Genomic DNA, 53,966 nt, shown 5'->3' with positions numbered 1-53,966 from the left:
GCACATTCTCTTTGTGGGTGCTAAGACTCTGGAATTTGCTTCCCTTGGTCTAAAATAGCCCAAATGTGATGACTTGCTGGGCAAACTGCAAAAGCCAACCACTTGTTTAGCTTCTTGGACATGTCTGAATATGCTCCCTAGATGATGGAGGACAATCGGTTGCTGGCTGTCTGAGTTCCTGTGAAACTGATGATTAATGCTGCAGAGATGTAATGTAATTGTATGTATTGGGTAATTAATGATTTTGGGGTGCCTAGAGCCTTAGATATGCATCCTTATTATTTTAAATCTAAATAAATAGACATAAAAATATGGCACAGATGTTAAACCAGTGCAACTTTGTATGAGGACACTCATGTTTGTTTAACTTGCCGCAGCTCAATGTTTGACTAAATCAGTACAACAACATACCTTCAGTTGAACCTACGTATCTTTTGTGTGTAGGCAAGCCATGACTAAACATCCCTTTCCCTCTCAGTTGCTCAACTTTCAGTTTCTCATTTCTTGTGATGCCATAATTTCACTAATTTGCCGTTTGCCACAGGCTTTCATAGTAGAAAAAAAATCTGATTTTGGTTGTAAAAAATAGACAGGAATTTTTTTTAAAGAAATGTTCCCGCAGTTTTGTACACATCACAAAGAAGCAAAAATAGGTGCAACATTTCCCCCCCACTTTGCAGGTCACTTTTCATCATAGACTATCATAGAATATTTAACACCAGTATTCACCCTGGCACCAAGGGATGCAACCTTAGTGTCCACATTGACTCCTTTCCTTGTGCTCTCCTGTCTTGCAACTGTTTGACCCAGTGTTATACTACTGAAGCCAATCGTCAAAATTCTCATTGAATTAAATAGGAGGAAGATCAGCCCCTTGACATTGTTGTTATTGCTGTTGCTTCCTATACAATATTGCTAAAATCCATCCTTTTGTCTCTATTCCTACTGCCAAAATTTTAGCCCAAGAACTGGTCATCTCTCCCATTCATCCCTGCATTATTCTACACAAAATGCAGCTGCCAAATTTATCTTCTTCTCCTGTTGTTTAGACTCTGTGTTCCCTGCCTTCACAAATCTCTGCATGGGTTTTCCATCTGGTGCATGGACTGTGAGCTTCCTCGTGGTTTGCTGCTCTGTTCTGCCCGTATCTAACAATTTCCTCTCACACCTAATCCCCTTTCCTAAACTCTTCCCAAGTTTTTCACTATACTGATCCCTTTGGCCCCAATTCTGGTTTATGAGTCAGCAGCACAAAGGGACTGGAAGCAGTCTCCAACTGGGAATTCCATAGCATAGGTGTTGAGGGCAGGAAGGATATTCTCAGAGCACTCTGCACTCCAGAGGCTGGCAGAGAGCCGTGTAGATGCCTGTGGGAAGCCACCAAAATTTAGAGCAAGCTCAGAGGCTGCTCTGATGCTGCTAGCCAAGCACAGAACCCGAGTGATGCAAAGATGGCATTAATCTCCCATCACTCCCTCTCCTGGGTTATAACTCCTAAGAGAACAGCTCAGAATTTAGACTACTGTTTCCTTCACATGCTTACATTTTCATGTCACCTTCTATGTGCATGTTTGTGAAATCTTACTTCTCCCTCAAATTGCTCATCTCTTGTTCCATAATGCCTAGCTTCTCTAATGACAACATATCTCTCTGTGTGTGCTTTTCTACAGCAAATATTAATGTCTTCAGACTGTAAACTGACCAAGGAACTTCTTTTTCTTTTTATTATATATTTTATTTGCTGTAAAAGCTGTATCCATTGACTGCTACATAAATAATAATACTGATTTCTAAGAGACTTTCTGAGTATTAGAATGTACAGTACTATCCTCCTTTTGTGCGATCACAGTGTCAATCTTTTTACAGTTTGTGTTTCCAAGTGGTAGAAATACCACTCAAAATCCCTGGAAAAAGAAATGTTAGTATTTGGACTTGACCATTGACTTAAACTGACAAACATAAAAACAGAAGTTTCCGTGCTACACATCATAAACTCATTTCCTATCTCCACAGTATAGTAGTAAATAGTTAAGCAGTCACTATACTGATATATTCCTCCTTGCCTTCCACAGCTTCTAAGTACATACAAATACCCTTTAGGACTGTCTTACCATCACAAATCTAAATTCATTCTTGGGGGCTTCTATTTCACTTATCTGAAACTATTATTCATTTTCCTTTGTTAAGTCTACACAATGTAAAGCATCCCAGCTCTTTATGAGTTTCAGCCCAAAACAATTAGCTGCAATAGCATGGAAGGTACTCTTTTCTTCCATAAGTCGTGCTTCCCTCCTTGACGCTCACCTATGAGTGTTCTTCCCTATCTGGATCATCTTAGTTTGTCCTGTTTTTAATTTCAGCAAAACGGTTGTGACTAGCAATACTCTATTAAATGTGTTGCAAATGGCAAGCCACTGCTCAGATCATTATTGACTGTAAAAAGAAAAACCAAAATTCTGACCAGATAGAGCCAAGTTTGGGAAATAATAGCATCTGTTATACTTCAATGTTAATAAGCAATAGCTAAAAAGAGATTGAGTGGGGAAAAATCAAATCTAGCAAATTGAAAGATCATAAGGCTTGTTTGCGGGTGTTTTTGGTTTCATATACAGCTATCAAATTGATTTACTTGGATGTAGAGTACATATTAGTATATTTCACTCTGTGGTACAGTGAATTTAGCAGGTTTCAGAGTGGTAGCCGTGTTAGTCTGTATCAGCAAAAACAACGAGGAGTCCTTGTGGCACCTTTGAGACTAACAAATTTATTTGGGCATAAGCTTTCGTGGGCTAGAACCCACTTCATCAGATTTCATAGAGTGGAAAATACAGGAGCAGGTATAAATACATGAAAGGACGGGAGTTGCCTTACCAAGTGTAAGGTCAGTCTAAGGAGACAATTCACTTAACAGCAGGATACCAAGGGAGGAAAGATAACTTTTGAAGTGGTAATAGGAGTGGTCAATTTCAGACAGTTGACAAGAAGGTGTGAGTAACAATAAGGGGAAATTAGAATTGGGGAAAATAGGTTTAGGTTTTGTAATGGCCAGGGGTGGCTCCAGGCACCAGCACGGCAAGCGCGTGCCTGAGGCGGCAAGCCACGGGAGGCGCTCTGCCAGTCACCATGAGGGTGGCAGGCAGGTTGCCTTCGGCAGCATGCCTGCAGAGGGTCCGCTGGTCCCATGGCTTCGGCAGACTTCCCACAGGCGTACCGCCGAATCTGCGGGACCGGGGACCTCCCGCAGGCAAGCCGCCAAAGGCAGCCTACCTGCCGTGCTTGGGCTGGCAAAATACCTAGAGCCGCCCCTGGTAATGGCCCAACCACTCCCAGTCTTTATTCAGGCCTAATTTGATGGTGTCCAGTTTGCAAATTAATTCCAGTTCTGCAGTTTCATGTTGGAGTCTGTTTTGAATTTTTTTTTGTTGAAAAATTGCCATGTTTAGGTCTTTTATTGAGTGACCAGAGAAACTGAAGTGCTCTCCTACTGGTTTTTGAATGTTATGATTCTTGATGTCAGATTTGTGTCCATTTATTCTTTTGCATAGAGACTGTCCGGTTTGGCCAATGTACATGGCAGAGGGGCATTGCTGGCACATGATGGCATATATCACATTGGTAGATGTGCAGGTGAATGAGCCCCTGATAGTGTGGCTGATGTGATTACGTCCTATGATGATGTCCCTTGAATAGATATGTGAACAGAGTTGGCATCGGGGTTTGTTGCAGGGTTTGGTTCCTGAGTTGGTGTTTTTGTTGTGTAGTGTGTAGTTGCTGGTGAGTATTTGCTTCAGGTTGGGGGGCTGTCTGTAAGCAAGGACTGGCCTGTCTCCCAAGGTCTGTGAGAGTGAGGGATCGTCCTTCAGGATAGGTTGTAGATCCTTGATGATGCACAGGAAAGGCTTTAGTTGGGGGCTGTAGGTGACGGCTAGTGGCATTCTGTTACTTTCTTTGTTGGGCCTGTCTTGTAGTAGGTGATTTCTGTGTACTTTTCTAGCTCTATCAATCTGTTTCTTCACTTCAGCAGGTGGCTATTGTAGTTTTAAGAATGCTTGATAGAGATCTTGTAAGTGTTTGTCTCTGTCTGAAGGATTGGAGCAAATGCGGTCGTATCATAGAGCTTGGCTATAGACAATGGATAATGTGATGTGGTCTGGATGAAAGCTGGAGGCATGTAGGTAAGTATAGTGGTCAGTTGGTTTCCAGTATAGGGTGGTGTTTATGTGACCATTGCCACTAGCACTGTAGTGTCTAGGAAGTGGACTTCTTGTTTGTACTGGTCCAGGCTGAGGCTGATGGTGGGGTGGAAACTGTTGAAATCTTGGTGGAATTCCTCAAGGGCCTCCTTCCCATGGGTCCAGATAATGAAGATGTCATCGATGTAGTGCAAGCAGAGTAGGGGCGTGAAGGGATGAGAGCTGAGGAAGTGTTGTTCTAAGTTAGCCATAAAAATGTTGGGATGCTATGGGGCCATGTGGGTACCCATAGCAGCCCTGCTGGCTTGAAGGTATAAATTGTTCCCAAATCTGAAATAGTTGTGGATGAGGACAAAGTCACAAAGATCCCTCACTCTCACAGACCTTAGGAGACAGGCCAGTCCTCGCTTACAGAGAGGGGCTGCAATCTGAAGCAAATACTCACCAGCAACTACACACCACACAACAAAAACACCAACCCAGGAACCAAACCCTGCAACAAACCCCGATGCCAACTCTGTTCACATATCTATTCAAGGGACATCATTATAGGACGTAATCACATCAGCCACACCATCAGGAGCTCGTTCACCTGCACATCTACCAATGTGATATATGCCATCATGTGCCAGCAATGCCCCTCTGCCATGTACATTGGCCAAACCGGACAGTCTCTATGCAAAAGAATAAATGGAAACAAATCTGACATCAGAAATAATAACAGTCAAAAACCAGAAGGAGAACATTTCAGTTTCTCTAGTCACTCAATAACAGACCTAAAAGTGGCAATTCTTCAACAACACAAATTCAGAAACAGACTCCAACGTGAAACTGCAGAACTGGAATTAATTTGCAAACTGGACACCATCAGATTAGGCCTGAATAAAGACTGGGAGTGTTTGGGTCATTACAAAACCTAAACCTATTTTCCCCAATACTGATTTCCGCCTACTGTTACTCATACCTTCTTGTCAATTGTCTGAAATGGACCACTCTCATTACCACTTCAAAAGTTATCTTTCCTCCCTTGGTATCCTGCTGTTAAGTGAATTGTCTCCTTAGACTGATCTCACACTTGGTAAGGCAACTTCCATCCTTTCATGTATTTATACCTGCTCCTTTACTTTCCACTTCATGCATCTGATGAAGTGGGTTCTAGCCCATGAAAGCTTATGCCCAAATAAATTTGTTAGTCTCTAAGGTGCCACAAGGACTCCTTGTTGTTTTAGTTAATTTAGCAGTATCTCAGGAAAGAGTGTCTTTCTCCATGGGCTCTGTAGGGATGAAAACATTGTAGAATGTTTCTTTTAACTGGTTAGCTTCAGAATATGGTACCCATTCATCAATGCTTCACAAATACTTTCCAGCATTTTTCCTATATTGCACTATAAAATGAAACTATCTACCCTTGTAAAGCAAATGAAAGTTATATAAGAACTTAAAAATAGCTGTTTGCTTTGCTTAAAGTTGCACAATTATTGTCAGGTTTTCTACAAGGCACATAATTAAAGAACAATTAGATATCACCTTTCTAGAAGTTCCTCTTATGGTAAATAGCACTGGCTAATTTGTTTTTTGTTTGTAGGGTTCAGTAAGTTTTCTGTATTTCAGTGACATTGTAAATGAAGGATTGTTTTCATGGCTTACTGTTTCTTATGACCACTAAAGTGAATTTACTGTGAAAATGCATATAGTTGTCTGGAATGGTTTGCATAAAAAATGACAATCAAAGAATAAATTCTAAAATCTGAGGAACAAGTAAAAGTCTTAAACAAGAGAAAAAATAGAAAATTCTACAAAATATCGCAAAATTCTACCCCCAAAAAAGGGTGTGTTTCAGATTAGAGGTATTTGAAAATCTGGGATTTAACTTTTGTGAAGTGTAAGTAATTTACTACAAGTTTTCCTTGCTCTTAAACTTATGGCCATGGTTTGAAAAACTTGTTAGTCTTTTGTTTGTACAGTACTAGTGACCTAACAGTTATACACATCATCCTGAATCAACAGGTTTTGGAACACTGAGAACTGATTGAATTGAGCTACATTGTATCTATAACATCCCAGTATTTTGAAGTAATAAAATTTCCCAGCCTATCTCATTTAAAGATACTTTGTGCACTGTTATTGAATTAGACCTCAGTCCTGCAAAGGACCTTGCATATGCTTTATTTAAGTTTATGCACCATGAGTAGCGCAATTGGGGACTTAGTTTGTGAGATGACACTTGTTTTAATACAAGAAACTATGGTTTTGAAATATAACCTAAACATTGTTAAAATAAAACTTATTTACTTTTTTGTGTAAAAGCTGCTAAGTAATAAACAAAATATAATATTAATCTAGTTTCAGAGAAGCCTTTGGTTTCTGTATGTTAGATCAAAACCTGTCAAATCTAAATTAATTTTAGAAAGTGGCAAAAAAAGAGAGCAATGTTTAAAGTGTCTCTCTCTCTTTAGAATGAAAGATATTGCAATATATGTAGTTAATACAACATATACAATTTTCTTAATTTAATTTTAAAACTTCCTTCTTCCTTCTTCCAGTTGTCCCAGTTTAAACCAGCTTTATGATTTAACCGTAAGTCTTAAACTGCATCAGCCCTGGGCTTTTTCCAAGAGGGACAATTTTAAGTAGGGAGGTTCATTATCCAAATCTAAAGTGTGATCTACTCCTAGAAGTCCAAACTGTGTAAAAGGAAGTTCTGTTAAGGCAAATGAATAGTTTGCAAGAAGGTGTTGTTGCTATTTTCCAAAGTCAGATAAAATACAGGTAACTATTGCAATACAATAAAATAAGTATCAAAACCACCCAACTCTCTCAAAATATTTTAGCTACTTATCTTTCTCTATTCTGTACTCTTTAAAGCCAAAGGGTGTGGTTAATATTGCTCTGTGCATGGTGTGATCACTAGTGCGCTGTCCATGGTGTGAGGTGTAAATGCTACTGCTGTGTTTGGTGACTCTTGCATGGTCCATGGTGTGATTGTACTTCTGTACGTGGTCACCACAGCTCACTTGTGATAACTACTGCTCGGTGTATGCTGTACATTACTGTCCTAGGCATGCTGTACAACCTGGTCTCTATTGTGGCTGCTCAGCGCAATGCTTGCTTTAGATGTGCTTCATAACACTATGATGTGCTAGAAATGCAAACAGGAGACCCATCTCCCTATATCCAAAAGCCACCTCTGGCCTCCCTTGCTTCTGTCTTTGTGGGGCCAATCCCTGTGCCTGATGCTTCCCCTCCTGGACACGGGGGGAGCTCCCTGGTGCAAGGTGTGCACACCATCACTAGGGCACGAGGTGGTGTGCTCACTATTATGAGGTCACGTGATGTAGTCACTTCTGTGTCACGTGGGCGTATGCTCACTATACTCGTGCTCCCGCTCCAGACACAGCAGCGAGGCCCCACTCCTCCCCGCCGGGCAGGATGTAGTCCCGGCTGGGGGATGGCGGAAGGATAAGCAGGCGGCGCCAAACCACGCTGAGGCCCCAGTCGCAGGGCGCGGCGCCTCCTAGCGGGCCCGGGGCAGATCCCGCCGCCGGTTCCCCCTCTCGCGAGAGCCCCCGCCATCGGCAGGGTTATGTAACCTGATTCCCCTCCCCCTTCCCTTAAAGGACCCGCACCCCGAAGTGGAATGGGGTCTAGGCGAACAGGGCCCCATTGGGGCTCAGGCCCCCTCCCCCCCCGGGGCGCGGCCCCCTCCCCTCCCGCTGGACAATGAGTCCCGTATGCTAATGAGAGTCTCGCGTCACTTCCGCTCTTTCTCGGCCGCCATCTTGGCCAGGGCAGGTTCTGGGCAGGAGGGACCCGGCTGTATTGTCTGCAGGGCGCCCAGGGAGCCCCCCCCTGGCCCGGAGCCTGACACCCCCCCTCCGGGGACCAAGCGCCGTGGAGCCGCCACCGCCCCCTCCTCCCGGGACCTGCTCACCATAGGCCACCCCCACACACACTCACCCCCCCGCCATCCAGCCCCCTTTGTCTCCCCCGCGCCGCCGCCGGCTCCGCTCCGCCCGCCCAGGGACCCGGGCGGCGCCAGGGAGGCAGCTCCGCGCATCCCCACCCCCAGCCAGAGGTGCCGGGGGAGCGCCTGCCCTCCTCTGCTGAGGAGAGCCCCAGGCAGGTAGGTGAGTCCGCGGGTCCGAGCCGGGAGGCGGCAATCCCCACCCCCCGATCGGTGCAGCTGCCTTTCCCCGTAAGCACCGGGGCAGAGCCCCGTGCAGCCCTCTCCTCGGCCGCTGGGCAGGAGCCCCGTGACGGCCCCGCACAGTGCAGTGTCCAACGCGATGCCCGCTGCAGGCAGGGGCTGCGGAGTTTGCGCGCAGCTCCCACCCCTCTCCGCAGCTGCACACATGTGGCAAAGACTTGCATGCACCGAAGAGACCAGTTCTTTCTCTGTGCTCTGGCCCGTTCTCCCGCCTGAACCGGCTGCAGGGACCGCTACCGGCTTCCCCTCTCCCTTGCCGGGGCCCGCACGGCAGATACAGCCCCAGCCTCCTCCCTCAGTCCCTCCTCACCCCCGGCGGCAGGGGTTGCACATGGATGTGCCTCGAGGGTGGCTTTCATTGCACGCTCTGCACTGGCGGCGGTGGATGGTGGGGTGAAGCGGATGAGATGGATCAGTGAATGTGTGGATCCATCACCTCTAGCATCTCAGAGCTGTCTTTTAACATGCCGCCTGCCTGGTGAAGGTCCCTAATGGCAGAGTTGGCGCTGGAGAGTGGCCGGAAAGCAGTGCTGGCTGCGGTGCAATGAATGGAGACTAGAGCAGCCTACCCCCACTAGCTAGGGTGTCTGTCTGCTGGAAAAGGCGCGATTCATAACTGGTCCCCTGAGCAGATCAGTGGCTGCAGGCTGGAGTAACATTCACCCAGCTACTAACCCTCCTCTTCCTCTCCCCATCCCGGGTCATAGCTACTGTAACCCATACTCAGACAAAGGCAGGAGAAATTAAGCCACAAAATGTTGCTTACTGCCTCTGCCGTTCGTAGGTTGCACCCTCGTCACCCACCCCATCATGTTGCTTTTCGTTCGTATTTGCAGTCTAAGTGGATTTTAAGAAAAAAAAAAGAGCACCAACATGAATGTGACTCCCATTTTTGTATGTTTTGGGGTTGGATTAAAGCTATATTGTGCATCTGGTTTATGGCCATGGAAGAAAAATACCAGCTCCCACCCAAAATGCACCGCAGTCAATTCGGTGGAAAGGAGAGATGAGTGTTCAAGTCAGTAGGGGGCGCATTCTCTGTACTGGGTAAGGTTGCTGCAGAGAGGGGGAAGGGCCCCAGATGCATAGAGAGGAGCTGCCACACAGCGCCTTCTACAGACCTGGGAAAATGGGCCTATCACTAAGTGCTCAGTTGCTCTTATGAGCTGACAGCAGCATAGTAAAGGATTTAGTGAATAGAGCAGTGATTTAGAGAAAAATCTGATCACTTCAATATGTTCTTTGGAACTACAGTGACCAAATTGTGTTCTTGGCATCAAATTCTCAGTGCCATTCCCGATACTACTACTATGTACTTTCACTCAGTTCATAGGGCTTGATCAGCTCTCTGCCACTATAATGATCTGAGATCACTTTTGAAGTTGACAGAATACTTGTGTTCGGAAATCACACTGATTAAATGGAAAAATGAGAAAAGTAGCGCATGTGGATGACTTTTGTCTCTTTTGCAAGGCTGTACATGGACCTCCATGGAGAATGTAATAATTGTATGAAAACTTGATTGTGGCTTGTGGTGCCATCTGCTTTATAAACTTGCATGGCTTTTTCACACATTCTGAATGCATGGCAGTAGTGATGTAGAAACTTTAAAAATGGTGCATTACTAAAGCATTGAGTGCTTTATCTGTAGCCTGAGTAAGCTATGCTTTGCTTGGACCACTGGGATTCTTCTATTATTTTGACTTATGATCTTGGTTTTAACTAAAATATTTGACAGACTTAAGAACTTTGGCATCTTTTAGAAAAATATGACAGAACTTTCCTTAGTTTATGCCATGATGTTTCCATTAACTTTGTTTGTTAATATTTGAACGTTGATGGGGCGGAAGGGAGGTGTTTAGATGAAGAAGTATTGTCACTACTTGTGCAGCACAGTATGGTCTTCTTAAATACATTCAGATTGAATTGCCTGGCTCCCTGGTAGCAGCAGTGCCATTCAAGTAATCTGGGTCTTAGCTGGACTATTTGGAAAAACTGAACTTTCACTTGAGGAAAACGATAACTGTCGCAGCTATGAAGATTTACCAAGGTTTCATATCACAGTTACCATCCGTCCGGATGAGGAAAATGAACCATCCCCTTAAAACCAGTTGCTTTTAAAACAAAACAAAATTGATCAGTTAATGCCTTGTACAGTTTGTAATATATATTTACAGATGTTGGATAGCGATTACCAAATCCAACCAATATCTTCCTTACAATATGTAGTGAAGTTGAAGTATTATACAGAAATGGAAAGAAACATTCTGTTGCTACTAAAAATTGCCACTTGAGGCTGATTCATTGTAACATGGTTGTTAAATCTTTGCTGAAGATGCTTCCAGTATACATGAAGATAAGCCTTAGAATGGAGCTGTCTTTTTGATACACAGTTGATAACATGTTCCTACATAGAAATATTTAAGCAGAATATTAAGATTGTTTATACTTGTGAATTTATTACGCTTTATACAGGTTTTAACTTCTTTGCTAAAAGTGATTTTGACCTGTCCACAGTAATTTTTATTTATTTTTACATTTGGCTTTTCAGCATTTAACAGTAATTGACATGTTTAACCACTTCAAAGTTTACAGTCAGCTTTAAGAAGCTATTGCAATCTTGCTTTCATGTCTGAAACAGTTAACTGTTTAGTATCCAGTGTTTCAAATACTGACTCACATTTATAACTCCAAGTCCTGGGGACATGAGAGTGAACTATTGAAAACAACTTGAATTTTTTTCCCCCATAATGCCTAAATTTACCTTTAATGCCTAAATGTGTATTGGATGAAGCTACTAGAATTTAAAAAAAAAATTAATGTAAGAGCATTTGTTTTAAATGTTGGGAGATAGTGTTTTGAATATGTGTGAGGAAAATATGAAAAGTGGCTTGTATTTCCTCTAAGAAAAAGGGCATGTAGATTAAGAACAGAATGTGGTCGTACTCAATATGTTTGGGGCCAAGAGCCCTATTTTAGAAGAACGTCTAGGTTTCTTTTGAAAAGCGTGCTCTGCAGCATTAAACTTCAGCAGGTCATGAGCATGCTAACAAAATGGGTAAAGTTACTATATGTGATATCCAGGGAGACACAAATAACAGAAGTGTTTCACTGTATGCAGGACTAAAGGTACCAATTGTCAGAAGATGCCAACTCTCATATTTTGCATTAACTTACAATGGTGCCTTAAAAGAGCATTTTAATTGAGCATAGAAGTAATTCAGTGATATTATACTGTGCTAGACTCTCCACTTTATTAACTGACTCCTAAATTAGAAGGGGAACGCCAGCTAGATTTCTAAATAAGTGCATATATAAGCCCTCTCTGTGCAAGGTAAGCTGTGCTTCCAACATACACCAACCAACATGAATAAGGGATGGCTATTCCCCCAGCTTTATTACATGAGAATAACTGCAACCTTTGATAATTACTATTAAAAATGTTATAAAGCAATACTTCTGACATGCATAGCCGTATCTCAGCGACATGCGCATTGTCAGAATTAAGATAATGTGTACACAGCCTAAACCATAAATTTTATATGACTATTGTTTTTAATGGGGAAGGTGACATCTGGCTTGATTAGTGTAAAGGAAGAAATTGGAATAAATATTTGGGTAGGAGAAAAGACATGAGAAGTAAAGACTCTAACGTACTTATATTGGAGCAGCTCTAAATGAACAAACTGTAGCAGTCAGATTAGCAATTTATATGTATTAATAAAATAGGAAATTATCTTCACATTAATATTTGTGCACAAAGGTTGCAAGAGAGAACAAATCAAGATTAGACTATGATCATCCTCATCAGGATCTGAAGTCTTTAGGACATATACTTTAAATCAAATCCCAAAAAAGAGAGATGTAGTGAATAGCTATTTGATTTAAATTGTTCATCTATTATGTGCTCTACCCAGAGATGTCCTTTGGTAGTCACTGGCCCCTTAGGATACTTGTGCCCTGTTTGTTAGCTCAGTTGAGTTGGCATTTCAGTTGTGCTGAGCCCTCTTAATGCTCATTAAGATGCAGGCGAATATGTTTGAAGACAAGTTAGTTGGCCTTTCAGCTTTCAAACATGTTAGCCTACATCTTAACAAGCATTAGGGCTTTTAAATCATATTAAACTAGGGCCTGTCTACATATAGATTTTGTACTTGTATAATTGTCAGGTGTGATTTTTTTTTTTTCCTCCTGACTGCTAGTTATACTAGTACAACCCCTAACATGGACACAGTTATACTGGTATATGTATATTTATATTGGTATAACTTTTTCCTGTTCAGGAAAGATAAGCTATATAAATATAAGCGCATTTATACAGGTATATGGCCATGTTTGCGCTACAGTGGCATAGCCACAGTGCCATAGGTATGCTGCTGTGACCCAGTTGATACAGGCTACAGTAACAGAAGGGATTTTTCTGCTCCTGTAGGAACTTCACCTTCCTGAGTGATGGTAGGTATATGTTGATGGAAGCATTCTTCCGCTGACCTATGTGTGTCTACATTCGGGGTTAGGCTGGCATAACTATGTCAGTCAGGGGAGTGGATGGCCATAGCTGTGTTGACCAAAGTTTTATGTATGGACAAGGCCTAAGGCATGATCCACACTTATATTATATCAGCACAGCTACATTGGTCAGGGGTATGAGAGAACCATGACCCCGATCAACATAGTTATGCTTATAAAATCCCCAGCATGGACACAGGTATATCAATGGAAGAGTGCTTCTGTTGATGTACCTGACATTGTCTGGAGAGATGGTGTTCCCACAGAAACAGAAAAACTCCTGTCTGTATATACTATGCACTAGGGGAATATGCCAACATAGGCTCTGCAGTGTAGACATAAACTAACTGTCCACACTAGTATGGATGGTTGTACCACTTTAACGATACCAATATAGGTAAAGGGGTACAACTTTTGTGTTTAGATAAAGTCTAACTTGACTGGACTAACATGATGTAAAAAACCCACCCTTTTGGGGAAATGTTCATTCTGGACTTAGAAGAGAATCTTCATCTTGACATAAAATATCTAAAGATGTTCTGGAGATCAGATTAAGGAAACCAGTTTGTTTTTTACCTGCCCAAAGGCCATATGTTTTCAGAAAAAAATGTATATTGTTGACACCTGCATTACAATTGAGATTGGAAGCCCAAATGTGAGGCCCACTTTTGGAGGGCGTCATTTTAACCTCACATACATTGGAATTTTTTGGGTGTGTGACATTTTTTGGTTTTAAATAAGAGTGGAACAAATGCCATATTCTTCTGCAGTGATTCACTGTCAGTTACACCATTTATATCCTTAGTTTAAAAAAAAAAACTTGGCATTAAAAGTGGTTTGGAAGAAAACTGATTTTGGCTGTTGGGTTCTAAACTTGTGTAATTGTGTTCCAGTGCACACAATGGGCTTTATACGTTCTTGATTGAATGGATCAGCTGGCAAAATATGTATTTTTAAGATAAAATACTAGTAAGGTAATGTTTAAAACTTTAATTATTTAAAAAAATAAAAATAAAACCCCTCCAACTATCTCAACCATTGAAAGTTAACACACTCAGTGGGTGGTTTTACCTCATTGGGCCAATCATTTTAAATATGGGGGGCATGCTTTTAGCCAAGGCCTTTCAGTTCTGTTTCAGCTGTTCTCCTGTCCTTCAGTCCCCTGACTTCCAGCTGTTCTCTTGCCTTTACCCAGTTTTACCTGTTCTGTTGAAGCTGCTTGATTCCTGACATGACTCCAGAGCTAGCAGTTCTTTGCTGCTGCAGTGGAGCCAATTAACATTTTTTGGTATTGATGTGGATCAGTAACAGCAAGAAAGACGAAAAAGCGCCTTAAAACAAGTCTCTTGGTTACTTAGAGAAAAGTTTTAAAATGCTTTTCTCTAAATACCTAAAAACTGTGTTGTATGGTTTTTGATTCCCACTGCTCCAACCATGAAGTCTTGTGAATATCAAAGGTCCATGAGCCAGCCCAAAGACAGCAGCTGAGGTGGATTAGTGCTGGAATCTAGTCAGGGAGTTGGAGTGCTTGGGAATTGTCTCGGTACAAAAGGGAAGAAAGATAAGAATATGTGGAGAGAGGAGTCAGTTTATAAGGTCTTGTCCAACCCCACAGACTAGTTACATTTTTGTTTGGCATACATATGGGGATTGGGGGTGGGGGGAGAAAAAGCTGAATTAATTGTTACTTATTTAACCAGTTAAAATGTAAAAATAGCCTGTTAGCTAAGCTCTAGCCAACTGGCTAGTGTCTTATCAATTTAATATACAATACCTCCACTATCTGAGGAGTATATCACACACTGGCTGGGGTATTGACTAGATCAGGGATTCTCAAACTTCATTGCACTGCGACCCTCTTCTGACAACAAAAATTACTACATGACCCCAGGAACGGGGGACTGAAGCCGGCTGGAGCCCCGCCGACCCAGGTGGGAGGGCCAGAGCCAAAACCGGCCCTGGGCAGAGGGACCAAATTCAAAACCCAAGGTCTTAAGTCTCAGGCCAGGGACCTGTAACCTGAGCCCCACCATGCCCCTTGGAGCTTCAACTTGGGGGCCGGGCCTCAACAAATTTAAAGTCAACCCTTGCGACCCCATTAAAATTGAGTCATGTCCAGTTTGAGAACCACTGGAGTAGATTGTAACATGTTCCGGAGTGCATATCAATATATGCACACTTGTGCAGTGCTTTGCTACTCATCATTCACCCGCACACCCCAGCAATGTGTGTTACTGATTTGGCACATCAGATCACCTGTATACAGCTTACATGTTTTGTTTCTGTATTTTAAATTTAGAAAGACTTCTGTTTCACTTTGTGCAGTAATAAATGTCTCTTTGTAAGCTCTTTAGATTCTTACCAAGTGTCAGAATACTTCTTGGAATGCTCCAAACAGCAAGTCAGAGCACTTCAGGATTCCACATGGTTAGGACCCTACCAAATTCACAGCCATGAAAAATGCATCATGGACCGTGAAATCTGGTCTTTTGTGTGCTTTTACCCTATGCTATACAGATTTCACGGGGGAGACCAGCATTTCTCAAATTCAGGGTTCTGACCAAAAGGGAGTTGCAGGGGTTCACAAGATTATTTTAGGAGAATCGTGGTATTGCCACCTTACTTCTGCGCCGACTTCAGAGCTGGGCAGATAGAGTGTGATGGCTGTTGGTTCTGCACCCAGCTCTGAAGGCAGCACCCCGCCAGCAACAGCGCAGAAGTAAGCGTGGCAATACCATACTATGCCATCCTTTCTGTACTGCTGCTGGTGATGGCTCTGTCTTCAGAGCTGGGCCTCTGGCCAGCAGCTGCTGCTCTCCAACAGCTCAGCTATGAAGGCAGCGCAGCCATGAGCAGCAGTGCAGAAGTAAGGGTAGCGCAGCTCCTCCTACAATAAACTGGCAAACACCCCCCCACCCACATACACACACACACCTTTTTAGGCCAGGATCCCTGCAATTACAACTCTGTGAAATTTCAGATTTAAATATCTGAAATAATGAAATTTGTTTGTTTATAAATCATATGACCATGAAATTGACCAAAATGGACCATGAATTTGGTAGTGGCCCTACATGTGATTAAGCTTCCAACAATATATTTTGCTCTGGAATTTTTCATATTTAGTTTCATCCCGGAGGAAAATTACTTTTGAAATCTTGAGGAATATTCATTTAGCCTTTCTTTCCACTCATTGAACTGTATATCATGGTATAAGAAAATCATGACCCCTTTTGAGGCTTTATTACATTGAACAAAAAAGTCTTTAAGAAATAGCCATGGACAAGTGAGAATGGCATAATGAGCATGTGCAGTACATATTGATTTCACTGCAGCTATTGGTATGTGTGTGTGTTTGTGTGTGAGTATGTATATATAAATACCCGTGGCAATTTCAAATGCTCATTTTAAAGGGGGTACTAGGTGTGGTGGCCTACCTTTTTGGCCATTGGTGCCTCTAATTTAGACATCCTGTACACTTAATTATATTGTGCTGTACAGACCAGACAACTTTTGGTATTAGTTTCTAAGGCACATCAAAAACACAAAGCAGGAATCGACCTATTTAAATGTTTGCATGGTCAAATAAATAGATTAGCAACAAGAAACCTAAATTAATGTGACATTTTAGTTCAGATTTTAAACACCAGTCAGCAAATTCAAAGTTACGGTTCCCAAATAAATGAAAATTTGGCCATGTTGCACAGTTAACTAAAACATGAACATTATCAACATTACATATGCTTAGTAGCTGTTGGTAAGGAAATAATTAATTCCTGTTCAAACTATGCAGTTAGTGTACACACCCACTAGGTGGAGCTTCTGGCACCAGTGGAAAATTCCAGAAATCAAGAAAGAATGAAAAGTGAGAGTTAGAACAGAAGCTCTTAACCTTTTTCTTTCTGAGACCCCCCCCAACATGCTATAAAAATTCCACGATCCATCTGTGCCATAACAACTGTTTTTCTGCATATAAAGGCGAGGGCCAGCGTTAGGGGATAGCAAGCAGGGCATGCATCTGACGAAGTGGGTATTCACCCATGAAAGCTCATGCTCCAAAATGTCTGTTAGTCTATAAGGTGCCACAGGACTCTTTGCTGCTCAAGCAGGGCAGTTGCCTTGGGGCCCCATGCCACAGGGGGCCCTGTGAAGCTAAGTTGCTCAGGCTTCGGCTTTAGCCCCAGGCAGTGGGGCTTTGGCTTTCTGCCCTGGGTCCCAGCAAGTCTAATGCCAGCCCAGCCTGGTGGATCCCCTGAAACTTGCTCGCGGCCCCGTAGTGGGCCCTGGAGCCCTGATTGAGAACCACTGAGTTAGACTCCCTGTCTGATGGGCAGCAGAAGAAATGAGATTTTTAATCTAAAAAGGGGAATGGAGAGGAAGAAATTTCAGTTACACTGTTGATACTTTGGTCATTAGAACCTTGGCTGTCTTTCATGAGAGTTCTTTTTGTATGATGGGAAGCTGGAGACCCTTATGCAAGAGCAGCCAACCTGAGGCTGGACTGTAAGCCCAAAGAGATCAGAGACAAACAGGGAACTTCTCAAGCATTTGCTGATTATTGCTGTTCTGTGGTCTTAGGCAGGGAAATGTAGAAGGCATAAAAATTTCCTGCACAGGGATTTTTATAGGTGTGCTGTAAAACCATGCTGTAGATAAACTCTGCATCCATTCCTCCCCAACCCCCCGGAATATGTACTTGGTTATATAAACAGTTAACGTGGGAAACTCAAGAACTTCACATTGGTCAGGGAAGCAGTGCTAACAGTGATTTTGTTTAGAGAGCCAGCCAACCTGAATTTTTGTGATTAGCTAATTTAAAATATCCAGTTTCTGATGCAGCATTTCTTAAATAGTATATTCTGAATATTTAAAAAATATATATTTGTAGGAGTTGGGCTTTCCAGTAGTGGGGAAACTGACTTAGTTGGGTGGGAAGAGGTGGGACCTGACTGTACGTAATGAAGTAAATGGTACAAAGTAAACAGACTGATCAGATAGAGAAATAATTGTTGCTTACTTTGTTCAGTTATAGTGATATTTGGTATTGAAACTGTAGCACATATAAAAATTTCAGAAGGTATGTGATGTCTTTTTCAAGTTTTCATCCTAGAAAAGCAGCTAGCATAGTCTCAGTCCTACAATGGACACAGCCTATGAGCACATAGGAGATGTCTACACTGCATTTGGATTGTGTGATTAGACATACTGTGCTAGCTTTAATCTAGCTTGCACAGGTGCCAGTAGCAGTGAAGCAATGGCAGCATGGGATTCAGTGAGGCCTACCTGCCCATCTATAAATCTAGGTATGCACTTGGGTGTCTAGCCCACACTGAAGCCTGTGCTGCCTATTCACTGCTATTGGTATCAGCGCTAGCTAGATTAAAGGTAGCTCGGGTATGTCTGAATGCACTGCAATTACATCTTTGATTGTAACATAGATATACGTGTAGTTAGCGCCATCAAACTAATTTCAGGGCTTCACTACAGTGTTAACTCAAGGTATAACTCAGGTCACCCTTAACCTGACTCCTCTCCATACACACATCTCTAGTTTGAGTTAAGTCGTGCTTTGCTTGAGCTAGCTGGCCCATTAGGGTTGACGCTCAAGAGCTGCTGATGTTTGAGCTAGTAATGCAGTGAGGATGCAGCTACAGGCTACAGCTGGAGTTAGTATAATTCATTATCTGCTAATCCTCTCACTCTGCAAATCTATTTGCTCTCTGTAGTTCGATGCAATGTGGTTCACAGTGTGTCCGCTCTTGAGCTAGGTTAGCTTGAGTAGAGTAACTTGTTAACTGTAGCAGTGAAAGCAAGCCCTTGTTCGAGGATAGATCTACCATGACTGAACTTTTACCAACTGACAAGCTGAGTACAGTGTCTGTTGTTTGTGGTCGAGTGGGTGAAATAGGTATTTATCAAGAGTGTAGTGTGTTTAATGTTTAATATTGAAAACCAATCTCCTTCATAGGTTTATAGCTGTTATTGGAAAAGTGAAACATTAGTTGTGACTTTCTGGAAGTGGTGTGCATCAGTAAATCCCATTGGTTTCACAGGGAGCTGCGGGTGCCCAGTGCCTCTGAAAGTCATCTGGAGCTGTTTTACTACCATGTGAGGAGTAGTCTGACAGATTAAATACTTCATTTTTCCTATAAACAAATGGTGACTGTGTCAGGATTCGATCTGTTTATTCCTCTCAGTGCAGGAACAAGGCTATGCAGAAGCCACACTTACCTTTTCAGGGAGGTGTCTGTGTCAGCTTTTCATTCTCTGCCACTTTTCTCTCTGGCTTCTGTCACTCTATTTTTTAACTCTGTGTTGTCCCTGACCCTGCTGTGTTTTTCCTTATTTTTATCTTGGCTTTCTCTCCCATCTCGCTCCATGCTATCCCCAAGGCTCGTAGTGCTGTCACTGCCTGCTCCTCAAATCCGCTTGGCTCAACTGCTATGGAAGGTTCAGGTGCCAGTATTCTAGCCCCGTCCTGGTAAACAGGCATCTCCTATGATTCACCTTGTGCTGTGCAGAGCGCAATAGGATACATGGCCGAATAGTCCATAGGCACAAGGAGGCTGCATTTCTCTTACTGAGGAAGCCATAATTTAATATTTTCAGAATAGTATATTCAAAAATCTCAACCATAATGTTGTATTAATATAGTCTTTTATTCATTCTACTTTCGTGGCTGGCTTCTCACAGCATTCTATTTGAGCGTAATTAACTAAGTAGGTGTCTTTGGAAATAGACCATATTTAAAATGTACATGGACTAGTGAAGCATAAGAAAAAAGTGAAGTCTTATAGGAAACTAAGGGTATGGCTACACTTGAAATTTCCAGCGCTTTGAAGTGTGAGTGTAGTCGGAGCACCAGCGCTGGGAGAGAGCTCTCCCAGCGCTGCACGTAAACCACATCCCTTACGGGTGTAGCTTGCAGCACTGGGAGCCGTGCTCCCAGCGCTGCGGCACTGGTTACACTGAGGCTTTACAGCGCTGTGTCTTGCAGCGCTCAGGGGGGTGTTTTTTCACACCCCTGAGCGCGAAAGTTGCAGCGCTGTAAAGTGCCAGTGTAGCCATGGCCTAATGTTTTTTACTGCTTTGAACTAAGAAGCATGCAGCTGCAACCAGTTCTGATACATGCTGTTGTGTTGTACTTTTTATATCTAAACCAATAATTCCCTTTAACTCATAATACAGTGTTAGTAAAATGAGACTTTGCTATCGGGCAAAACTTTTATTCAGGATTTTTTAAATTCAGAAAAATGCCAGAGGCTTGATGATCATGGTTTTTACCATGTATGGTAACTAGTTTCGGTCTTTGGGGATGGACTTGTTTGACCCTGGTACAGGTTGAAGTACCTTGCTTTGCTCAGTGGTCACATCTTCAGGTTGATGTAGTAATTGTCACTGATGTGCTCCAAACAGGCCTCAGCCAGGCAGGTAGTTATATATAATTGGTCTTCAGGTGGGAGAGAGGAATATGAGGTGATCTGGACTTGACAGAAGTGCAGAGGACTGACTGACCATTCTGTCCAGTCCTCTGTCAGAAAAGTAATCCAGTATGGCAGGGAAATAAATTTATTGTTCATAGTAAAAATATTTTTCAGATAAAATAACTCAGTTCCTCCAATCTTAGTCAATAGCCCAGTTTACTAGTATGTAATGTAAATCTCTTCTTTAGAATATAAATTTTGAGGTTTTTAAAACAAAAGTTAAATTTTAAGTCTTTCCTTTAAACTTATGTATTTAATGCATTCTGTTTTTGTGTCATATCAGCCCATTAAAGTTTTATTTCTGTAATAAACTTAGTCCACAAATTTCCAGAAACTTAATCCAGTTTCTGTAGTGGAACCAGTACTTTATTAGGATGTAGATGTTATCAGAAAGTCCATGAGACTATCACTTGAATCAAACAACTCATAGAGGAAAATCTGGTAAACTTTTTATCCTCTGTCTGACAAGCTTTAATAAATTAATGGTCAACTAAAAGATATTTTGGAAGCTTTGATGGATTTGTTCACTCCTGATTCCCTACACTGAAGTTATCTGCCACCTTCTGCTTCAAAACCTGCCTAAAATAGAAGTACCTTGATTCTTTTGTTAACATGAATGAGTGAGATGAATTAAAGTGCAGCAAATGGATTATAGAACATAGTTTAATGCATTCCAGCACCCAGCATAATCTACATCACATCTTAGTACCAGCAGTTACGAACCTGAATGAGACTTCTCATCTGAATCTTGCCCTACTGAATGTATTTCCTCACAGTTGTGGTTGACAGCTGTATTACCTTGGGCTATATGATCTCCTAAGACCCTAGATTGCAAAATGGGTCTATATTTGGATAGAAATCCTCCAAGGAGAAAACAGGTACAGTTGGTGACTCAGTAGGTGGCACTTCACCTCTTCATCTGAAATGCATCATGGCTATGGAGGGCACTGTCATGCTGAAGGTGCTGTGTTTCAGATGAGATGTAAAACTGGAAGCCATAACTGCTTATGAGATCAAAAGATGGCATGTGAATAGCAGTGTTTGTTCTGTATCCTGGTGGAATTTCAGTTTGGGTAATTAAGTTCTGAAGATCAAAATATTCTACTATAGTGTCAACTAGAGGAATTTTTTGCTTAAAATTAAAACCTGCTAAAATGTTTTGTAACATTTTCAATGGAGGAAGGCAGCTGGGTTCAATTCCAGCAGTTAGTTGCTCTATTTCAATAGTGATACCTGTATGTTTGGTTCATAATGGGCATTAGTCCTTCACGATGAAACATAATTTATAAATGTAAGACTTACCCTTATTACATTCTTATCTCTTGTCTTTAACACTTTGTTTTGTACAGCAGGATATGAGCCTTCTCCTATGTCCGGGCTTTGGCCTCACACAGTAGATGTAATATAATCGCTGAGGTGGGCGTTCTGCAGGAGAATTATTTTTGGAGGCTTTTGCATGAAACTTGTCCAATGAGTCTGAGACATCCAAGCACCATTAATTTTGGAGGTAAATGCCTCATAATATGTACTGAATAGAAATGGGAAGAGTTTGAAGTGTGGGCAAAAAAATTGAGGGAATGGGTCTGAATGTGTAGAATTTGGAAATTTTACACTTAAAGGAACACCAACTTGAAATCTAGATACATTTTTAAGAAATAAATTTTCAGGTACTACACCTGTGTTTGAGTCACCCTAACTGTTTTCTTGGTTTTATAGTTAATTTACTGGTGCTTTAAAAAAATGTTTTCTCTTGTGTATAAACACACACACAGAAGGGGAAGCTGATTATACAGGGAAATGGTGAAACTGATTATATCAAAGCACTGTCATGGACAAAGTAAAACAAACTGGAAGAAATATATTCATCTCAATTGTATAGTAAACTTAGCTATCATTGTGATGCATAGATAAAATAATCCTGAGAAAAATGTGATTGAGTGTCCCTTTAAGTGAAGTTATTCCTTTGAGTTTTACAAGGTATATGTTACTTTTAAATCACAACTTCATTGTTTATAACTCATTGGAAGCTTGTAAATGAAATGTTTAAAAACATTTTCAATCATTTGCACATAAATTACTCTGAAAAGTTAGCTAAATAGCTGGACTCTGTATAATGGGAGAAAGGGGGAATAGAGAAGGTCACTTATTTAAAAGGAAAAAAAAAGAATTACTTTCTAAACGAATAGAAGGAAAAAAGTAAAAATTTAACTCTACCAACCTTTATAGCAGCCTTATTCAGTTTTATGTAATATTTAGATTAGTCTAAGGTTTCTTCATAATATCTGTTGGAATAAAATCAAAGTACTGATGAAATGCTAAAAATAATGTACACTGAAAATTGTATTGAATGAATAAAGTTTGAATTAGTAAACAACAATAATGTAGTGCTGGTTTACAGCCAATGGAGAAATTAAATCTGATTTAAAGATTTGTAGTTTGAGAATTGCGCTGATGCTTGTCCTGTATGCTGATTGAATCCTGGTTGTTCTGTTAAGTATTTCTTGAAAAATAAATCCCCAACAGAGAAACTACTCAAAGGAGAGGGTGCTGCAAAGTGAAATGTAGCACAATCAATTAATAAAAAAATGCACATAATTTGATAAACAGAGATTATCTCTCTCCACTTCTTTATTTGAGTGAAGTTGGAAGTTATTATAGATGTTAACAAGGGCTTGTCTACACTGCAGTGTTGTCAACAGAACTTTTGTATTTCACGAGTACTTAAAAAAAGTTCCCCTCCTCCCCCACGAAAGACAAAAGTTTTGCCAATGCAAGCTGCAAATGCTGCTCACGGGGCTGGAAGTATTTTGTCGGCACTTAGCGTTTACACACGCTGACTTTTAGTGACAAGGCTGTGTTTTAGTCTTGTCTACACTATGCAGCTTTTAGCAACAAGCCCCAGCCATTTCAATTATGCTTGACTTTTTATGCTAAAATACCTTCGTCACTAGCATTTTTGATTAACCCCCACCAACTCTGGATTAGTATGTATCTGCTGTTGTGGAGATGACAGGAAAAGACCACATAATGTTAAATAACATAATATGTGACAAAGTGGTAAGCTTTTTTAAAATTCATTATATAAACCTGGAGGTCTTTTTCTAAAGTAGATCAGTTGGGGTATATAACCTTTTGAATGTTTATATTACGATGGTATAGTCTGCATTGTACTTTGCAGACACAGCAAAAGCTCCTGCCCTGAGTAGTTTACAACAGATTTAACTAGATAAAATTCAGTCATCTAGAAGAGGTGTTAGCACAGACAGGTTCATAAGAAGTTAGTGATGGAAGGATAAGTGAAAAGTGGAGTTTAAGTAGAGGGAAGATACTTTTGCACAGGAAAGGGGAGGTGTTCCAAGATTAGAGTCTGTTATGAAATAATAGACTATTGTCAAGTTTTCTCTGTAGGAGTGGTTGTGGAGCAAGATGGAACATTGCATGAGACCAATAGTGTCCATGGGCTGCACCTCCATATTAAAGGTGAGGGTCTCAGAGACTACATTTTAAACTACATGAGTTGCACTTAGTTGTGGGCTTTAACTTGGGGGCATCCAATGTTGAACTTAGTAATTCACCTGTCTTACCTGCTGGAATGTCTTCACTGAGTATTTAGGCCACAGATGGATTTTGAAGCTGAAGAGGTGCAACTAGAAAAGCAAAACTGAGACCTTTTTCAAAATGTGTAAAGATTTAGAGCAAGGTCTTTTTATTATAGCTGTAGTGGTATAAATTCTTTCTGTGGTCTCTTTTGCTGTTCTGACCTTTTAAAGTGCAGGTGTTAAAATATTTGCAAATATGTTAGATGTGAAGCTGGGAGACAAACTTCCAAATAAAAATCCATCTGTTCAAAAAGTTTGGTTGTAGTGGTGCCTCTTATTGTCAAAAATAGCTTGATGTCATAGTGCATCCCAGGGAAACATCAGATTTGTTTTTCTTGTGTTACTAAGTAACTGCTTATAGAAACATGTTTTCTTAGAATAAATCCCAGCTTATTTACCTAACTCATAATAAGTCGTCTTTACATTAATAAGATGTACAAGATTGACTTAGTACAGGTGCATATAGATTACTCTTTGTGTTATTCCCAAAAAACACAGTTGGGCAGAGAAGACTATTAGGGCATACAAGTGCTTGCAAACTTGCCCATCTCTTGGGTACACATAGATCCGATACGTTCTTGTGTAGTTCATTGCACTATTCCATGTCATTGAAATGCTCAGAGTCTCCCTTAAGTTTCCATATGTACAAGAGCAAAATAGTCACAGCATAGAAAGGAAGGATCAACGAAATATGTTCATAGAAAGAGTCAAAATTATGTACATATAATTTGTAATGTCACCCAGAAGCATAGTTATTGCTTTTCATGTTGCAGCCTCAATTTTGGGGAGGGAAAATAACATTTTAGTGAAGTTGTCCTTAGTGTGAAGTTACCATTGTGCACTTTAAAAAAAAATATATATATGTGTATCTAAGAGAGTCAGTATTTTTAAATGGTAAGTCTAAGAAGTGTTGCAGTGTCTCATGAAGTATCCTTTTAACTGGTAGAAATAAATAGCAGTGCACAGTAGTTAAGCAAGAAATTGCTTCCCCCTTGTTTAAAATCACATTATTTTTAAGTCTTGTGATTTTTTTTTCTATCCAGTATTACAAAAATGACTTGCAACATTAATAAAATCTCAACTGTGCATTTGTGAGCTGGCAAAGGAATTGAGCTTGAGGAGAATCTGGCCCTCTGGAGTGCTCAGTTTGATAATCAGTTTAAGTCCTCTGCTGTTTCAAAATATAGAGCCCTTTGATAAAAGGATGGTACCTTGTGTAAGTTTGATGTTTGTTTGCTCTCATCTTCACAGCTTGGGATGTTGCTGTGTTTATTCTTGCAGGACTGGTGGGCTTCTGTGCTACTTAGGGGATACTGACAACAGAAAACACTTTTCAAGAGGGCTCACGTTAATGCGTCATCCATGGAACAATACTCCTTCTGAACTGATAGTAAATAGTAACACAGCAGTGATAGTTTGGAAAGACAGGAAGTCAGAAATGAATTAAATTCCATCTCATCTTCCAGTTTTCTGTCTTCACAGTAATTGACTTAGGGCTGAAAATTTAGTCTCAGATTTTCAAAGCCACCTAAAGAATCTTGACATCCAAATCCAATTAAAATTAGTGGTGGCTAGGCATCCAAATTATCTAGGCAGCTTTGAAAACCTCAGCCCTAATGTCCAAATTAGCGATTGCCTTTAATTTTTATTTGTTCTTTAACGTTTGAGATTAACTCATAAGTAGGTGAGAAACCGTAGTATTACTGCTGTTACGTTGCATTGTTGTGTTTTTCCTTAAATATGGTACCATACTAGTTTTAACTTATACAGAACATTTTATTATAGCATTAGATATTTCCAGATAAACTAGCTAAAGCAAGGGAGGGCAAACTTTTTGGCCTGAGGTCCACATTGGGAAATAGAAATTGTATGTCAGTCCATGAATGCTCACAAAATTGGGGTTGGAGACGTGTGGGAGGGGGTGCAGGCTCTGGGTTGGGGCTGAAGATGAGTTTGGGGTGTAGGAAGGTGCTCTGGGCTGGGACTGAGGGGTTCAGAGGGCAGGAGGGGGATCAGGGCTGGGGCAGGGGTGCGGGAAGGGGTGCAGGTTCCGGCTGGGGGTGCGGGCTCTGGGGTGGGGCTGAGGCTGAGAAGTTTGGAGTTCAGGAGGGTGCTCTGGGCTGGGATCAAGGGGGTTGAGAGAGTGGGAGGTGGATCAGGATTGGGGCATGGGGAGAGGCTTGGGTGCAGGCTCTGAGCGGCGCTTACCTCAAGCAGCTCCTGGAACCATGTCCCTTCTCCGGCTCCTACGTGCGGAGTGGCGCCCAACCTTTAGAGCGGGGCCATGCGGCTGCTTCCGGGAGCCACGTAGTGCTGCCCCTGCCCTGACACCCAGCTGGAGTGCTGGAACAGGGCTGAGCCACATGGTGCGGCCCCCGACCCAGCGCCCCGGCTGGGGTGCTGGAGCAGGGCTGAGCCACATGGTGCGGCCCTCAATCCAGCGCCCTAGCTGGAGTGTTGGAGCAGGGCCAAGCCATGTGATGTGGCCCCCAAATGGAGCACCGGAGCGGGGCAAGCCCTGGACCCCGCTCCCCAGCTGGAGCTTGTGGGCTGGCTTAAAACAGCTCGTGGCCTGTACTTTGCCCACCCCTGAGCTAAGGAGTTAGAGAGCTTGAATTTTTTTGAGTGGTAGGGGTAGGGTAAGGAAAGTTGCTTGCTGTGACAACTGATTTGAAAAATACTTGTTTCTTTAGCTAATTGGCAATATTCTGCCCTAACACTACTTTTCTCTGACACCTTGCCAACCCCCACTCTCTGAATGCTTTCCCTGCATAACAAATGCACAGCTCTGGGAGCCATCTGCCAGGAAAACTCAGTACCACTATGAATTAACAAATGTACTGAACCTACATTTATTTTCATGCATTTGCTTTCCATTCTATTGCTTCCCTTTGCTCTCTTTTTATTTCTTTCTCATTCTTCCTTCCTATTCTAGTTTCTTATGACAGAACAGCACTTCCTTGTTATCTTCCTTTTCTTGATTGACTCTCTTTTCCAGCCAGTCTATTCTGTGCTCCATGGGTAGCTGTGTAGTGAAATTTAAAATTATGATGCACAGAAATCACAAAGGGATTGAGACAGCCAAAGAGAGCTATACAAGAAAGGAGCGAAAACTTATCTGTGATGTTGACTTTACTTTTTTTTTTTTTTTTTTTTAAAGCACGTTTAGTTCCCTACTGGGCAAATACTTCAGTGTTCATTTTAAAAAGCATTGGGTGTATCTAACCGTTTGGTATTGCAAAGTTTAAGATTTTTAAATAGAAATAAAATATTCTTTGATTCAATTTTGTATAGTGCTTTAAAGAGCTTTTTGTTTTGGAAAAGTGCACTTTTCGTGAAGTAGCTCCTTGCAAATTAAGTTCTGGATGTGCAGATAACTTGCTGGAATGTCTAGGTTCATACATGTAGAAGCTTATCTGGCAATTCCAAATATGCTGGTAATTGTAGGGCTTCCAAGTTTCATAAACGGACTTCTTATTAATAAGGAGATGGTAAAATTTTGGATTAGTGATGCTTTGATGAAGTGATATTTTCACCATGAGGAAAAACTTGGGTTATTTCAGTTCCTTTGTGCAGCAGTGGTTTCTTGTAAAATTATCCCCTTGATTATAGGTCTTACCACAACTTTTCTAAAAAGATTGTGGAATTATGGACAATAATAATTTACTGTGTTTATTGGTATAGAACAGTAGTCATATAAAATGTCTTATCCTTTAAGGGCAATGAAGCCCTGGATCATCAAACCACTATTAAGTTAATCTTTTGAATAACTTTAAAAAATGTCAATCTCCCATGCTTCTGTTTTTCAAGTACATCTGACTGGGTGAAGTTCTCAGTTCAGAAGAAAATATTGTCTTCTTTTAAAAAGTGACTAAATTTGCTCAGTGTCAGAAGTGTAGTACTGTACTCTGAATAGTCACTTTTCAACCTCAAGGGCAAATTTTCTTATAAAGAAACTACATCTCTACCCTGAGATAATGCCACCCGATATAACACGAATTCGGCTATAACGCGGTAAAGCAGTGCTCTGGGGGGGTTGCGCACTCTGGCAGATCAAATCAGATTCGATATAACACAGTTTCACCTATAACATGGTAAGATTTTTTGGCTCCCGAGGACAGCATTATATCGAGGTAGAAGTGTATGTTCTATTTGATTATATTCAGAGTCTATAAAATTACTGTACAGGAGTAACAGAGATGATGGAGTCAGAGATTCTTCTCCTGTAAAAGATCAGGTTATTGTAGACTAGCTGGAAAGTGGGATTTTACTCAGTCTGGGGTAGCAACTAGTTCATTCTGGGATTGAATTAAGAGGGAAGTTTCTTAGCAAGAGGGTGTGTGGTGAAGCTTCCTTTTTCCTCTTCTCCTTTGTGTTAAAGAAAGACAAGCACCTGTGGTGACTTGGAGTATATTCCCTGGACACATGCATTCCTGTAGGTTCTTACCTTTCCGGTTGTGAATTTTGGCTATTTTTAGAGCCTCATGACACTCTCATATATATGTGCTCTGTGTGTGTGTGTCAAGAGTGACATATGTATAAAAGAAAATGTCATGAGGCTCTAAACATAGCCTATATATGGGGGGAATTTTGTTACTTTGTTTTATCCATGTGGGGTGTTGGCTCCTGAGGGCTGAGAGGTCCTGGGGGATGTTGCAGAGTGAATCTGACGCACACTCACTCCACAGCAGCAGCAGTTCTTTGGGGCTTGGCCCAGCTCCATGCTCCGGTTGTTGCAGCCTGGGGCATACATCACAGCTGTGCTCAGGTTTGGCCCAGCTGTCCCTCTGTCACCAGGTTGTAATGCCAATCACTTAAATTTTGTCTGACTACCCCCTGTCATGACAGAGGCAGCTGGGCCAAACCTGAATAGTGCTGTGACCCCGTGTACCATGTTGCCACACCTGGAGTGGGGAGCTGGACAAAGCCACAGGGGATAAGAGCTGGTGTTGATGGATGGGTTTTTCATTTTTTTAATGTTGTTTTGTTCTGAATTTGTGGAAAATGGGGCTCTAGGTATTAAGCAAGGGACTTTTACCTTCCAAGGAATTGTCTAGATTAAGAAAATGCATACCATTAGCGTTTTCTAATACTGTGTAAAACATTGACTTTTCAGTCCTTGTCTATACTGAGTATTAACACATAGTGTGTGTTAACACTTTCTAATACATAGTTTCTTTCCTAGTAGTCTTACACAAACCCCTCTATTTTTCCATTGCTTTGAAGTGATTGTCTGGGTTGCTGACTGTCACATGGTAGCTAGTTTGCTAGGCGGATTGGATTACATGGCTACTTTAGTTTGGAGGTGTGAAATTCAGAGTTTTATACCATACAGTGAAGGTGATTATTCTTGTTAAAGGTTAAGATATGGTTTAAAAGTTACCAGACAAAGAAAAGGAAATTAACTTAATAGAGGAGGCTGTGCAATCTGCAACAGTTTAGATTATTTTAAAATGGCTACTACATGTCTGCAGCTGCCTCTTCATCTGGAATTTAAAGAGCCAGGAAGCAGAGCTGAAGGTCACTTGGGGTCTGTTTGCAGAAGAGTGAGTAGATCTAAATACTGGAGTACTTAAATGAGGAATTTGAGCTGCCAGCATCATGAAGAGTACAAAACTGGTTTAAAATTCCTCTTTTGGGTAAACTCAGTTTGCCTACTAAAAGCTTTTTTTTTTTTTGCTCTTGTCATGTGTCTGTAGACAGTGGAGTAACTTTATGGTCTAGGTTATTCATACTGTTAATTCCTCTGGCAATTAAGCAAAATTCTTCCACAATTTTTATAATTCTGTTTTTGTTCAGAAACCTGATGTACACACCTCCTCATGATCCAGGAAGTATTTAAAAGTGTTATACAATATTTTTCACACCATTTTAATAATTTTTCTCATATAGTTTTGTTGACAAGCTTATAAAACAGTAAGAGCAGATAGCTTGGAATTGTACCCGAAATGCTGCATTGTATGAAGTTTATATTTAAGGTCACTTTCCAGTGAAGCAAAAGTAATTCTCCATTGAGGTCTGTTTAGGGTTACAACAGGTCTGGTCTAAAGCCCTTTGAAGGCAGTGGAAAGGCTCCCATTGAGGACAACAGGCTTTGTATTAGCACCAATATCAGTTGACTTTATTGCAACCATTAGCTAAGTAGTCAGGAGTTTTGGGTGCCACCTTGAAAAGCAGAGGTAACTAATTTATACCTAAACAATTCACCCAGTGTCACAGTCTGGCCCAGTTTCTCTTGCTGAACAGGCACCAGATTGTTGTGACTAGACTGAGCCACTGGATCCCATGTGTATATAAACTCCCAGAATCGCTATTCTTAGCTCTAGGTCTCTTATGGGACACTTCCAGGTTCAGACCCTGTGTCTGCCACCCTTCCTTGGGATGTGGGACTCCCCAGCCTGGCTGCTATAAATTCCAAAACCAGCAACTCCAGTTGCTTATACATGCTCCCTCAGAGTTCCATTTAATTGTAGGCGTGCTCAGCTTCGTGATCAACTCCTTCAGGAACAATGTGTCAGGTAAGCTGAGAATACAGGCTTATCAAAGGAATTTATTAGCCATAGTTGCTCTTAAAGTACTAGAGTTAGCAATTGTTGCAAAATCCCAACTAGCCCTGAGATACTCCTTCCCCTCCCCCCCCCAATAAAAGTATGATCTAACCCTTTCTGAGTCCAGTCTGATCAGTCTTTCAGGCTAGGCAGACTTTTCTGCATCCTCTTTCTCCAGCCTGGTCTTCCAGCATGTGGTGATGAAAGACCCTCACCGCAGGTAGCTACTGTCCTTTTTTGCCCATGTGCTCCAGCTGGGAAATTCCAGCCTTCCTCCAGGGTATGTCTACCCTTAAACTGCTACAGCAGCACAGTTGCAGCATTCCAGCTGCACTGCTGTAGTGCTTCAATGTAGATACTACCTACTCCGAATGGAGATGTTTTACTGTCAGCATAGGCAGTTCACCTCCCCGAGAGGTGGTAGTTAGGTTGACAAAAGAATTATTCCAGAAGCCTAGCGCTGTAGACATCGGAGGTTAGATTAGCATAGCTACATCTTAATGTTGTGGATTTTTCATACCCCTGAGAGAGATAGCTATGCTGATGTTGGTTCCCATTGTAGACCAGCCCCCAGTCAGGCTTCAGTGTAGAGAGTCCATTGTCATATAGTCTCTCAACTACCAGTTCAAAACCATCAAAGTTGATGGCCCTAGATTTCCCTGTGATGGCTTCTCAGCCATTGTCCCTAATACAAAATGAATGTTCTAATCCAAAATGGAGGATACATTATTAAATGTAGGTTGCACTACAAAATGGAGTTCACAATTTGGTAGACACATCCCATTCTGTCACAGCCTGTTTGACCATGGAAGAGTAATTTGAAAGTTATACTTGCAAAAGTGTATGTAGACCTGTGACTGGTGTATAGGGTTTCCAACCCTCCAGGATTGGCCTGGAGTCTCCCAGAATCAGCATTGATCTCCCGGTGACTATTGAAAGCAATCTGGGAAGTTTTAATAGGATATTTTAAGAAAATGACACTACGTCATGTGGGGGAAAAATGATCTCCCGGAATAGCTTCAGTCAGAGTTGGCAATCCTGTGTGTGTATGAAACACAATGCAGATCAATATGTGTTTGTCACCAAACCACTTAGTTTGATTCATATTCAGGATTTTGTAGAGAGAAGGTTGAGAGGATCTTTTGGGGGGTAATATAGGTTTTACCAAGAGATATCAGTAAAGGTATTACCAGAAGGAAAGTAAAATCATACTGCTGTTTAAGCATCAATTTTTTTTCAGTCTGGAGTGTTCTGCACAGCCTTTAAATGTGAATTTTAGTGTAACTTGGTTCCTTCAAGGCAAACTTAGTAGAACTGGAATTCATCAGCATGGATTTCTTAATGTGCTTGTGAGTGGGACAGAAATCTAGAAGAGGCAGAGAAAAAAGAAATGGAGGACCTGGCACAAAGTTAAATCATGAATATAAACTTAAATAGGTTGGCCTATGGTCAAATCTAACTGTTGTGGTTGTTGACTAGGGATGATAGAAATGTTCAGGGAATCTTTCTGTAGAATTGTTTCAGCAAATTTTTACTGGCTCTCCTTGACCTTACACATTTTGTGTGTGTGTGTGCATAAGGAGTACATGGTATTTCAATATAAAGAGGATCACTGAATTAAATATTTACTTACCACATTGTGATTTATTGTGCATGTATAACTAGGATTAGTGTGAAAATATGCAGGAGACTGGCAAAATCTATTCTGCATCCTGCTCGCCACTAAAACAGGATAAAATGGAGAAGCAGTGTGGTCCATCGAATGTGGACTGGAGGTTCTGTTCGCAGCTGTTCTGTGACCTTGGATGAATCACTTCACCCCTCTGTACTTAATTTCCTCATCGTAAAAATGGGAGGAGTAATGTTACTTATCTTTGTAAATCACTTTGAGTTCTATAGATGAGGAGTTCTGTATACAAACATTATTATTATTTATTGTTAACCAGTACGGATTGGCAATCCAGTGAACGTGTAAAGTCTTGGTTACTTCTATCCAGTCAGCACCCCTCCTTATTTGTCTTCTCAGTCCTGCTTCTCCTTTGCTGAAGAGGAAAGCAGCAAAGGCCATCTCTCATATTTTTGGCTTTTCAGTGCAGTTTTTTAATGTTTTTTCCCTCCAGTTCTTTTGACTTCTAAAATGATAAGCGAGAAGGAGGGGGGTGTTGCCCAAGTGCAACAGCTGCTGTGGCACAATATGAGCCTTCATTGTGGGTATCTTCTGCTCTTACTGGGATAACAGCCCAGAATGTCAAGATACAGTGATGGCTTCTGTTGGCAGATCAAAGTACCAGGCTGCTTCCCCATTACTGGTCAATGCAGCCTATAGTAGAGCTTCCTGGTAAAAGAATCATTCAGAGCTAGTCTCCACAAGGGCAGTAAAGGACAGTTTCCACCACCTACATGCCAGGTGCAGACAATTTCCAAGACTTTTCCTCTCCAGGAGCTTTAGGTTGGGCAAGGAGTATCCAGCTCTTGGAATAACATCATGCTTAAACAGCCAGTTGGTAAGATTCATTCTGAATCCTCACTATTTATGCCTTCTCATCTCAAGGCTATGCAAGAAGAGCATAGAGTAATATAGTGATGTAGTCACTGAAGCTGTTTGAGTAAGTTTTCTCAGCAATTATGGGCCTTAACAGTATGAGGTTCCTTGTGGCTCTCCATTAATGTTGATGATTCAGTGCTCGCAAGTTACACTGATATACAGCCACCACTGTAATTAAATCGCTGTTGCATATCTACACTATGCTCCTTGTGTTAGTGGAGTGCATCCACATAGCAGCTCTTGCATCGACCCAGAGAGCAGTGTACTGTGGGTAGCTATCCCACTATGCAACTGGCTGCAGAGTGTTTTGGGAAGGGTCTGCAATGCCTCATGGGGGCAGGTACAGCATAACATGATGGTTTCTCAATCCCATAGTTCCAAGAGCACTAGATTGCCAGCGGCTTTTCAACTGAAGGGGTGGGGGAGGCGAGTGTGTGTGTGGAGAGTGAGTGTGTTGGCACACTGTCTCTTTGGGCATGTCTACACTTACCTCCAGAGCAGTCGATCCAGTGGGGGTCAATTTATCGCGTCTAGTGAACACGCGATAAATCGACCGCCAAGCGCTCTCCCGTCGACTCCATTACTTACTCGACAGGGGAGCATCAACCGTTGACTCACCGTAGTGAAGATACCGCGGTAAGTAGATTTAAGTGTGTCGACTTCTCTACGTTATTCATATAGCTGAAGTTGCATAACTTAGATCGATTCCCCACCTTCCCAGCGTAGACCAGGCTTTAAGTTCAAACACCAGCCGGAAGCAACCAATCCTGTGGCAGAAGCTGGTGGACAGACAACTGGTGTCCCCCTGTCCGTCTCTTCTCTTCCCCCACCTCAGTGTAGACCAGTACACCAGCAGGGGGATGTGGACACTCAGACATCAGCCCCCACCTTTCTCCTTGGCTCTGAACAGCATGACATGAGTCTCTTCCCCCACACCCTGTCAAGCAGTAGCCTGCCTGCTGCTGCAGTCCTATTGTTGAGGAGAGCAAGATTCTGCATTAATGTTTTGATTCCTTCCAAGTTCTCCCACAGTCTCCTCTCCCCTCAGACCCAGGAGTTGCATCCCCTCCCCTATAGTCTAGACAGGAGTGCATTTGCTGCTGGGAATCGGCATGCTCAGCTGGGCAGTAGCTGTGTGAGTTCTCCATGCTGAGGAGTTTCAGAACTTCCTGGTGCTTTGAAAGGAATGGGGTGCATGCCCATATAGCTTGATGGAGGGCAGCTGAGTTCAAAACAGTGAGCAGGGAGGTCACGGTAGGCATTGTGGGATACCTCCTGGAAGCCAGTTACCACGATGTAACAAACATTGTGTCTACACTGATGCTTTGTCGATCTAACTGTGCTGCAAAAAGCTTTGCAACTCTCATCAAGGTGGTTTTATTTTGTTAGCAAAGCAGGACAGTTCTGTCAGTGAGAGGAACATCGTACTGTGTACACCTTCACTGTTTTGTCTATAAAAGCTGCCTTTTGCTGACAAAACTTTGTAGTGTAGGCCAGGCCTTAGTGTCCTTTCATTTACACCAGACCCTGAAGATTTTTCAAACTAAGTGAAATACAATGGCTTTCCATTTTTAAGGAGGTTTTTTTTTTTTTTAAGGATTGGGTGGATTCAGCTTTCTAAGGCAATTTGCTGAGCAAAGCAGACTGTCTGGTAGAAGAGTTTCTATATCCTTTTCCAAGAGGGGAGCCTTTTCACAGCAAATATGACTTTTACAAATTTTATTTTTTTCAGGTACTGGAGGTGGACTTCTCTGTTTTGGGCACACTTGGTCTTCCTTGTAAAATGAAATCAGTTCAGATCTGAGACCTGATGACATTTCTGTATTCTTGGAGATGAGTTGCAGAATTCTGAGCAAACAATTTTTTTTTGTATATCCATTGGATTTCACTAGTAACCTTAACAGAAAGAGGGTTCAAGTGGTGTGAAGATCTCTTAATCGTTCCTCCCACCCATAACTAGTACCAGTTTTCTTTACTTCATGCTCTTGGAGCAGGATATACTTTCTGTTAATTGGCATTTGCAGACTAATTTAGTATAGCTGATCTCCTTAGAAATGAAGTAGTTAACAATGCTTGGCATTCAAATGATTGTAATTAAGCTTCAAAATAAATGCTCTGTTAACAAATAAAGTTTACCTCTTTTTGCTGTTTGTCTCATTGCCCTGACAGCAGACTCTACAGTAGTTGTTCTACACTGTGAAAAAAATTCTTTGCAGTCAGGACTAGAAGCTCTTTAAATGAAATCTTAGATTCTAGAGAAGATAACAAAATTTGCGGAAGTTTAAATCCATGGAGTTTTAATGCCCTCAAGTGTCTGCTGTCCTCACAGATGTAACCCGGGCCTGGTCTACACTACGCGTTTAAACCGAATTTAGCAGCGTTAAACTGATTTAACCCTGCACCCGTCCACACAACGAGGCCCTTTATATCAATATAAAGGGCTCTTTAAACCGGTTTCTGTACTCCTCCCCGACGAGAGGAGTAGCGCTGAAATCAATATTGCCATGAAGGATTAGGGTTAGTGTGGCTGCAAATCGACGGTATTGGCCTCTGGGCGGTATCCCACAGTGCACCACTGTAACTGCTCTGGAAAGCAATCTGAACTCGGATGCACTGGCCAGGTAGACAGGAAAAGCCCCACGAACTTTTGAATTTCATTTCTTGTTTGCCCAGCGTGGAGCTCTGATCAGCACGGGTGGCGATGCAGTCCCAAATCCAAAAAGAGCTCCAGCATGGACCGTACGGGAGATACTGGATCTGATTGCTGTATGGGGGACAAATCTGTTCTATCAGAGCTCCGTTACAGAAGACAAAATGACAAAGCATTTGAAAAAATCTCCAGGCTATGATAGACAGTGGCCATAGCAGGGACTCAGCACAGTGCTGCGTGACAAGCGTAACGGAAAGCCAAAGAATCAAATGGACACTCAGGGAGGGAGGGAGGGGGGACCGAGGACTCCAGCTATCTCACAGTCCCCACAGTCTCCGAAAAGCATTTTTCTTGGCTGAGCTCCCAATGCCTGTAGGGTCAAAAACATTGTCTGGGGTGGTTCAGGGTATATCTTGTCAATTTAGCCCCCCTCCTTCCCATGAAAGAAAAGGGGAAAAAATAGTTTCTTGCCATTTTTTAGTGTCACCGTATGTCTACTGCATGCTGCTGGTAGACGCGGTGCTGCGGCACTGAACAGCAGCATCCCCTTCTCTTCCTTTCCTGATGGCAGACGGTACAAAATGGTGGAAAACTGTTGTCATCCCGTGAGTGCTCCTTGCTGGCCTCGGTGAGGTCAGCTTGGAGCGCCTGGGTAAAAATGGGAATGACTCCCTGTCATTCCTGGCAGACGGTACAAAATGCTTGGTAACCGTCCTCATCATAGCAACTGGAGCCAGAGCTCCATCAGCCTCCCCCCTCCACCCCCTTTCATATGTAAAGAAAAGATTCTGTACTCACTGGACTATCATAGCAGCGGGAGGCTGCGCTCCTCTCCCCCCACCCTTCAATGTCCTGCCTGGACTATCATAGCAACTGGAGGCTGCCTCCCCCTCATTTTATCTCGCTAAAAAGTCAGTGTTTCTTATTCCTGCATTCTTTATTACTTCATCACACAAATGGGGGGACATTGCAACGGTAGCCCAGGAGGGTTGGGGCAGGAAGGAAGCAACGGGTGGGGTTGTTGCAGGGGCACCCTCTAGAAGGGCATGCAGCTCATCATTTCTGCGGGATCGGCTCTGACCCGGAGCGGCTGTGCTTTCTGGCGCTGTAGTAGACTTGCCCCATATTCTAGGCAGGTCTGATTCTATTTTTAGACAAAACATAAAGAAGGGAATGACCCGGGTAGTCATTCCCATTTTTGTCCATGCGCCCCTGGCCGACCTCAGCGAGGCCAGCCGGGAGCACCCATGACAGCAGCAGACAGTACAAAATGATTGATAACAGTCATCGCCAATTTCCAATTGCAAACTGTGCAAGATGACTGATAACCATCACCTCATCGCCAATTTACAATGGCAGACAGTGCAATAGGAATGGTAACCATCTCTGCTACCTTGCAAAGGCAAATGAATGCTGCTGTGTGGCACTGCAGTACTGCCTCTGTCAGCAGCATCCAGTACACATACGGTGACAGTGACAAAAGGCAAAACAGGCTCCATGGTTGCCATGCTATGGCATCTGCCAGGGCAATCCAGGGAGAAAGGGCGCTAAATCTTTGTCTGTCGTTACTTTCACGGAGGAAGGATTGAATGATGACATTTACCCAGAATCACCCGCTACACAGTTTTTGCACCATCATGCATTGGGATCTCAACCCAGAATTCTGATGGGCGGGGGAGACTGCGGGAACTATGGGATAGCTACCCACAGTGCAACACTCCAGAAATCGACGCTAGCCTCGGTATATGGATGCATACCTCCGAATTAATGTGCTTAGTGTGGCCGCATGCACTCGACTTTATACAATCTGTTTTACAAAACCGATTTATGTAAAATCGGAATAATCCCATAGTGTAGACATACTCTCAGATACTCACTGATCTTGAATCATGGGGTAAAGTTACTACTAAGATTTCATCTGTCTGGATTCGAAATTCAGAGTCGGTTTTGGTCAGTCAGATCCTACATATGTCCTACTATATGCTACTTCATTTATTCTTTGGTGTATATGATGCAGACTGCAGACATCTAACTGTACGAAGAAGCTGCTGGAAAGTAGATATGTGCGCTATATCTAGTGACTCTGCCAAGAGCAGTATTGCTTTATTTCCATTTGATTATTTTTATGGGAAAAAGCTGTTGGAGCCATGTGTAATTTCTTTATCAAATTCAGACTGTTTTCATCATTTTTTGCCTTAACAAGTGCAGTTAATGAGAACTCTGGGTACAGCGAGAGAACAATTTCTTCAGTTTAAGCAAAGGATAACATTGCTTTGCTTTGGAAATATACATGCATTATAAGAACAATAACCTGTTCTCACCCTTGTATGAAATAGTATTGTAAGTCTGGGCTTCATTTTTTTTTAATTTCAGAATATTAGTATTGAAAATCATGCTTTCTGACTTCTTTGGCAGAGTATGGGAGGGAAAGGTACTTTGGACTTTGTAGAACCCATGTTTTTTAGTGCATTCCTGTCCTGAAGGTACAGCTTCTCTTCTCTGTCCCGTTGAACTCAAAAATGTTAGTGGTGATTTCTCTAGCCATATTTAATTTTTGAAAAATAAAATGAAATTCCTCCTTGCATTCCAGCTAATGATATTTCTTTAAAAAGAACAGGAGTACTTGTGTCACCTTAGAGACTAACACATTTATCTGAGTATAAGTTTTCATGGGCTACAGCCCACTTCATCGGATGCATGGAATGGAATATATAGTAAGGAGATATATACACATACAGAAAACATGAAAAGGTGTGAGTTGTCCTACCAAATGTAAGGTCCATTATGAGCCAGGTTGTGTAAAAAGGCTCTGCCTATAGGTGTTTCCTAGCAACTCTGCCAAGGGAATGCATTGCAAATCAGAGTTTCCATTTCTTTTAGGAGTGTTGAGGTTCACTTAATTCACTCAAAGACTAAAAATAAGGGGCAAAATGTAGGTAATGGGGAAATTAGAAATGAGACATGACCCTACTAACCATTAGCTTTAGTCAACCAACTACATAGTCTAGTTGAGTGGTTTTCAGCCTGTGCCTGGGAGTCCGCAGACTATGCCTAAGATTTCCAAAGGGGTCCACACCTCTATTTGAAACATGTTAGGGATCCACAAATGGAAAAAAAGATTGAATACCACTGATTTATTGAAATTCTTGGCTAACAGCTTTTTTTTCCCACTTGGAAAAATTGCCATCAATCTTAGTCTACTTTGAAAACAATTACAGTAGAACTTTGCTAATTCTCACCCTTCACAGTTCTTACCAAAATAAGTGTCACTTTATTTCTTGGACCTGTTGGTATAAATTGCAAATGTAAAATTTGAATAGCTCATGGAAGATATTTGTTAAAATAACTGGCTCAAAGCTGAGCCATATTAGGAATTTTGCTTGTGATAATATAAAAATATAGTTGTTGTCACATTACATATCTTGAACACCTAGGACTTTTAGTTATGATTTTACTTCTGTTTCACCTGTGGAAGTAACTACATGTAATGCTACTTTAATATTAAATATATTGCATGAGTTCTCAAATACATATTCTATTACCATGTTTCATTTATAGAGCCCTACCTAGAGGGCCAGTATCCCTTTCCACTGTGAAACATTACTTACCATTCTTTTTATGGGTTTATATCTTGGCCTAAGTTGCATAATCTTACAGCACCCAAAAATGTGCTAAGCATTTCACAATACAAATAAGAGGATACTGTCTCTGTGCAGAAGAGTTTAAAAACTGGGACATTATGCTTCAAAAATAGGGCAGCCTGTATGTTGCGCCGGGGAGGGGGAAGAAGAGATGGGAGAATATCAAAACATAATGTGGTTATTCAGCAAAGCCTAATGCACAGCATAATGGTGCAAGATGCTCTTATGCTTTAAAAAATAGTTGAATGTTATGGTTAACGTATTTCTTGTGTGTGTCTTTGTAGAAGTGGGTCTTAAGGAGGGACCTGAAAGAGGAAGGGGCCTTGTGGACCAGCTTGGAATTTACTTGAACAAGTAATTAATGAATCAAGGGTTTGAATGCAGACGTCTGTTCAATAACTAGTTACTTTGAACTGGTCTTGTAAAACAGTAATGAAAATTTACCAACTGAGGCACAAAATTACTTTCTTTGCCTTTATCATGATTAAAAAAAATTCAAAGGGGTGAATAGAATTTACCGAGGCTGACTTAAGTTATTTGAGCAATTCATTTTTGAATGGTCAGAATCCCCAGATAAATACTCCACTGAAAAATAAATTGTTTCTTTAAATTACAAGTAAATTTGTTGCTCGTGAAAGATGCTGGATTCACAACAGTGAGCAACTGAAATCCTCTGTTCAGAACAGACAATAGTTTAAGATTCTCCTCTGGGCTCTCTCTCTCCTGCGGGGGGGGGGGGGGGGCGCTCCACCGCAGAGTGTCTCAGCACTCTTGTGGAAGGACTAGGAAACAGAGTAGTTCATGGTCCACTCTGTCCTTGGCTTCTAATCAAAGATGCCAGTAGCAATGCAGTTATTTCGGTCTGCATCTTCTATGAGTAATGGACTAGGATAATCTAACTGGGTAATTATAATGGGAAAGGTTTTGATTTTAATGGGAGGCAATATTGCTTAGTTATTATAGGTTAGTTAGTGCACCCATCTTTCATTTCCAACTTGGTAACTAAATTGTTGAAACCGTTGGTATGTCACTTAACCTCTGGGTCTCTAGTTTCCTCAGTTGTAAAATAGATATACTTTAGGGTGCTGTCACTAAATGTTTGTAAAGTGTTATGTAAGGGCAACATAAGTACTTCAGTGAAATTGTTTTAGTACTTGAGTCTCATTCAAATTTAAATCTTCTAAAGCTACATCAATAATCTTAACTTGTATAGCATTCAGTTTATACACTTGAATTTACATAGTATCTACATCAAACAAGTCATGATGTTTGTGCTAGTACTAATACTAGTGTTTTCTTTAAACGTTACTTAGAGGAAATTAAATATAAAAGTCTATTGAAATATCTTTGAATTTCCTTGTTTGTGGTTTGAAAATAGACCATCAGTATTAAGTTTGCATTCTGTCCTTGTCATTCCATTGTTGCTAATACTGTTTACAAATGAGTTCACTCTGTCATCCTGAAACATTTTAAACACAGTAGAAATATTCAGGCGAACACCTTTACGCTAAATGTTCATTCTTTTTTACCTTTTAATATAGTGGGTTATTTATATTAGTTTTTGACTGAAAATGTTTCCACTTCCCATGAATTAAACACTTTTGAAAATTTTACCATAGAGGTTTCTGCGAATTGGGTCTGGTTCCCACATAATCTGTAAATTGTAGTAATAGGAAACTTCCATAGTGTGACAATCCAGAGCTTTTTCTTGGAAGCCATTTTTGAATTCATTAAGAATGATGCAGTTATTGGCTAGCAGCACTTGCTGCCAGTAATGTTTGCAGCTTGTGAAATTGATTCTGGTGACCTATACTAGCACTAAGATATTTGGAAATCTCGTCTATTCTAGGTTTTTCTGAAAAACTTCCCACCGTTGGTAATGCCAAATTCAGCTCCACCAACTGTGTTGTTAACAGTGGGAGTCCAAGTGTAGGCAAGATGCTAGAGCAGGGGTAGGCAACCTATGGCACGTGTGCCAAAGGTGGCACGTGAGCTGATTTTCAGTGGCACTCTCGCTGCCCGGGTCCTGGCCACCGGTCTGGGGGACTCTGCAGTTTAATTTAATTTTAATGAAGCTTCTTAAACATTTTAAAAATCTTATTTACTTTACATACAACAATAGTTTAGTTCTATATTATAGACTTTTATAGAAAGAGACCTTCTAAAAATGTTAAAATATATTATTGGCACGCGAAACCTTAAATTAAAATGAATAAATGAAGATTAGGCACACCACTTCTGAAAGGTTGCCGACCCCTGTGCTAGAGGCTGTCTGGAATTTGGTTTAACAGCTGTAAATACCAGGACTTTTTTCTGAAAAGGCCAGTATGTAGATAGTCAAAAGAAGCAAACTTTTGAAGGAGTGTGTGGTGAGGGTTGTGTGTGGGGTGGAAGTGGAGGGGGGGTGGAGGAGAGGTTGTCAGATACCTGACTGTAGTTCTGTATTCACAGTCCACATTTGTAGTTTAGGAAACTGTCATTGTCAGTTTTGTTATAACTTAAGAGAAATTGGTACTGATCTTATGATAGAATTAAGAGGACCTATTTTTTATGTATTTTCACATACCAAAATAGTGGTTTTGTAGATGTCTTATTAATAAGGCTACAATTTAGTCACAGAAGTCATAGAATCCATAACTTTGAAAGATCTCCCTGACTTCAGCCAGCACTGGTGGGGAGCTGAGGGGTACCGCTGCAGCTCCTGGCATCCGCGGGTGGTAGTTAGGAGCCCTGTATCTTCCCGACACTTTTCCCAGCCACCATGGGCATCAGGGGGATCCGCTGCTTCCTGCCCCTATGGGCAGCAATGGGGACCCCTGCAGTTTGGAGCTGCCAGCTGAGAGGGACCCTGGAGCTCCCAGGCCGCCGCCCCCCCCCCAGCTGCCGAGGCTACCCATTTTGTCATGGGTATTTTTAGTAAATGTCAAGGACAGGTCATAGGCTTCTGTGAAGTTTTCATTATTGCCTGTGACCTGTCCCTGACTTTTACTAAAAATATCCATGACAAAAACTTAGCTGTACTTATTAATCATCTCAAATTCCAGAGATGATGCTTAAGTAAAGATTAGCAAGAGTTAAAACTATCTACAGATGTATCAAAAGCCAAATGACATGGTTAAAAAAGACGCTGCCTTTCTTTAGTTGAGCTGGGATAGATTTTGGCCCTATGGTGGGATTATTAGTTTACTAGAGCAGAAATTTGTATCATTCAAACAAAATAAGATTTTATTGAATTGTTTCCCACTTTTTAATCACACAAGTGTATCTAGATAAAATAGCCATCAACCGTGCAACTTGCTAGCCCTCTAAAGTATTCCAGTCACAACAAACATTACTGTTATAGTTCACTGAAACAAGCTCTTCACCGCTGATAATTCCTTGGTGCTTAAGAAAAAAATTCTTTTCTTAAAGAAAAGAAAAGAGGGGTGGGGCCATCTGTGCTTTCTTTAATCTCTAGTGCCTGGAAAACGTATCTCTGATGTCTGAAGAAAAGACATTTTTCAGATTTCTACGACCTGGACCGCTACCATCCTTCAGTGCAAATGCCCCATTGTTGTAGTTCAAGATATGACTTAATGGTTGTGCAATCCATTGCTGTTACAGTGGTAGCAAAAGCACATAAAGGGAGGATTCCAATATCCACAAACCTGCCAGGGCTGTGGATCTAACTTTTGCCTTTGTGGGTTGGATTAGATCTTAATTCTGGTTGTTAGGGAATTCAGGAATCTCTGTAGCTTCAGAAGTACCGAATTTAGCCTTTCCTTTACAGGTGAACTGAAAAGTAGTTCATAAACTTTCCCAGTCAGTAACAGTGGAGTTAGAATTAATTTACAAATAGTTTCTCTCTTATTTACCTATGAGAACCTCAGTGTAGGCTCTCTGTCTCTCCCTCAGTGTTCGGTTGCCTCAAACTACATTATTCTAGGTGTTTGACCTCAGTTGTTGAAAGAGAAACATAGAACCATGGAATGGACTCTGGCTAAGTAAAGCCTTCAGTGCACATTTTAATGGTAAACAAGTGTGCTGACTGCAGTCTTTACTGGCATCTTTAATTGCTTGTCAACCACTCAAATCAAATCAAACTCAGAAATATGGAAAATGGAGTAGCATTGAACCCAATGTGCTATTGGAAATGGCACTCTGGAAAGAACTCTGTTAAATATTCTGCACCCCAAACTTCTGTGAGAACAGATTTTTTTTCTCTGACAGGCTATTGCAATGTGGTGGTGATGTGATAAACTTAAAAGAGCGCAGTGTGGGCTACCCAAAATCTTGAGCGAAATGTCATTGAACATGTAACCAGTTCACTTCCCTGCTGTTAGATATACAGCTAAGAAAACTGCTATAGGTTGTTTTAAAAGAAGTCTCTCAAAAAACAAAATTCCTTGGAGCCCTGATTTATCAATTTCCAGATCATCTAGAATCCGTATGCACAAAAGAGTGGACTGAATTTGTAAGAGCTTTGACACACTAGGTGCATTTTGATCTAAATGAAAATACATTTTTTAAAGTTGTCCCTAGGTGCTGCTTGAGTAGACTTTTTTTCTTTTCAGTAGTCATTGCGTCAGCTCTTCTGTTGAGTGTTCACTTTAAAGTTTGACAACATCTGGTTTTCACAGCCCACCTCATTTTAAGAAGAAACCAGACAGAAAATGTACTCGTTTTTCTTAAGAAATGGTGACAGCTCTTTATGTTCCATGATGTGGGTGAAGTAAGAATATATTACTGAGAATTAAAAGTGCAGCTCTTCATGAGACAAAACATATTTTGACTTAATCTTCTTTTCCCCTTATTACTTTCTTTTTCAATAGAAACTATGTTCCAACTTCCTGTCAACAACCTTGGCAGTTTAAGAAAAGCCCGGAAAACTGTGAAAAAAATACTTAGTGACATTGGTTTGGAATACTGTAAAGAACATATAGAAGTAAGTATGACATCTGATGTAGCTTTCTGGTTTGAATTGAGGCCGTTCAATTCAATTTTCTGCTGAAGTGATATTTCTTACTAGATTTCATAAAAATGTATTAGCTTACATGACATCAGATTTTTTTTGGTGCTCCATATGTTTCTGATAGACCTTTACAGACCTTCAATTTTACCCCTTCACTTTATCTCAGGAGTTGTAACCTTCAGATGAGAATGAGTTGTATGGGGTTCAGTTAGAGAATTACTGCCATCTAGAAGTCATTCTTAAATGGTTACTAGGAGCTGCTACTGAAACAAGTTACACACCTTTAAGCCTCATCTAAACTGATATTTAAAGGTGTAGTGTTAGCTAACGTGCTTAGGCTTTAACTTGACTGGTTTGGCATGTGTTGAAGGCAATGGGCATTGTCTGTGCTAGACTTTTAAAATGCGTTAGCAGGTGCTGGCTGTTATAGTAAAATAACACCTTTAAATCCTAGTTTAGACAAGGCCTTAGAGCCTGCTGTCCTAGGGGCCAAGAGATGAACTGAGATTTTTATAGGTATTTCAGTGCAGAACAATAGGACTCTGGACTTAACTGCCTTCTATAATGGCTCAAGTTATATCTAAGACATATTCTGCTATTAATCTTACTGACAAACTTTAAAATATTGCTTATCAGAAACCTTTTTTCCTGAAGTGAATACCTGGTACAATCACCTTTCCACTCATCTGCTCTTTGGCTATTCAGCACCCTATAGACAGCTTCTGCGTTTTGTTCTAGTTTTAAACTGGCTCCTCTTCTTCATGTTATTGTTCCAGATCATTTCCAAATAAAATGAGTGTTCATCCCTTTTTGTTTGGGGTCAATTGCTTTGAATAAGTGTGGGTTGAATAATGGGCATCAGGGTAAAATTTCCAAAGGAGTTTGAATCCAGATTTCAAAAGTGATTTAGGCCTGAGTCCCATTGACTTTCAGTCAGACTTTGGGATTCAGAGTATCTTAGTTGCTTTCAAAAATTGAACTTAATGTGCTTTTAAGAACTTCACCTACATCCCTGTGCCAAAATTTAAAAAAACAGAAGCTGAAGTCCATATTTAAACACACATCTGATTTAAAAAAATACTCAACATTGATCTCAGTGGGAGCTGTCAGGTGCTGAACACTTTTGAAAATCTTGAAAGTCAGACTTGGATTGACTTTTTAGGATTTTATTTTTGAAAATCTTGGCTCTCGGTTATTTAGTGTCTTTGAGCCTGTACTTTTCAGAATTGCTTATTTGGAACCGCTAATTCCTTGGGAACCCACCTTTTTTTTTGTCAAGGGAAACTTCAGTTGAAATAAATGTACAAGATGTATTTTTATGATTTTCATGAGGGGAAATTTTCCCATGGGTTAATGATCTCTTGTACTACTTGTGGGTAGTTCTTGGTGGACAGAGGGCTGTGTGGGTATCTTCCTGAGTAATTAATGGGGAGCAATCAGTTTTTGATGTCTCTGTCTTCCCATCCACCCTTTTCCAGGATTTTAAGCAGTTTGAACCTAATGACTTTTATTTGAAAAACACTACATGGGAAGATGTAGGATTGTGGGATCCTTCGCTTACAAAAAATCAGGTTAGTAATGGTTCCACGTATCACCTCAGATCCTGCAGGCAGTAACTTTCAAATGGTGTTTTGCACAATTATACCAATTTCTTTTGTTGTTTTTTACCAGATTTTATAGTGGTTTTTGTAATCTTCTACTTAAAAGATTATTAGAAGGGTGCTTTTGTTGTACAAGTAATAATCCTAGTCTTGACTGGGGTGAACAGATGCTGAGGGCTAGTTATTCGAATGAAAAACTTCACTGTTGAGAAACTTTAAGCACCTGTTCTATTTATTGCACCTTAAGTGCCAAACTTCATTTAAAAAAAAAATTGCCATCCTTATTTTCCAGCTCAGCACAAACTCACCATCCCTCTAGTTAAAAGTATAACTATTTGTACAGACTATTTCTACAAGATTTGCTTCACCTCTCCCTAATTCAGTTCCACCATCTGTTTTCATGATGAATTCAGAAAAATATTAAGCAGAATAAATCCAACTGCTGTTTTCTTCACTGTCATAGCTTTCAGCTGTCTGCTACATCTCTGAAGATTTGGTGATAAACCCATCTGTGTCAGAGCCTGTTCAGTTTAGTACAGCAGAATGGAGTGGCAGTGGTGTTGGAAATCATATTTATTCTTTTCTAGATGTTTCTGAATTGACTGTAAAGCTAAGAAGGTTTGAACTGAGCTAGGAGAAATGGAGAAAAGGATGTAACTGTGATGGTGACTTCTGTCTTATTCCACTAACTAAACAAATGTAACAGAAGCCCTTCACTTTGATTCTATGATAGCCTCCACTTTTAGTATAATATATACTATAATATATACTAAAATAAGCAGTGAAACAATGACAGGTGAACATTCCACTTATGAAATCAGGTGGTATAAGTGTCAGGTGTTGCTCACCCCTGGAAACAGGTTGCTTATATTTGATGGATCACTGGTCTGGTATTTGTAAAAACCAAAGTCCCTTTATTGCTGTACCCCTGACATAGCATTAGTATGTTCTCCCTGCTTCTGATATATTCAACGAAAAGATTTGTCACATCAAAGCAGACAACTCTTAATTCTGTGGCCTGTTTCCAGCAATGGCCAATATCTGAGGCTTCAGAAGATGGCCAGAAATACACACAGCTCACCTATTCATACAGAGAGGGAGAGTAATTCATTCCTTAACTTCAGGGGATCCACTTGCACCTTGAAGCTTCACTTGCATAGCCATGCAGGTTGTTCATAGTTATCTCAATTTGTTATATTTTATATTTAATGTTAAATTATTTTGAAATGCCAGGCTGACTTCGAAGATGGACATGAATCATGGATAGTTCAATTTCAGTTTGAATTGTTACAGTTGACACAGCATCAGCAACCCTTTCAAAGCTGCTACAATTCAGGGGGAGCAAGAGGGCTGTGAAAAGCACTGTGAAAGAGCTATGTGGTATTACGTAAAAGAGCAGAATTTTTCAAAAGCCTTATTTATTTATTTTCTGATCCGTGGTGAGTTTTGAAAAATTTACAATCTAGCTTTGGTCAGTAGAAAAAGTTGGTTGCTTGAAGCTCTACTTCTCAGGTATCGGTGATAGGATTATTATGTATCTAAATTAAACATTACAATTAAATATGGCCCTTTGGGATGTGATTTATGTTTCAGAAGAGTATTCCTTCTGCTTCATGCCAAATTCACAAAATAACTTCTGCATCATAGTTTGCATGCGCATCCCCCACCTCGTATGTTACATTGTCGTAACTGTGCCCTGATTAGTGTTGCTTTAATCTGTCTGGAAGCAACAGGACTGTGGAGCTAAACTGCTCAGTTCTGCTCCATTCTCAAAAGTGACTAAGATACTATAATACAAAGAGAGGCACTAGGTTTGTGTGGACATATCATTGGAAGTGGCAGTTAAAAATACTTATTTCAAAATATTGCACCAATTTAGAAAGCTTTCGAGGACAGTATTAAAATAAAATTAACTCTGGCTAATGACTGGATTAAAGCACAATGAAATATCTAAAAATATCATTTTGTGAAATACTTTGATCTGAAGTGACCTTTTTTGGCCTGAACACCTCATTCTGTGAGCTTGCCAACTAATAGTACATTACAGTTCTAACAGCCAGGCCCACATCTTCTGGAAAAAGATGTTGGTAAACTCTCTGTTCCATGCAACCTGACAGGCAGCATTGTTTCCATTCCCTTACTAAGGAAGAGTGATATCTTTATGAATTAACCATAAACATAACACTCTGGGCTGCGCTTTCAAAGTGACCTCTAAATTGGCAACTTTCATTTTACATGTGCAGTCTGGTAATTAAACTTCTAATTATCTGATTTACAGGCCAAAAAATGTGAATGCCAAATTAATGGCAGAGTTGAAGCTGGTCTGGCCCATTGTAATGGTCCCCGTGAGATGAGCTGAAATTCCACACTGTCCATGATGCTTAGTGCAAAATGTCTTGTTTAAAAAAAAGTGGTTTTTATATCTAGTTTTTGTTTGTTCTTTGTTTTAAGGACTATCGGACAAAACCTTTTTGCTGCAGTGCATGTCCATTTTCATCGAAGTTCTTTTCAGCCTATAAAAGTCACTTCCGGAATGTTCATAGTGAAGACTTTGAAAATAGGATTCTTCTTAATTGTCCCTACTGTACTTTCAATGCGGACAAAAAGACTTTGGAAACGCACATTAAAATATTTCATGCTCCAAATGCCAATACACCGAGTGGAGGCATCAGCACTTTTAAAGATAAAAACAAACATGATAGCCTTAAACCTAAGCAGGCTGACAGTGTAGAACAAGCTGTTTATTATTGTAAGAAGTGCACTTACCGAGATCCTCTATATGAAATAGTTAGAAAGCACATTTACAGGGAACATTTTCAGCATGTTGCTTCACCTTACATAGCAAAGGCAGGTGAAAAGTCACTCAATGGTGCAGTTCCCTTAAGTTCCAGTACCCGGGAGGAGAGTAGTATTCACTGCAAACGATGCCTTTTTATGCCGAAGTCATATGAAGCTTTAGTACAGCATGTTATTGAAGACCATGAACGTATAGGATATCAGGTTACAGCAATGATAGGGCACACTAATGTAGTGGTTCCAAGATCCAAACCTTTGATGTTAATAGCTCCAAAACCACAGGATAAAAAGCCTATGGGACTTCCTCAAAGGATGGGTCCCCTTTCCCCTGGAAATGTCCGATCTCTTCCATCACAGCAGATGATGAATCGACTCACTATACCAAAGCCTACATTAAATTCTGCAGGAGTGAATATGATGTCAAATGTTCACCTACAGCAGAACAATTATGGAGTCAAATCAGTACCACCAAGTTATGTTGGACAGCCGGGGGGAAGGCTAAACTTAAGTGGTAATGCACCTGTTTCTATTCCGCAACAGTCTCAAACAATGAAACCGTTTTCACCGAGTGGAAATGGAAGGCCTTATACCCTTGGAGGGGAGCAGAGATCTCAGACTCCAGCAAGGTACTCTCTTCAGTCTGCCAATTCCTCTTCTCTTTCATCAGCCCAGTTGAAACAAACGTCATTATCTCAGTCTCAGGCAGCATCAAGAGTATTAGGTCAGTCTGGCTCAAAGCCTCCTGTGGCTGCTACAGGCCCTTCTGCTGTCAATACTTCATCAACGCAAAAGTGGAAAATTTGTACAATCTGTAATGAGCTGTTTCCTGAAAATGTGTACAGTGTTCACTTTGAAAAGGAGCACAAGGCTGAAAAGGTGCCTGCAGTAGCTAACTATATAATGAAAATACACAATTTCACTAGCAAATGTTTATACTGTAATCGCTATTTACCCACTGATACCTTGCTTAATCATATGTTAATCCATGGACTGTCTTGTCCATACTGCCGTTCAACTTTCAATGATGTTGAAAAGATGGCTGCTCATATGCGAATGGTTCATGTTGATGAAGAAATGGGACCTAAAACTGATTCCACTTTAACCTTTGATTTGACATTGCAGCAGGGTAGTCACACTAATATACATCTACTTGTAACCACCTACAATCTGAGAGATGCCCCTGCTGAATCTGTAGCTTATCATGCTCAAAATACTCCTCCTGTTCCTCCAAAACCACAGCCCAAAATCCAGGAGAAGGCAGATATACCTGTGAAAAGTTCTCCTCAAGCAGCAGTCCCCTACAAAAAAGATGTGGGTAAAACCCTCTGCCCTCTCTGCTTTTCAATCCTAAAAGGACCCATATCTGATGCACTCGCACATCACTTAAGGGAGAGGCATCAAGTTATTCAAACAGTTCATCCAGTTGAGAAAAAGCTAACATATAAATGCATTCATTGTCTTGGTGTGTATACCAGTAATATGACTGCCTCAACTATAACGCTACACCTTGTTCACTGCAGAGGGGTTGGGAAGACCCAAAACGGCCAAGACAAAGCTAATGCACCATCTCGACTAAATCAGTCTCCAGCTGTAGCACCTGTGAAACGTACTTATGAACACATGGAATTCTCTCTGATGAAGAAAAGAAAAATGGATGATGATGACTCGCCATCTGCCTTTGAAGAGAAGCCTGAAGAACCTGTAGTTTTAGCGTTAGACCCTAAAGGTCACGAAGATGATTCTTATGAAGCCAGAAAAACATTTCTTACAAAATATTTCAATAAACAACCTTATCCCAGTAGGAGAGAAATTGAAAAGTTGGCTGCCAGTTTATGGCTATGGAAATCAGATATTGCTTCACATTTTAGCAACAAAAGAAAGAAATGTGTTAGAGATTGTGAAAAGTACAAGCCTGGTGTGCTGCTTGGTTTTAACATGAAAGAATTAAACAAAGTTAAACACGAAATGGATTTTGATGCTGAATGGCTGTTTGAAAATCATGATGAAAAGAATTCCAGAGTCAATGCTAGTAAAACTGTTGATAAAAAAATAAACCTAGAAAAAGATGATGAAAGTTCTTCAGACAGTTATGAAAATATAGAAGAGGAATCTAATGAAAGCAATAGTCCATTTGGTCAACCAATTTCAGATGTTGGTCGTAAAACCTCTATTGATAGCACAATAGAGAATCCAGAAGACAGCATATCCAAGGAGACTACTGATGAAAATCCCTTACGGTCTCCAGAGAAATCAGACCAAAAACAGGAGGAAGGCTCAAAATATGAAGAGATTCATTCTGTCAAGGAACCAATTAAACTAGTAGGTGATGCCTCAGATAGTGAGGGTGATCAAGATGATGCTGCTGAATGGAAAGATGGAGCTTCGCAGTCTGAAAGTGGACCTGGCTCGCAGCAAGTTTCTGACTTTGAAGACAATACATCAGAGGTGAAACCAGAAGTTTGGACAGATGAATCATCTCAGAGCGAAGATGCTGGTAGTAGTAAACCAACTGCAGAAATAAAAGGGGTTGCATCTGAAAGTGATGAAGAGCAATCAAAATGGAAGAATAGTTCCTATGGAAAAGTAGAAGAATTTTGGTCTAAGGACCAGTCACAATGGAAAAATGCATCAGAAGTTGAGGAGAGTTTGTCAAATCAACAGATGGAATGGCAGAATAGCACAATTGACAGCGAAGATGGAGATCAGTTTGACAATGTGACTGATGGTGTAGCAGAACCAATGCATAGCAGCTTAACTGGTGTAGAGTTGAGTAGCCAGCAAGCATAAGCTGCTCAATTCAGAAGCATGAGTAAATATGCTTCAATCTACAACTGTCTAAATACTTTCATTTCAATATGACTGCTCAGCTTAATTCTAACTGGTACTGCCTTTTGAGTGCTAGGTCATCTGGTTAGTGGTTGATGTGGCCACTATTATTCCAGTGGTTATTCCTAAGTATGCTATTGGCTAAATTTGCTTGAGAATACCTGCTGTGATGAGCACAGTAACTTAATGTGAAAACAGATAAGCTGGTGGCTCCAGAATGCACACGAAGAAAAGCAGAGGTTTTCTTTATCTGCATTTTCAACATTTATTTCACTCTTGGATATGTTCAGTTGTATGTCTTTTTAAACATTACCCTTTTTCACATGGTAGTATAGGGCCAACATGAGCTACCAGTTCAATGTGTATAGTAGACTATGGGGAAATTGATTTTTTTCATGTATCATTCTGAATAGTTAAAATGTATATTTGTACAGTCTTTTAGACCTATTCAAGTGAAGCTTATGAAATTGTTCTTGTGTACCCATCATAGATTTGTTTCTCTTTTTTAGTGTTGCCCTGCTGTGTAATAAATGCTGTATCTAGTTTACCTAGCAAAAGCTTGAAACTGCTATAGTATGAATTTTGACAAACTTAGTTTTTGCACATAACCTTGTACAATCTCAAAACTGAGGCCAGCAACATAAAAAATTATATCTGGACTCTATTGTATTATAGAATTTTCTTGTTCTGAATATCCTTGACATTACAATTGATGACAAACGTATTTCAGAGCCATTTTCTGAAATCTTTTAAGCTAAAAAAGAAAAAATCACATGCAAGAAACAAGTTTGCAGCTACTAATTTTGACACCTTTTAGATCTGTATAAAAGTGTATTGTGTTGAAGCAGCATACAGAAATAAAAATGCTGCATTTTGGATATTTAGTTTTATCTTTAGTTAACACCAACAAGGTGTTGTATTCATTTATACCATCTAATATATGACACACTGTTGTAGTATGTATAATTTTGTGATCTTTATTTCCCTTTGTATTCTTCATTTAAGCATCTAAATAAATTGCTGTATTGTGCTTAATGTAAACATTTGCTTTATTACTAGTGGCATATCATTGTTTGTTAAATTGTGCTTTGTTACATTGACCTTTGTAGAAAGAAGCTCTGGGGATTTGCTATGGCAAGCTTGTGTGATGCTGTCATTTCAGATCTACTGATTGCTTATGGGAAAATTTAAAACATTTTATATGTAAGATCCACTTAACCAGTAAGTTAATAGCTTTCACCTTCCTCCTTTACTTGTTACTAGGAACAGTAGCATATAAACAGACTTGCATTGCTTCACTAGTTCCATAAGCTGCAGGATCTAAAGGCACCGCCATAGTCATGATTTTTCATTCCTTGTTCTTAGTAATCAATTAAGTTAAAGTTCAAGCATACTGGAAGAATCTTTCGACCTAGAATGTTTCAAGCCTTTTTCTGAGGTATCAAGTATCATTTTTTAATATTTTTTTGGAAGGGTGGGTAGCGGGGACGTACTGACTACTTAAAACACAGATTTTCCTGTCAGATGGAACACTCTTGGAAAAATGCAGCTGTTCTTTAGTTTTTCAGAAACAGAATAAATCCCATATACAGTTTAGTAGTTAATGTTAGTCATTTTGATTGGAGGGGATCAAACTAGTCTTCCAGTAGTGGGGCAAGAACATAACAAAGATTTGCCTCTTGTCCTCAGAATTCATTCATGTAATCTTTCCTTGAAGAAAAATCCAGATGTGATCAGAGCAATAATTTTGCATATAAGAGCAAATTAAAGCTTGATTTGCTGAAAGTATATATCCTAAAATACTGTGGTTTTGAATTTCTTGTACCTTTTCAGGATTTTATATGTTAAGCGAGAAGGATATGATCAGGCTATATTGGCAGACATTTACAGCCAGTGATAGATAGATGAAAATTGGTTAGGATATGATAAGATGTGCATAGGAAACAAAAGTCATCACTGCTTTACTAGTAGAAAAATTGTAGATAGCTTAACTTTTGTGGAAGCTTTTCACAGTAGTGTAACTAAAGGAAATATTTTTAAATCCCCCTTCTGAAATGGTTCTGAATTTTGAAAGCATCTTGGGCAGAAACTTGCGTATATCTACATAGTAAATGGGTAGATCTAGAAAAGCATTGGTGTAATGAATAAGTGAGCCACGTGAGCCTAAGATGAAAGTATTAATAAGGTCTATGTATTTAAAATGTATTATACCCCTTCCGCAATTTTTGGTCACACTGACTTCTGAGGGCAGGGATCGGCAACCTTTGGCACGTGGCTTGCCAGGATAAGCACCCTAGCAGGCTGGGCTGGTTTGTTTACCTGCTGCGTCTGCAGGTTCGGCCGACCACGGCTCCCACTGGCCGTGGTTTGCCACTACAGGCTGAGGGATGTGCTGACTGCCGCTTCCCGCTGCCCT

The 53,966-nt window shown here is 40.8% G+C and overlaps 1 protein-coding gene across 9 annotated transcripts; it reads left to right on the top strand.

Annotated features, from left to right (window-relative positions):
* Positions 1-7,970: 7,970 nt before the first annotated feature.
* On the top strand, positions 7,971-52,580 carry ADNP (activity dependent neuroprotector homeobox). Of its 9 annotated transcripts, none has more exons than XM_050918095.1 (6): positions 7,971-8,316; positions 21,746-21,900; positions 23,802-23,873; positions 44,188-44,300; positions 45,806-45,898; positions 48,380-52,580. In XM_050918095.1, exons 2-6 carry the CDS (start codon positions 21,864-21,866, stop codon positions 51,509-51,511), a joined length of 3,447 nt encoding a protein of 1,148 aa, XP_050774052.1. In that variant the 5' UTR covers positions 7,971-8,316; positions 21,746-21,863; the 3' UTR covers positions 51,512-52,580. The 9 variants fall into 9 exon arrangements, with proteins under 9 accessions (XP_050774052.1, XP_050774050.1, XP_050774054.1 ...); XM_050918093.1 differs by having other exon boundaries at positions 21,743-21,900; XM_050918097.1 differs by having other exon boundaries at positions 7,971-8,320.
* Positions 52,581-53,966: the final 1,386 nt, after the last annotated feature.

Source organism: Gopherus flavomarginatus, chromosome 11, assembly GCF_025201925.1.
Source record: "Gopherus flavomarginatus isolate rGopFla2 chromosome 11, rGopFla2.mat.asm, whole genome shotgun sequence".
In the NCBI taxonomy this organism is placed as follows: domain Eukaryota; kingdom Metazoa; phylum Chordata; order Testudines; family Testudinidae; genus Gopherus; species Gopherus flavomarginatus.
Note: the sequence above shows the minus strand (reverse complement) of the source record. Positions and strands in the feature narration are given on the sequence as shown.

What these genes read in the sequence shown, in the direction of transcription:
- ADNP (XM_050918095.1), top strand. Translation starts at nt 21,864, where the DNA reads ATGAGTCTGAGACATCCAAGCACCATTAATTTTGGAG. An exon ending in GCTGCACCTCCATATTAAAG is followed by an intron (nt 23,874 to 44,187) that starts GTGAGGGTCTCA and finishes CTTTTTCAATAG; the next exon opens with AAACTATGTTCCAACTTCCT. An exon ending in ACTGTAAAGAACATATAGAA is followed by an intron (nt 44,301 to 45,805) that starts GTAAGTATGACA and finishes ACCCTTTTCCAG; the next exon opens with GATTTTAAGCAGTTTGAACC.